Source organism: Onychostoma macrolepis, chromosome 22, assembly GCF_012432095.1.
Source record: "Onychostoma macrolepis isolate SWU-2019 chromosome 22, ASM1243209v1, whole genome shotgun sequence".
Taxonomy (NCBI): Eukaryota; Metazoa; Chordata; class Actinopteri; order Cypriniformes; family Cyprinidae; genus Onychostoma; species Onychostoma macrolepis.
The window spans coordinates 27,281,353-27,352,400 of NC_081176.1; the positions used below are offsets into that span (position 1 = coordinate 27,281,353).

General features: G+C 36.4%; 6 protein-coding genes, 1 long non-coding RNA gene and 1 pseudogene across 11 annotated transcripts; 4 read left to right on the forward strand and 4 right to left on the reverse strand.

Annotated features, from left to right (window-relative positions):
• Positions 1-322: 322 nt before the first annotated feature.
• LOC131529615 (CD48 antigen-like) lies at positions 323-4,003 on the forward strand. Its single transcript, XM_058759390.1, has 6 exons — positions 323-449; positions 698-1,027; positions 1,239-1,541; positions 1,689-1,799; positions 1,929-1,996; positions 3,498-4,003. Exons 1-6 carry the CDS (start codon positions 401-403, stop codon positions 3,543-3,545), a joined length of 909 nt encoding a protein of 302 aa, XP_058615373.1. The 5' UTR covers positions 323-400; the 3' UTR covers positions 3,546-4,003.
• A 132-nt stretch (positions 4,004-4,135) lies between these two features.
• LOC131529614 (uncharacterized) lies at positions 4,136-11,841 on the reverse strand. Of its 3 annotated transcripts, XR_009268157.1 has the most exons (6): positions 11,652-11,840; positions 10,995-11,365; positions 9,082-9,396; positions 8,396-8,698; positions 7,194-7,295; positions 4,136-7,113 (listed from the first exon to the last, which is right to left on the reverse strand). XR_009268157.1 is itself a non-coding variant. In XM_058759388.1 (5 exons), exons 1-5 carry the CDS (start codon positions 11,791-11,793, stop codon positions 7,025-7,027), a joined length of 951 nt encoding a protein of 316 aa, XP_058615371.1. In that variant the 5' UTR covers positions 11,794-11,840; the 3' UTR covers positions 4,136-7,024. The 3 variants fall into 3 exon arrangements, 2 of the variants coding, with proteins under 2 accessions (XP_058615371.1, XP_058615372.1); XM_058759388.1 differs by lacking the exon at positions 10,995-11,365; XM_058759389.1 differs by lacking the exons at positions 4,136-7,113; positions 7,194-7,295; positions 10,995-11,365 and adding an exon at positions 7,336-8,267 and having other exon boundaries at positions 11,652-11,841.
• A 422-nt stretch (positions 11,842-12,263) lies between these two features.
• On the forward strand, positions 12,264-17,408 carry LOC131529617 (SLAM family member 6-like). Its single transcript, XM_058759398.1, has 5 exons — positions 12,264-12,283; positions 14,918-15,247; positions 15,422-15,724; positions 16,759-16,830; positions 16,975-17,408. Exons 2-5 carry the CDS (start codon positions 14,941-14,943, stop codon positions 17,097-17,099), a joined length of 807 nt encoding a protein of 268 aa, XP_058615381.1. The 5' UTR covers positions 12,264-12,283; positions 14,918-14,940; the 3' UTR covers positions 17,100-17,408.
• Positions 17,409-17,553: 145 nt separating this feature from the next.
• Positions 17,554-31,186, reverse strand: LOC131529618 (CD276 antigen homolog). The gene is made up of 6 exons (XM_058759399.1): positions 30,104-31,186; positions 22,594-22,733; positions 21,053-21,099; positions 20,645-20,971; positions 20,412-20,515; positions 17,554-20,314 (listed from the first exon to the last, which is right to left on the reverse strand). The coding sequence occupies exons 2-6, from the start codon at positions 22,629-22,631 to the stop codon at positions 20,291-20,293; spliced, it is 540 nt and encodes a 179-aa protein (XP_058615382.1). The 5' UTR covers positions 22,632-22,733; positions 30,104-31,186; the 3' UTR covers positions 17,554-20,290.
• LOC131529619 (uncharacterized) lies at positions 25,473-28,228 on the forward strand. Its single transcript, XR_009268160.1, has 5 exons — positions 25,473-25,735; positions 26,340-26,413; positions 26,898-27,020; positions 27,696-27,819; positions 27,937-28,228. It is a non-coding gene; the product is annotated as an uncharacterized LOC131529619 (long non-coding RNA).
• A 3,308-nt stretch (positions 31,187-34,494) lies between the features above and the next one.
• On the reverse strand, positions 34,495-38,728 carry LOC131531037 (GTPase IMAP family member 7-like; annotated as a pseudogene).
• Positions 38,729-51,651: 12,923 nt separating this feature from the next.
• LOC131531165 (CD276 antigen homolog) lies at positions 51,652-62,539 on the reverse strand. 2 transcript variants are annotated; one of them, XM_058761739.1, is made up of 5 exons: positions 62,038-62,539; positions 55,874-56,017; positions 54,723-54,769; positions 54,305-54,622; positions 51,652-54,172 (listed from the first exon to the last, which is right to left on the reverse strand). In XM_058761739.1, the coding sequence occupies exons 2-5, from the start codon at positions 55,903-55,905 to the stop codon at positions 54,060-54,062; spliced, it is 510 nt and encodes a 169-aa protein (XP_058617722.1). In that variant the 5' UTR covers positions 55,906-56,017; positions 62,038-62,539; the 3' UTR covers positions 51,652-54,059. The 2 variants fall into 2 exon arrangements, with proteins under 2 accessions (XP_058617722.1, XP_058617723.1); XM_058761740.1 differs by lacking the exon at positions 62,038-62,539 and adding an exon at positions 56,124-56,140.
• Positions 61,096-64,705, forward strand: LOC131531163 (uncharacterized). Of its 2 annotated transcripts, none has more exons than XM_058761738.1 (5): positions 61,096-61,126; positions 63,023-63,112; positions 63,229-63,567; positions 63,677-63,814; positions 63,936-64,705. In XM_058761738.1, the coding sequence occupies exons 2-5, from the start codon at positions 63,085-63,087 to the stop codon at positions 63,995-63,997; spliced, it is 567 nt and encodes a 188-aa protein (XP_058617721.1). In that variant the 5' UTR covers positions 61,096-61,126; positions 63,023-63,084; the 3' UTR covers positions 63,998-64,705. The 2 variants fall into 2 exon arrangements, with proteins under 2 accessions (XP_058617721.1, XP_058617720.1); XM_058761737.1 differs by lacking the exon at positions 61,096-61,126 and adding an exon at positions 61,366-61,665.
• The last annotated feature ends 6,343 nt before the right edge of the window (positions 64,706-71,048 follow it).

The following is a 71,048-nucleotide window of genomic DNA, read 5'->3' on the forward strand; positions in this document are numbered from 1 at the left end:
TAGGCAATTATTATTTTTTTTATTTTTTTTTTTACAATTATTCGTTGTCCTGAAAATGTTAAGGTTGTCCTATATTGAAAATAAAAAGATAAAGCAGAATTGAAAACAAATTATTCCCACTTCAAAATAAAACTCAAAATTTACGGTTCTGTATAAAGCTCCTAACAAAGTTACAAACAATAGTGTACTAAATATTGAGTGTTCAAAATGTGAAGATGTTTAAACATATAATTTAAAGTCTGTTTTCTGTTAGTAATAAAATAACGGGGCGCGTTTAAAAAATGGTTACCCGCCTGTGCGCGCTCACACGATAGGATGTGCAGTCCTGTCTAAACCTCACTCGATGTCTGTGGTGATTGTAGGCTATTAAAAGTTTCTGACACCTAACTGCTGAAGGAATATGATTCTTGTTTTAGTTTTGCTGCGTTTATGGTTGTGGCATTTTAATGGTGAGTTTTTATGTACTTCTTGCAATATGAGTAAAATAACGTTATGTAATCAAGGAGCTACGTAACGCGTGGATAAATATCTTGTGCGAAACTTGGTCATTTCAATCACTTGTAAACGTATATTTCAGTTTATTGGCACCTTTCTACATTTCCCCAACAGTTCCAAAATGCTATTCTTGCATTTAGTTTGAAAAAAAAAAAATTGAAAAAAAAACTGAATTAACAGTTCGTGTATGAATGTGTTTCAGGAGTGTTTGGTGTTGACGGTGAAATGAAGAGTTTGTCAGTGATGGAGGGAGATTCAGTCACTCTACACACTGATACTGACACACAGGGAAATCATGCAGTGATACAGTGGATGTTTGGAGCTGAAGACCCAGATACTGTCATTGCTGAAATCAATAGAGCGGCAAATATCAGTGATGTTATTGATGAGAGATTCAGAGACAGAGTGAAGATGGACAATCAGACTGGATCTCTCACCATCACCAACATCAGAACCACAGACTCTGGACTTTATAAAGTAGAGATCAACACAAATAAAGAAGCAGAGAAAACATTTAATGTAACTGTCTACGGTGAGTACAGCAGCAGGGCTTTTTTCTCTCTAGATCTTTTTTGACCTTAAATGTTTGTCACAGATGATCATTCATAGAATGACAAATTGCTGTATTGAATTTGAGATAAAATAAAAAAACATGATTTGTAGTCTGCTGTCCCCTGTGTGTGCTGACTAAGAGATCTCTACAAAGTTTTGACTGATTTCTCTCTTCCTCTGATATTTTCCAGCTCTTCTTCCTGTTCCTGTCATCATCAGAGACGCTTCACAATGCTCTTCATCATCTGAGAGTTCATCAGTGTCTAAATGTTCACTGCTGTGTTCAGTGCTGAATGTGAGTCATGTGACTCTCTCCTGGTTCAAAGGAAACAGTTTAATCTCCAGCATCAGTGCGTCTGATCTCAGCATCAGTTTCTCTCTATCTCTGGAGGTGAAACATCAGGATAAAAACACCTACAGCTGTGTGTTAAACAACACCATCAGCAACCTGACCACACATCTGGACATCAGTCGACTCTGTCAGCCGTGTGCAGGTACATCAGTCATATTTGTGTTTATTTACTTGCCTACTCTGTTGGTTGTGTTCAGGTGTGATGTAAGCAGTGATTGGAAGCTGTATAATTCTTTGTGATATTAGACTAGCAGATGAGTTTACACTAATAATGACTGTCTTTCTTCAGGCGTTACAAAACACATAGTGCTGATATCTGTTGCTGCTGGAACTCTGTTGATTGTGGCTGTAGTTGGGATGTTCTGCGTCTGCAGGAAATGTAGAAAAACAGATCAAGAAGGCATGTATAACTAAAGTACAGCTAATAAACTGTAAATATATATATATATATATATATATATATATATATTTTTTTTTTTTAAATATGAACAAACAGAATTTAATACATTTGTCATTATTGTTCAAATAGTCCAGGCCCGTGAGGAAGAGATAACTTACGCTGATCCAACATTCTGTAAAAGAAATGCACAAAAAACGGTAAGAAAAAAAAATTGTTATTAATGACTTTGCCATGTGTCTGCATTAGTTCTATAGTGACCCACTTTCACTCACCATGTTTTCCGTTGTAGAATTCCTATTAGAATTAGTGTTTCTGTTGCTCATCCCAGTTAAGCCCGAGACACACACACACTGCACGATTTTCAGCTGTCCCAGACGAAAGATTGGCAGCATAAAACAATCGTGGCGATTTCTGTGGTCATGTGTCGTACAGTGAAAGAGGTTCAAAGACGGTTGTTGTCATGGTCTTGCGATCAAAGATAGCCTATGATACAGTATGATCATCGCACAGTGTGTTTGCTGTTACGATCCACGTTTACTGACCAACCGAAACAAATGTGACATTAAATGAACGTGACATGGTGCTAAAATATAAAACTGCTTACCTCAAGCTCTTATGCTTTACTCTTTCGCCGCTTCCACTTTTTTTTTTAACACACATAAAAACTATAACTGCTGAAGTGTGATTTATCACAGTCTGTTCTGACACAATCTGTATTGTTAAAAGCGCTATGTAAATAAAGGTGACAATTTATCATTTTTGTTTACCACTAGCGCATACTGATGACGTTTTGTAACGTGCGTCGTAGCGTACGAGTCAATAGGTGTCATCATCGTACATCCTACACACGTCGTAGCCAAGTTTATTAGATCCATGTCGCACAGTGTGACATGCAGTGATCTTATAGGACTGCTAAACTCATGTAGTGTGTCTCAGGCTTCAGTGAACTGATAATCAGTGAACTGCACTGTAGAATGTGACATGTTTGTGCAATATGGTCCTACGAAGACATTGCTGTTGCCAGCTACCATATCACGTATTATGATCATTTTAGTTGGATGGCTTAGAAAGTAAAGACTAATTGCTTTGGAATAAATGATAAAATATGAATTTGAAGAATATATAATTCATAGTATAAATATCAATTCAATTAAGTTTCAATTAAATTTCACTTTTATTGTTGGAGTTTCATCCAAAATCCATCCGTCTTGCATTCCACAGCATGTGGAAATGGCATTTTAATAAAAATAAAATGGCCAGCTTTTAAGTCTTGATGTAAGACTACTTTCATAGCTATCATTTTTTGTATCCTAAAAACAGTTAAATTATATTTTCAGACTTTTAATTACACACAGAATGATAGGAAAAGACAAGCTACAATTATAAAATCTATACATATTTAGCTTGATTTTTCCACATATCACATATTTAATCTCAAGCTTTTCACATACCCTATTGTCTTCTTGACAAACAAATGCACTACTTTAGAAAAGAAAATAAATGAATAAAAATAAAAACTTAATTGGTGGCAAAATTACAGTTAACGTGCAAATAATTATAAAACTTGTCCAATTTCAGACAGCTCTTGCTATTTGTATGGAATTTTTAGTAACATTGTAACATTTTTAGTATAATTAATTCTAAAAAAGCAGTATATATTATACAAAAGTTGAGCCGTATTTGTTTTGTTTTTTTCAGCGCGTTAAACAAGAGGATGAGGTGGTGTACGCAGGCATCAGGAGATAATCACATTCTGATTCCTCATTAATTATGTTTTGCTCATAGTAACTGTGTTTCTTTGTTTTATTTATTATTTTTAATTGTGTTCTTTTTTGTGAGTGTGTTGTGACTTGGTATTTTAATATATGTTTTCTTCTGATGACTTATACACTGATCATTTGATCAGTTTGTACAGGAGTTGTTACTGTAATGTTTTTGCTTCAGTGGTGTACAAGAAAGCCCCCCACACACCAGCTGTCACTGGAGGGGTGAATAGAGTGATGTAGCCATGATGTTGTTTGGTTTGTGGTGCTCGGACATGTCAGTGTTTTTAAAAGTCATACAGGTCAAGCTCATGCATAACTTCCTGGAAAATTAATCAGCACAGTACGAGAAGGCAGAATCTGAAGAAGGCCTTGCAGAAGCAGAACCGACGAGCCATTTTCTAATATCCATGTTTAATTTACGTGAGAATGCTGTGAAAAAACATGTTGCTAGTGCCGGGGCTTCACTCTGCATGCAAATTAATATTCCGAAGGTGTAATAATGCTGCCACAGCAAATCACAGATGCACACATGCTAGGTTTATTTTTCACAAAACGTGAACACACACCAACTGTATTTTGTCATTTTTATTTAGTTAAAATACATGATAAAATACAATTATTTGAACATACTTTGAATGTAATTAAATTATTTTCAATGTATGTTAAATTAGTTAAAATCTATAAGGGGGCACAACACTGGCCGTAGTTATATAAATTTTAAGGCAAGACACCTCAAGCAAATAAGGTAAAAATGTAACAAATATCACCACTTCCTCAATTGATTGATAACACTAAGAATTACAAACATTTTTTGTATTAAAAGTTTTTAAAATGTAATGTTTAAATATGCAAATGAAGCATTATCTAATTAAATATGCACTAAATTGTATACATTTCCAGAACATAAATCTAATCATTGGATGAAGACAGCAGATTTTGTTGACATATTAGAGTTACAGGTTTTTACATAGGAGATTTTAGATATCACTTCTTATTGCAAAAATTTGAAAATATTGTGGCAAGTAATAAATATAATAATGTGACTATAAATCATAATCTAAAACAAACCCTTCTGTAAAAACCTTTTAAAAGTTTGATGTATGGAAGTGCTACCAAAGTGGACATTTCTGGGTCAGTGCACGAGGGAGAAAAAAATCATTTTGAGAAAAACATTTAAAGAAATGTGTTGTAATTGAAATCTACACATACAATTATATAAAGTGCAATAAAATAAATACTTAAAAGTGTATTTTGGTTGTTTTCTTTCCACTTGTCTGAAACAACATGCTGTGAAATGACAATGTGTAAGGAGACATTCATCAAATCCTCATATAAAAAATGTAACTACATCACTCTTCAAAGTAATAAAATCAGCAAATTAGAAAATTCCCCTTGATTACTGAGGAGTTCAGAAATAAAAAATACTTTTTTTTGCCAAACACACCAACAAATAAAGTGATCTGTTGACTCAATTTTTTTTTGTTTTGTTTTCATTTTTTCATGTGTGGGATGGGGAATTATATTTAAATACAGTCTTAAAGGATGCAGGAGCTTATGAAAATGGCAGTTTGATAGATAATTTACTTAAAATGATAAAACTCAGCTCTCCCAGCTTGACTCAATAGTGTCAAAGTGCACACAGCAGGGAGGAACGAGGAACACTCAGACGAGGATATAACTCAAAATAATACCCTGCGTCCCAATGTTCATACTATCCATCCTAAATAGTATGTGAGATTACAATAAGTGTGCCCCAAAGCATAGTATGTTGAAAAGAGTACGCCAAAAGTCCCCGGATGGTCTACTATTTCAGGTTGATTTTTGAAGTGTGGATCCGTGCACACTCTAATGGCAAAAATTGCCCACAATCCATTGCGCTTTGGCGAAGGATTCGGTCCAGAACTACAAACACGAATAAAACGCGTTAAAAATTGTTCTTTTTTCTCCAATACGGTAGGAAGTTAAATGAAATGTGGAGGATGTTAACTGTGACAAGATGATTGACAGGCCAGTTTACAGTGACAGGGTGCGTGTAGATGTGACAGAGCGGTCCATTAAAGACGCAGTTGTGTAACGTGATAGTATGTCCCAAAGCTTGCCTACTCTTCTACTACACACTCAAAAGACATACTTTAAGGGCGTAGTACAAGTAGGCACATTGGGACGCGGCAATAGTCTTCAATGATGACATCAGGGCATGACAAGGCAAGGCTGACACACAGACAGAAACACCAGGGAGTTACGAGTAGACCAAACGAACACTAACTGAACAGGCAGGAACTTAAATACACAAGATAATGATAGACATAATCAAACACGGCTGGACAAGACTTAACTAATAATCACACTGAACAAGGACAGGAACAAGACCAAATAAGGACACAAGAGGCAGGGACACAAGACACACATGACAGAGGACTGACAAATAGGACTCTCCCATACATTGTTGTTCACTATCAGCAGCCAGCAATTTAGTATCCAATTAGTTTTGTCTAATTTTGGCTGAAGATTTTGCTGCTCAGAGCCTGCAATGTTTATAGTGGTGTAGGAATGACACCTAAAACCCTGAAACAAGTTATCCTTTTTTCACTTATGGATACTTTTGATGAACTTCACCATGTGTCTTTTTTACCATCTGTATTATTATTTTATATTAAGTTTTTGGCTAAAAAATGTTTTACAGGGTCGTTCACCGTTGCAGTCCCTCACCATTTATCCGGGCTTGGGACCGGCATATAGTTGAAGAATCGACTATATGGCTTGGTTTACACATTATTTTGGAACAAGCATGGGCTAAGAAACACCTGGCAAACAAGAAAGCCCCAGGAATCGATGGGATTTACCTCTTAATACACAGCTTATTTTAGGGTTCACCTAAATTGTGTAGTCCCTGCACCACTTTAGCAGACAGGCTTAGCTAAGTCTAGCTATAATTGTTTGCTTTTGGTAATAAAATTTCCTCTTTTTTCATTGTTCCTAACTTATTGCGACTTTCTTTTTATAACCATTCAGATTAAAGCCTAAAAGGTTAAAGCTTACTTCAGCCAAAAAATTTCATTTCTGTCATAATTTACTCATCCTCATGTCATTTTAAACCTGTATGACTTTCAGTCTTCTATTAAACATAAAAGAAGATATTTTGAAGAATATCGGTAACCAAACCGTTTTGGTTCCCATTGACTTCCACTGTATATACTCATTTTGTGTTCAACAGAAGAGAGAAACTCATACAGGTATGGGATGACATGAGGGTGAGTAATGATCACAGAATTTTCATTTCTGAGTGAACCATCCCTTTAGATTCTGTTTTACGTAATGGGGAAATGAACTACATATTAGAACATTTCAGAGATTAGAAAAATGTAAATGATTCAGGCTGCTGGAGATAAGTGCGATCAATGAAGAGAGGAAAGAAAAAACAATCATAGCTAGAATCCATGAATCCCTGTGTTTGCATCTTCAAACTTGTTCCTGGATTTTATGTTTGCTTTCTTTGACGGTCAGCGCTCCTATGCTGGTTTCATTGCATCCAACTTGCATCAAGTTGGCTGAAATGCAGAAATGCTTTTTTTCAGTCATTGGGAGATATTAGAAATACATGAAAAATTGAAGTTTTCATAAGACCTACCTTTTTGATATCCTCCTCTCTTTTTCCTGAAGCATATCACAGCTACAATCACTAGTACTATTACTACAGAGAGCAGCACTGGAATCAAAAATACTGGAAAATCTGTCAAAGACAAAGACAAACAAAAACTGATATGAAATACATTAAGGACCTAAAAGTACAGTAGCTGTTAGGGATGCGACTGGTCACGCATCGGAACCGGCTGATAATTACTTCCGCATTACACTTTATTTTAAGGTGACATTATTACACAGTAATAACACAAATTAGTAATGTGTAATATTACATTAATTAAATTACTAGTTAATGTAGGATTAAGATTAGGGTTTGGTTTAGGGTTTGTTGCTAATAATCATGCATCATTTATTGTTATGTGTAACTATGTATGCCACCTGAAAATAAAGTGTTAACTTACTTCCTATGACACAGTCAGTGGTCTCTTTTGGCCTAATGTGTAAGTAAAATAATAATAATAACACGGGATACAAAGTGGGGTTTAATTAAAGCAACCTTATTCTGACTTCATCAGACAAGTTGTTAGTTTAAGTGACATCCGTCTCGAAATCAGATTCATCTTGAAAGCATGTTTTGTTTAAGTTTGTCAAATATAAATCAATGTCATTACTGACTGACTGTCCATATGGCAATATGTAATTAAAGATACATGATAAATTAATAAATAAATATAAATAATAAAATGACTATTAATGATCATGTGGATATGGGCTGCATTGGCTCAAATATATTTGATGTTCATTTTGTTTCTGAGTTCATATAGTTCCTGTGTCCTTAGTTGCCTGTGTTTCTAGTGTGTTCTTATTGGTTTCCTAGGTTTTTTTTTATTATTCTTAGTTTGTTTGTTTCTATGGTTACTCATTATGTTCATCTGTGTTTAGCTCATTGTTTTGTTCTGTATATATATATATATATATATGTATATACTGCCTAGTTTCCACTGTCTGGGTTGGTTATTGTCTTAGTTCACTTGTCTTACTGCCTTTTGGATTATTTTCTTCTTGCGGTGTTAATAAACCTTGTTGCACGTAGCTCCTGCTTCTACCACTCCTTGCCTGCCTGCAGATAATCAATCATTCGGTTCTAAGTAATAATTAAATTATTGCATAATTTAAATCCACATTTATTAAATACATGACTGACAGAGATCAGCTCAGTGTGTAACACTAATATCATCTCTGATGTACCTGCACACGGCTGACAGAGTTGACTGATGTCCAGATGTGTTGTCTGGCTGCTGATGTTGTTGTTTAACACACAGCTGTAGGTGTTTTTATCCTGATGTTCCACCTCCAGAGATAGAGAGAGACTGATGCTGAGATCAGACGCACTGATGCTGGAGATTAAACTGTTTCCTTTGAACCAGGAGAGAGTCACATGACTCACATTCAGCACTGAACACAGCAGTGAACATTTAGACACTGATGAACTCTCAGATGATGAAGAACATTGTGAAGTGTCTCTGATGATGACAGGAACAGGAAGATGATCTAAAACACAATAAAGAAAAGATTGTTTCTTCATATTAAACTGCAGGAAGGAAAATCGAAAATATAATGTATTCTTTCAGTGTCTAAATTTTCTAAAATATTCTAAATTTTAAAAGGAAAAAGTCATCAAAAACTAATGTTTCTGAATCTGTCATATTCAATAAATTAATTCAACTGATTTTACTTTTTCCTGTTGTTTGATGAGTGGTGTTTGTTTGGTGTTACCTTATAGATGATTGATTGATTGATTGATTGATTGATTGATTGATTGATTGATTGATTGATTGATTGATTGATTGATTGATTGATTGATTGATTGATTGATTGATTCATTCATTCATATATTTGTAATGTATCAAGGTCACTGAAATTGAAATACTCACCATAGACCGAAACACTGAATCTCTTGTATGAAACCTTATTGCTGCTGCTGATTTTAAGATTATAAAGTCCAGAGTCTGTGGTTCTGATGTTTGTGAAGGTGAGAGATCCAGTCTGACTGTCCACCTGCACTCTGCCAACAACCCTATCAGCTATTATGGTGCTACTGGCCTTTCCATTGATTTGGACAACTAGAGTTTTTTCAGGTCCATAATACCATACTATCAGATCATCTTTCTGTTTTTCAACACCTGTGTGTAGTGTGACAGAATCTCCCTGCGTCACAGACACATCTTCTGTCTCAACACCAAACACACCTAGTGAACAAAAACAATGGTTTCCAGGTTACATGATTAACATGACAGTAATGATAAAACTATTGTCTGTATTTTTTTATTTTTTGTGTGTGTGCGAGGATTTATAATGTTTTTACTCTACACTATCACGTTCTATTTACGTTCCTAGAAAGTTCTCTTAAGGTTCCAAGAACGTTCTCCTAACCTCTTTACTCCGATACCGCTGCTGTCAGTAATCATCCAGCACTCCCGTCCTGAGTAGAGTATTTGCGGCATGGAGGACGGACAGGTATGGACCTCAATAATCAGTACTACAAACCATATGTCTTGTTTCAAACTATTGTTTAATCATTAAAGATAATCAGAGCACATTTAACCATCATAAGAAGCAGAATGAGATTGAATTATCCGTTAATATAAAATTTCTTTATTATAACTACCATCCCAGCAGGCACACAATGTCATAAGACGTTGATATTTGGTTAAATTTCGGTTGCGACGTCGGATGACCAGAATTCAACGTAAATTCAATGTCTAATGTCAATGTTAAATTGATGTCCAATACCGACGTCAGCTGATGTTGAGATTTTGTTGTTTTTAGGTTGTGCAACCAAGATCCAACGTTAAGTCAACGTCAAATTGACGTCAAATATTGACGTCAACCCAATTTTCATTTTCAACCAAAATGCAACGTCTGTCCGACGTCATGTCCAACGTCAACATGACGTTACATAGACGTCTGGTGCCTGCTGGAATGTACCATATAATAACCCAGATCTTACGTTTCTTAAGCACCAAATAACAATGACTTCAACAAAATATTGGGTTTTAAGAATGCGAATTTTATTTTTACAGACATTAAAAATGAATAACATTTATTTGACTTTAATGTTACATTCATTTCTTACCACTGAATTAACGATGCGTAGGCCTACGTGCTTCTCTCTTTTGGTCCGTAAACAAAAACGTATCAGTTAATATCGTGTTCTCTTCAATTGCTTGTCAAATATCTTTGAAATCACAATATTTGCTCTCGAATATTTATTAATTATAATTAATTATTCAATAAAGAGATCAATAAACGAGTGTTAATCAGTCAGTAAAACAAAATGACCGTTAATTTTTAAATATGAGTGTGCGGCTTTATATGGAACACAGCAGAAAAGCGCGTGTATTTCAGACATGAAATTCTGCAAAAATAGTTTGTTTATGATTAAAAAAAATACACATTTCAGCATTAGAATAATCAGAAAAATCTGCAAAGTTTTAATTAGTTTACAAGATTATGACAACTAAAAATAACCTGCAGGGGACGTTCTGGGAACGTTCTTTGTAGGTTATAAAATTAAACCTAAAAATAACCTACAGGGAACGTTCCCAGAACGTTCTTATTTGGTTCCCAAAAAATAACCAACTGGGAACCAAATGGGAACGTTAGGGGGACGTTCTGTGTTTGCTGGGATAATTAGCCCATAACACTTTCATTGTACAAAAAGAGCAAAGAACGTTTACATTATCAAAGAACATTTTCACTTCAGTCCAGCGGGTTCAATCACTCTCAAAAACTCCCATAATAATCTCTAAAGCTGTTTACACTGTGAAATTAATATCTTACTTACATTCCTACATCTTCACTTTGTTATTTCTGAGGAGAGAATTCAGTCCGCGAGCGCGCGCGGTGACGAAATAGCGGCGCTTCGGCGATGACTCATCTGAACGCTTCTGATTGGTCCTTGCATTCATAAACTCAACAGAGACGTATGTGATTGGGTATAATGCGCAGCGCTTTTAAAGCGTGTGTGTCTCTGGCTCTGTGCCAGCCAGCGAACGCAGATTGAATTCAACAGCTGTTTTTCTTTTGATATAGTTCGCTGCAAAACTGCGCATTTCACCCAAAATTGTTTGGTGTGATATAATTCCAAATTTAGGGGGGCCAAGCTTGTTGACAGGGGGGCACCGCCCTGCCCTCCAGCGATTCCAAGATTCTATTCTGCAGAAGAAACACTTTCGGTGAATTTTAAATAAATTGATTTAGTTTCCATGTCACAGTGCACATGAGAATCTGTGAAATACAGCTTTGTAATTATAAACCATCATGGCTGCAAAAATAGAGAATGCAGAAACTGAATTTCTCTCATTACAAATCGTGCACACACACATTTCAGCTCATGTTTTGAATCCTAGACCACAATTTAATTTACATCCACAAACTAGCAGATCAGTGCACGCGGTTCTTAAATTGAAAGAAAGGATGAAGCTATAAAATCTAATCTTACCATTTGTGAAGATGAGTAATGAAAAATAAAGAAACCCGAGGCTTGGAAACACTGAGCTATTCATATTTCCTCTGTTGGACCAACTATGCAGTCTGAAACTGACATGGAAGGTTGATTCCTCAGCTGGATCTTTAGATCTCATTCACACCTGTGTTGATAACAGCAGCTTCTGACCTTATGAGTGGAAAGAACAGGAACAGACTTCTTTTGTCAGGTAGACGTGATGCAAATTGAAACACCCATTTCAGCTAGACCAATGTCTACCAAACTGGCATCAGACAATGTAAAACAATGAAACATCGCAATCACCTATTAGCCCAACCCTAGCATTAACTAAAAGTGAAAGAACACTGTACAGGTAACATAGGTGCACTCTAACCACTGAAATGTGCCCTGGCAAGCCTTTTTCTTAAGTTTCCTTTCCTAATAAATGGGGCGCTTCAAAAAAAACCAGGTGTATAATTTACAAAAAGTAATCTAGCCTTATGACAAAATTAGACACACTATAGAATAAAAAGATCTTGATTATTATGGGTGGTAATACTGTACACAACACAACAGAAATAAATGACACTAGGTCATCAGTTGTTAGATTACAAGAATGAAAGAAAGAAGAAAGAGAAGCATTGCAGGTGAACAGGATCTCTAAATTTAGTCCAGGAAGTGTTTGCTAAAACACAGTTTAATGGTCTTAAAGGAAACTAAAAATGTCAAGAACTGCTTTATAAATTGCAATAAGAGTCAAATGTAGTTCAGACCCAATACATAAATATGCATTAATCAGTTTTGTATATGTAAGGAGGAATTATTTTGGAAAACATGGCTAATTCACGTTATGGCCCATGGATTTGTGAAGATATAAATATAATACAAATGTGCCTTATAAGGTGAAATTATTTAAAACCATATTTAAATGTGATTTCAACTGTGCTGGTCTAAAACTAACTTGCATTGTACATTCAAACCTATACAACCGTAAAAATGTAGGAGTGGTGCAGTATCGAATTACAAGCCGTTGCTCAACAGGTTGCTCAGCAATCATGTGACTGTGATAAACTGCCAGGACAGAGATGTTATTGCTATGTGGAATTTCCAACCGCATGTTAAAAAGATATCCTTATCATTCTATACAGTAACCTTTGTGCTAGACTTCAACTGACAAGTCAATTTACGTACATAATAAAAAGTATCAACCACCTATACGATTGCACCTGTGTCAATGTTTAAACCACTTTAATGTGTTTTTGTAACGTTAGATGATTTATATTAGATGGACTTGTTAGCACACTGACGTCTGGCCTTTACTCTCTGAGCTTAGATATCAAGAAGACATCGCTTACGAGAAGTCTTTGCTGAGATTTTTGGACTTTTTAGTCAGAGAGTCATAACTGATTTGCTCATAGGAAAATACATCAGAAGTACAAGCAATAAACAAAACATGGCTAAAGCAGCTGATCTGACTTGTTGACAGATGGACTGGATCAGCTTATTGAGTCACTTTGGTGAAGTGTGACATTTCCACCAAAGATTTTGACTTTTTAACAGAGGACATACTCCATATGTAGTGACATAAATGAGTTTGTCACTATGAGGTGGTGTAGGGTTGTTTCTGGCGTGTGTGATCCAAAAAAAAAGATGTTTCCATTCCAGCATTTCATTTAAAGCTTGTAGAAATCATCTTGAACACAAAGTAATACACACATGCTTACTTTCACTTATCGTTGGTATCCTGCCAGACATTTTGAGTCTGGTCAATAGTTGGATGGTTTAGGTCACACAATTTAGAGTTTTAAATAATCAAGCTGTGATCTGATTGGTCATATGTGCTCTGGTGGGCGTGGCTACTGTTGCTGCTTTAGTTCAAGACATCAAGATCCAGAGGAGAAAATACATATATCTTTGTATTTCTTGATGAACTGAACAGTTCATCTTCAGTTCATTCAAATGAACTTAGTCATCAAATGTCTATTTATTGACTCATCTTGATACATTTTAATGCTAAATATTCAGATATTCAAATATTCAGCAAGGTTATGAAGACTTTGCAGTTCAGCAGTTCAGATTTGGTCAGTTCTTTGAGAAAAGTACAATTATAAACCTTCATACGTGAAAACAAAGGTGCTTTTTTTTCTGACCAGCTTAGTTTGCTAGTCAAACAGAAACATGCTGTGGTCTGAGGTTTATTTGATTCAGCGTAGCACAAGGTGAACTAAATGAATGTGGTTTATTCTGTTGGATGAACAAATGGTACTTGTTCCTGATAGCGTGTCTATTAATGGATGTGTGCGGTTGGTTTGCAGGTGTAGTTTGGGTAAAGGATCTTGTTCAACCGTCAGTGTTTTTTTTTTTTTTTTTTTAATAAAATGAGTTAACCTGTTTATAAGATAAATATTCGAGCATATCGGAGGAGCTGAATCCTGCATGTTATGATAATGGTTCTATTAGAGATTTACAAAAGATAGGTGACTTTAACAGCCATTACATTTGTGCAAGTCTACACCGTAAACTGACGTTATTTCATAGATAGAATCAGTGTATGCTAAATAACTATTAATGTGCAGAAAATGTAAAGATGTTGTGATTAACATGTAAGAATAAGCAGAATTATAAACTTTCAAAATAAACCTCAAAGTTTAGGGTGCAGAAGTCTAGTAAAGCTCACATTTTCCTAACAAAGCAAACAAACAAACACACTTAATCTCTCTTATTTAAATTTGAGCAAATTGCCCAACAGTATCTACTAAATATTAAGTGCTCAAAATGTTAAGCCGTTTAAACATAAGGATGTAAAATTTGTTTTCTGTTACTAATAAAATAAGAGGGCTAAAAAAAAAAAAAAACGGGCTACGTGTCTGAGCGATCACGCTACAGGATGTGCAAACCTGTCTAGAAACCTCAAGCGATGTGTGTGCTGATTGTGTCAGAAGTTTCTGACACGTTTAACTGCTTAAAACGATGGTTCTCGTTTTAGTTTTGCTGCGTTTATGGTTGTGTAATTTGGGTGGTAATAAAATATTTTTATATGTATTTACTTATTGCAGTACGAGTAAAATAAAGTTATGTAACTTTGCCGAACATATTAACGGACAGATAAATATATAATTTGTCATGTAAAACTTGGTCACATTAATTTTTTTGTTAGTAAAATTTTTTTTCAGATTTTTCACATTTTTCTGTGTTTTCCCCAGCAATCCTCAAATCAGTCTGAACTGCTATTCTTGCATTTAGTTTGAAAAATCTGAATTAAGATTGTTTCTGTGTTTCAGGAGTGTTTGGTGTTGACGGTGAAATGAAGAGTTTGTCAGTGATGGAGGGAGATTCAGTCACTCTACACACTGATACTGACACACAGGGAAATGATACAGTGATACAGTGGATGTTTGGAGCTGAAAACCCAGATACTGTCATTGCTGAAATCTTTAGAGCGGCAAATATCAGTGATGTTACTGATGAGAGATTCAGAGACAGAGTGAAGATGGACAGTCAGACTGGATCTCTCACCATCACCAACATCAGAACCACAGACTCTGGACTTTATCAAGTAGAGATCACCACAAATAAAGAAGCAGAGAAAACATTTAATGTAGCTGTCTACGGTGAGTACAGCAGCAGGGCTTTTTTCTCTCTAGATCTTTTTTGACCATAAATCTTTATCACAAATTATCAATGTATATTGAAGTGAATTAAATACAAAGAAAAAAATGTGATTTATTATTACTGTCCCCTGTACGTGTTGACTCTGATTTCTCTCTTCCTCTGATATTTTCCAGCTCTTCTTCCTGTTCCTGTCATCATCAGAAACACTTCGCAATGCTCTTCATCATCTGAGAGTTCATCAGTGTCTAAATGTTCACTGCTGTGTTCAGTGCTGAATGTGAGTCATGTGACTCTCTCCTGGTTCAAAGGAAACAGTTTAATCTCCAGCATCAGTGCGTCTGATCTCAGCATCAGTCTCTCTCTATCTCTGGAGGTGGAACATCAGGATAAAAACACCTACAGCTGTGTGTTAAACAACACCATCAGCAACCTGACCACACATCTGGACATCAGTCAACTCTGTCAGCCGTGCGCAGGTACATCAAAATGTTGTAGATTTAAGTAGCAAATGAGAATCGCTAAAATTAATGCATGTATTTTGAGACAAATGTCTTCTTTATGATTTTCAGTTTTGTTTAAGATAATTAAAGCAACCGTTTTTAAATAACAAAAGAATATGTGAAAGTATGGTATTTAGGGTAAAAAGCGCCCCTGCTGTTGGGGATAAAGGCGTACAGTAATTAACATGATAATTAATAGATGGCTGACTTTTTCATTTGTTAACATGACATGGTTAGATTCAGATGGTAAATATCATATATTATGTTGTGTGTCCATCTTAGTGATAATCACCATGTTTAGAATGAAACCATCATATTTAAAAACACAATATTAATCATATCATATAATAAAATTTCATTTGTTGTTACTACTGTAAATATATATTAAACTATTATTGGATCTCCTTCAATGCTTTCAGGATCTCTATTTATTAAAATGATTTTGTTTCTGTATTTTAAAATATATAATATACAGTATATTTATTGAACAAAAAATAATTAATTTTTTCAAAATAAGCAGAAAATAGTAAAAATTTTGCTAAAGTGATTGTTTTGAACAAGTATTAACTTAAACCTTATTTAAAAAAAAACAAAAAACACATTAGCCGAAGTATTTGTATTAATACCGCGTGCCTTTCACCCCGTGTGTGTAAAAGGCCCCTCTTGCCACCTCACATATTTATTTTTTTAAGATTTTTAAACAAAATAAACAACTTGTATGATTTATTTTCACGCAAAATATGTTGCTCCATTAATGTTCAATACAACGTATATATTTTTTCTGCAATTATACATTTTAGGCGCAGTGAAAAGCAATTTATTTCTTAAGGTGGGCCTTTAGCCCCGTTGTACCCTATATATATACTGTACATATAAACCCTTTTTGATAATTTGTTTGTATTTAATTGATATTTAATTAGTTTCCTTATCATTCATCTAATCATTTATCTTATTTACCTATTGATGATTTATTTCATTGAATGATTATTAATTGTCATTTTGTGTTATAGATTTTGTCTCTGTTCAGACTGTTATTCTGGTGTTTGGTCTGATCAGTGTTGTTCTGGTCTTTGGGATGTTTGGTGAGTTGGATTCTGACTTATTACAATTAAATGTAACATGAACCCATATGCAAAACATAAGCACTTTGTAAAAATTTCACAATGCCCCCCCATCCCACCCATAAGTACAATAAGATGTTTATAATATTCTAAATGCATTCTTAGGCCTATTAAAGGTTTTTGCTGATGGAAGTAAGAAACGCCCACAACGACCTGAAGATACAGACCTAAAGAGTCTCGAACAACCTGAAGACTCGACACAAACACTGATACATTATGTGCAAGTGTGATTAATGTGAGTTATTTATTTCCAAATAGTTTTGAGGCTCATTTGATGCAGCTGACATATTTCAGTACATTGATACTGGACATTTGATGGACATTAACATATTGGGTAAAAGATTTATATCCAGCATAGGCCTATTCATGGTGTAAGATATAGTAAATGATAGTAAATAATTTACCATAGTGTAGTAAATGACTGGAATTCATAGTTTTACATATATTTTAGATTTAATATAGCTAATATATTGAAATGTGTCATATTATGTTTAACTATAGTGTTAGATTTCCAAAAATGTCTTCTGATGGCCAGATGTTTTATGTATATAGCTGGCAAACAGCAGCCCTCTGTTCTACCTTTTGTATTAGAAAACAACAACAACAAAATCACTTGAGATTACCATTTACAGCTTACTTTTTGTATATGCATATAGAAATATATAATTCTATAAAGCCAAAATGTGGAGATATATTAAGTTTATTTAGTTTGATACAATTATACCGATTACAACAAGTTGAATAGTATTTGTACACAATTTTATACTAATAAGTAAAAAGTCAAGGTGCCATACCAAAGACCACTTGGAGAAACTAAGAGACCACTTTATAAAACAGGCCTCTTCGACTCCAATCAATAACAGTCCCAACAAAAATATATATAGGCTACAGTGTTAAATTTTTTCCTGATTCATCAGCAAAACCTGAAACTCATCTACCAAATCAAAGTCTGCAATATTTTAGGCACAGTTCTTCCTTAATATTTGATATCACACTTTTTGCAAAACTCTACATTAGGCACAAAATTTAAAATTCAATTCTCTTTAATCCCTTTGGAATGAATGAATGACGGATTTTTTTGGAAAGCAATGCTAAACTGATGGAAAACACTGTTGGAAATGCACGCTTATAAAACCAAAATGTAAATATACAGTATATATATATATATGCACAGAATATATATAATAGCAGAATAGCAAACAGTTGGTTAAAAAGCATAAATCAAAAATGCAATAACGCATCTTACAAAATAAGCATGAATCACAACTTTAAACACATTTAAAATCACATTGCACAAAGCCCACAGCTTTGTCACTCTTTATAAGCGAGGTACAGAACAGAAGTGTTAACACTGCACAGTGATTGTGACCCAAGTGAAGAGAGAGTCTTACTCACGTATGTTGAAACATTTGTTTTGTGTGTAGTGCAAAAACATTTCCATATAGCTAACATGAGTGCTCCCTCTACAGACGCCCACTCTGCTAAAAACAGGAAATATAAAATTACATACACATTTTATAGAACGAATAACACCATGAAAACACCAGTAAAACTGGTGATTGGACACCACTTCTCGATCACATACACATTCAAGAAAAAATAAATAAATGAGTAGAGATTGATGAGATAATACTGAGAAAAATACTAAATGCGTATGTTGTTTCCTGAGCATTGCAGACAGAAATCCAGATTCAGCCTGAAACTCGTGATCACAACAGCAATACACTTATTAGTTTGTTACTACTGTAAAAGCTAGTTAACTAAGTTAATTATAATAAATGGCTTAGTATCAAAATATATATATAATTTTACTATAATACATGCAAAGTACCATAAAACTTAGTTTAATACTCCTAGATAAAGTCTCACCAAACCTAAGTCTTTTGTATCATAATTGTGATATATCCAAAACACTCATTCTTCTGCCAGCAGAAAGATAGAGAGAAATGACAAATGGAGATGTTTTTTTTATCTCTAACTTGTTTGTGAAGACAGAATAGCATAGATATAAATTTCTATATGAATACAAAGAAAATATAGAAAGATAAGTAATATAAAAGTAGCTAAATATATATATATAAAGGTAAAGAGATAAGATTATATTAAACGGTTTGGCAGGATAGTTCAGTTCAATGAGCCCCAGGGCACACCTCTCTTTATCTCTATACACTCTTGTTGCGACTCGCAACATGTTCACAACATTAATGCTTGTATACAGATTCAGTATACAGCATACCTTCTACTTCTACTCACTCTCACGAGCCCATATTCCCTCCTGAAACCTAATATATGTAAATAATCGAATCCTCATAGTACCATCACAGAGAAGCACAAAATCACTTTCCAGAACATTTACATTCACTGTTCCTTGCCGGTGGAATGATCTTCCCAATTTGCCTCTTTATGATGAATCTCTTGTTGTATTGCAAATAAAAGCATCTGCTAACTGAATAAATGTACATGCACATTACATGTTTTCTGTTTTAGAGTGATGTAACGTTCATCTATATAGGAGTTCTGGCACTGGTTTCTGGAAAGTCCATTTATGATGAACTCTGAATCATGTGGATTTCTATTTTAGCGCCTGTATTATTAGGGTGATTATCAGTACAGTATGTTGCTAAGGTCACATTACATACATATTTTTTTTTTTTTTTTTACAATATTTAGGACCAATTTCTCAATACATATGTCACTTTTTCAAAATTCTTCACACAGTGAGCGCATTATTTATCATTGCTTTGGCACAAAAAGCATTCAGTGACTACATCTTTCAAATTGCATGAATTCCTTTCTTCCTCAGACAAAAACCCACAGGCCAACTTCCTCATTCGCATATTATTTTCAAAACTTGAGTTCAAAGCCTAACATAATAGAAAACTGAATAAAACAGCAATAAATAAATGTTACAAAAGAAAATTTTGTATAATACTACCAGTTGTTAGTGTTTTTAGATCCTTATTTTATTCGAGGGTGACGATCGTTGCTAGTGTTTTGGAAGAAAGATTTGATTTAAGACAAGAAGTGTTTTCATAGTTTCAGTGCATTTGAATGTGAAATTAGCTGCTGTGCCAAGCTGAAATTGTTTATTAGGAGAAATGGTGGAGAGTTTTGAAAAAGTGCCTTAAGTATTAAGAAATGGGTCCTAGCGATTGTAATGAAACATACAAGTTGTACTTTTTACAGCATATCACATGAGGCCTGGGATTGGTTCACATTAAAACATTTTCACAGGCTTTTGTATACCTCACAATACTGTAACACAAGCACTCATCACTGGCTTCTACCTCCATCACAGTAGGTCCTTTACAATAGAGAGAGCTTTTACATTTTCAGTGCATGCTGGTATTTGCACCACTGCGCAGAAGTGCAGATGACGTCGAGTCGTAGGAACTGGGAAGTGAACGATGACAAAAACTCCTTAGAAAGACACTGTGGCAGAGTTCTGTAAAACAACGTTACAGTATTTAATTAGAGGCTGTCACTTATTTACAATATGAAGTACATGTTGATTATACTGTTATGTTGATGAATGAACTTACAGTCAATGAAAATATAATGCCAATGCATAGAATGGAAATGATCATTACAATCATCTCTGGTCTTGGTTTTGTTCCTTCACCGGGGAGTTGTCTTTCTGGTCTCTCTGGAAGACAAAAGAATAATAAAAGTTGGAGGAAAAACACAAGGAAATGTGTACATCCTTTCATAATGTCTATGTAAAGAATACAAGGTGAACTATAAATATTTTTGTCAATCATGTGGTTTTACTCACTTTCAATTAAAAGCTCAACACAGATTACTGATTCCTCCATCATGATGTAGCACTTGTATTTTCCTGCATCGGTGAGTTGAAGGTTGTTGAGTTTGATGGAGAAGTTTCCTCTCAGATACTCCTCAGGGAAGCTTTCAGCTCTGTTCTTGTACTGTGGATCCTGTCCTTCCACAAAGACTTTACCCTTAACAATGTCATACACGCTCAGGTCATACTTGTGTCTCCAGCGCACGTCTATGCCTTCAGTTGCAAGTGGAGGCTTTTTAGAAGAACAAGGTACAACAGCAGATCCTCCAATAAAACCCACAACACTCTCCTGCAAACACACTGAAAAAAGACAGAAAGTATGATTAAAAAAAAATAAAAAATTACCTTGCTTAACAAATAATTGTTAATTTTAGTGCTCACCTTCATTTGCTAATAGAAACACATGCAGCAGATTGAAAAAACACCACCTGTGTAAACAGAAACAAATGATTTAATTTCTCTCCGGCTGAGCTGCATCATTAGAAACACACACTGGAGTAAATGCATAATATCTCAGCCTCTGAAGTTATCGCTTTAGAGAAGTTCTACTAGGACATCATGAGATTAAAAAAAAATATATATATATATATATATATATATATATATATATATATATACACTGTCATCATATTTAAATTCTCTATTCTTAAAAAAAAAAAAAAAAAAAAAAAAAATCCCTATCTTCCTCTACTGTGGCTCTAGTGTCACAGAAAGAACATAAATCCATGCAATACTACATTATATGTTCTTAACTGATCGACAGCTTTACACAGGTGTGATGTCCTTTCTTTAAAACAGCTTCCACAATCCATATACTACCATTAGTTTATTAGAAATGACCTTCAGTGGTTAAATCATTGTCTTTAGGATTGCTTTATATATCTGTTTGATATTTGTTTTCAATTCGATTTGTTGTTTTGAATTAAAAAGCAAGAAACGAGTAATGAAATGCCTCAAGTGTTTGGTTATGCAGCGTGCGAGAACTATGAGATCTGATGTTAGCTGAAGTTTCAGTAGGTAAACACATGCATGCACAGACATTATTTAATATGGTGACACGATCCTCAAATGTTGTGAAGTTTGGTCATGCAATGAAGAACTTTGAGATTTGATGTTAGTTGACATTTCAGGTTTGTGTCACCATTTAGTCTGTGTATGCATGTACTGACCAATGTTTTGGTTTGATTCAAGAGTGAAACTTTAATCTGTTCTACTTACATATAAACTATATATATATTGTATTAAGGAAAGGTACCTTACAACAGGTATATCATATTTGGGGGCCCTGAGCATCAAATTATTTGAAAACATTTGAAGTGCAGTAAACAAAGTTTTTTTGTTGTTGTTTTTTTTATATCAGAAATATATAAAAATAATTATATCAGTCCACAAATCTGACTTTTGATGCAGCCTGGAATCATACATCACACCATGTTTGTTTATTTAGGCCAGAGGAGAACTGGACCCAAAATGAGCTTGGTTTCTCTCAAGGCTTTTTAAGCTTTCCTCTCAACTCTTTTCAATACAATGTGGCCATCTAGTGCTCATAATGTATAGCACGTACCAAACTGCCACTGGTTTCACTTTCAAGACACTTTTCCGTATTCAGTAATATTCTATTTGATGGCAAAACTACTTTTAAACAATCTGCATTGTATAAAGCACTAGGTATATAAATAAAGGTGACTCGACTTGTTTTTAATTACTTCAGTCATTATGTTTAGTCAATCAAACATATGTGAAATTATTTCCAGTATTGTACAAAAGCACTGTATTCAAATTTCTAATGTACCTCATAAAAAGTTTGGCTATGCTGGACATTTATTTTCCTTTTGCCAGAGTATAAATGCTCATCCTCTGAAAATATGTAAAAATGTAAAGTGTACATGAGTTAGCCTATATAAAAAATAAAAAAAAGTTACCTCATGAGATTTCCAGATGAGATTTTGTAGACTGCCATGCTGACAACAACAAATTATGTTTTGTTAACAGCAGCTGTACATTCCCAGACAAATCTTCAAACTCTCAAAAATAGTCCATCTGCTGGCAATTCTCTTCAGTTCTGGGAATGTAAACACATGCACATCATGAAAGCATATTTTATTCGTTGCTCACTCTTGCGAAACAATTAAACTATTCAGAAACACAAAGTGACATTCACTTTCAAAAGCTGGCAATTCTCAGTGACACAACACTCTCATGGCCTCAGACATGGACATATATAGAAACTGTATACACTTCCCCTGCACTTTTTCATTGGACAAGTGTGTTCAGTAAAAGGAAGAAATAAATCAAATCAATGTAACACCATGGTTTTACAACTATTCAGCCGATTAATATACACTATTAATCGAAATTAAATCGAAATTAGGCAGAAGCTGCGATTGTCATGCGTATCTTCCAGTGAAGCACAGCTCTGTGATCAGTAGTAAACCTCCATCTGAAGGCCAGAGGGCGCTCTCGCGCAGAAACTCCAAACAGGCCCCGCAGAAGAAATCCAGGAAATCTTATTCTTGGGTTAAGGCTAGAAGGGATACGTATGGCGCTACTGGGCATGCGCACACTAATACAGCGCACACTAATACACACTAATACACACTGTACAACAATTATTACTATTTTTTAATTACTGTAAGGGGTAGGAGTAGATGTTAATAAAATACAATCTAATCGGTAGAAAATTAATTTCATGGTTCGTTTCCGGTCGAGCTGTATGCCTTCTAGCCACAGCCTTTTTCTTCGCAGCCATTCGTAAATTCTATGGGTCTAGCTTCCGGTCTCATCCGCATCCAGCTATTTTTAGCTGTACAAAAGTTCATTTTGCTGCTTGATTTAGGGCTGCACGATATATCGCATGCGATATTCAATGTGCATCTTGTCAGTAAAGCCAGTTCTGTAATCAGTGGTTAATTTTCATCACGTGCGTGATTTCACATGGAGCAGCATTTACTACACAGAACCGTTGTTCACTGACAAGCTGCGCAAATCCACGTTCATTATTAATAGAATAGAATAGAAATGGAATTACATTGGACATTCTGTCCCCCTCAGTTCTGAAATGATGGCTATGCCACTGGCTTCAGAAGACTTTGAATGCAATGCAAGTCATAGAGTAGTTACTACTTGTCCTTTTTGCAGCTTGACAGCTCCTGCTCACAGCGCAAAAATGTGTCTGTTATGTCATATGAAATACCGGACCAAATTACAGGTTTGGAATGAAACAGTGGGTGTATGTGTAAGTTTTCATTTTAGGTGAACTGTCTCTTTAACTGGCTGCCTCTGTTTTAAGCACAGACCTGACAAGTTCTGCAGTTCATGGACGCTGGTCCTGTCTTGTCCAAAACAACAAATTAAAGTTGTAAATGGTTAAAGAACACTATTTACTGTATTATAAAATAATGCATTCATCTATTTGCAAAATGATACGTTTATTTTAATTAGTGGTGGGCCGTTACCGGCGTTAACGTGCTGCGTTAACGTGAGACTCTTATCGGGCGATAAAAAAAATATCGCCGTTAATCTATTCTTAAAGTTGGGCTGGGAGCTGGATCTATACTACGCAAACTATGATGACTTTCACCTCGATATTTTAGCGTGGATGTATACCTAGCCGAATTGCACTGTAGGGGGCGAGAACGAGTCTTCGAACCTGTGTGTATGCGTGCTAACATGGATGCAGCTATGAAGCCGCCGCCCAGCAAACACGTTAATGTGGGGCCCACATGGGTTTCACATGGGCTACAGGGGTACAGAGTGGGCACGGGCTCAAAATGGGCATCTTATCTGGGGCCCACTTGGGTGGCCCAGCTAGGACCCACATGGGTGAACCCAGGTGGGCATCTTATCTGGGGCCCACTTGGGTGGCCCATCTAGGACCCACATGGGTGAACCCAGGTGGGCATCTTATCTGGGGCCCACTTGGGTGGCCCAGCTAGGACCCACATGGGTGAACCCAGGTGGGCATCTTATCTAGCTAGGACCCACATGAGTGAACCCAGGTGGGCATCTTATCTGGGGCCCACTTGGGTGGCCCATCTAGGACCACATGGGTGAACCCAGGTGGGCATCTTATCTGGGGCCCACTTGGGTGGCCCATCTAGGACCCACATGGGTGAACCCAGGTGGGCATCTTATCTGGGGCCCACTTGGGTGGCCCAGCTAGGACTCACATGGGTGAACCCAGGTGGGCATCTTATCTAGCTAGGACCCACATGAGTGAACCCAGGTGGGCATCTTATCTGGGGCCCACTTGGGTGGCCCATCTAGGACCAACATGGGTGAACCCAGGTGGGCATCTTATCTGGGGCCCACTTGGGTGGCCCATCTAGGACCCACATGGGTGAACCCAGGTGGGCATCTTATCTGGGGCCCACTTGGGTGGCCCATCTAGGACCCACATGGGTGAACACAGGTGGGCATCTTATCTGGGGCCCACTTGGGTGGCCCAGCTAGGACCCAGATGGGTGAACAGGTGGGCATCTTATCTGGGGCCCACTTTGGTGAACCCAGGTGGACTCCCCATGTGGTTCCCAGTTGGGTAATTAATGGGAAATGTGTGCATGGGCTCAAAATGGGCTGCACATGGGACCCTATTTGTTTTATCAAATATACAAGTGCAAAAATAATTAATCCCATGGGGTGATTGCATGTATATATATGCACATATGTGTCTTTAAAATTATTTTTGTTGTTGTTTTGACACTTGGATTACTTTAATCAAAAAAAAAAAAACCCTCCTTTTTTTTATTACAGTCTATGATTCCAATACTCATTCTACCCAATTTTCCACTGACATTTAGCCAAAAAAAAAAAAATGCTGCCACTTTAATTGTGCTGACAACTCGAGATCTCCCGAGTTCCATCGAGATCCCATTCCCCACGACATCAAACTACCGCGAGATGCAGCCCTGCCTCGATCTGCATGCAGTGTGGATCCCGCGAGATTTCATTCAGCAATTCCCATCCCCCACGCAGCACGCGCTGCATCGCGCCGACGCCATTACTACTCTCTGACTGCTTTGCTGTAATTTTCGAGAGAAGACGTTTGCCGTCAGTGTAACCAAGGTAAGAATTACAATTTTAAAACTGAAAATGTAGAGCATGTAATTACATTGTTTTCAAACCATGATGTTAACCGAAATAGCTTGGTTTTTGTCACGTTACAATTTAGACTTCATACTCAGATCGCGCCATATTTTTCCTCTTATTTCTGGCGCCAATGTCTAACGTTAAACGATAATGCTGTATTGATGTTCCCTACGCCCTCTAAAACAAACAAACAAACAAACAAAAAAACACTAAAAAAAGCTCAAACTGCAGAGTTTGGCAATGGGCTGTGTGCTCACGATACAGGAAGATTACGACGACGATGTGAAATGTCTTATAGCAGAGAATCTAACGTTAGTGTAAATAAGGTACATTAGCCTGGGACAGATCTCCATTTGAACAGTAAACAAGGCTGTTGTACTTTTAACAATACATAAAATACAATAATAGTACAACAATATTTAATATTTATCATGCAAACAGGAGTTTCTGCCTTATATAAATCTGCAACAGTTTGCATTCGGGTGTTATTACAAATCATACAAATTGTTATGACTATACAAATGTTTTTGCCTAAATTAGAATTTTAATTTTTTTAAAGTAATAAGCATTTTTCTTACAGAAAGTAATCGGACGGTCTTGGATGTTGATGCAGTGGAGCAGAAATTGGCAGACCCCACCTTCCAGAAACAAGTGGTATGTTCTATAACATGACCATTTAGCAGGTTCACAGGGCTGAATGTTAACGTTTTTGCACCTAAGTTACAGTACTGTGCAGAAGTCTTAGGCCACCATTTTGTTTCTTTCATTTTTTTAATACTGCCTATAAATTAGCTGTATTTTCTTGTTGTATTCTAATAAAAAAACTCTGAGATAATCATTATACCATTTCCAAAACAACAAATGTAATGGTGGCCTAACACATTTTCACAGTACTGTTGCTGTTTTGCTATAGAGAATGTTTTTGTAGCACAGGCAACACAATTGTAGTACAAGTATAAAACATCTGTTACAGAGGTAACTGCATAGGAATTATGGAAGTGTTCCATAGGAGTTGTGAGTAATAGACTTGTATGGACTTGATACACACAGTAGATCTGGGGGGAAATGTAATTGCAATTATTCAGGGTTAATTTTTTTGTGTTGTCTCCCCAATAATAATAATCTTGTTTTCCATTAGGTTACTGTGGTGGCAGTACTGTGGATGAAGCCAGGAGAAGAATGAGGGCCTTCCTTTTGGACCACCCCGCATCAAGAGAGTTCAATTTTGTTGGCCGGCATGGAAAGTGAGAGTTTGTATAAGGTATGTTTACTTGCTGTTGGATTATTAATGTTCATGTACAAACAGAGGTTATTTGGTAGAGTTGAGTTTGTTCTTCATAAATCAGTGGAATCAAATCAGTTTGATTGAATGCAAATAATTGTCCATATTTGGACAAGCAATACCCCAAATTATGAGAATATGAACCAGGTGTACTGCTTATTTTAGTGATAAGTAACTGTTCATTTGTGGTGAAGCGATCACAAAAAGAGTTTATAATAAATAACATTCAAACTTTATTAACGACAAGTACACTAATACAAGTGAAGTGGTAATAAAATAAGAACAAACGAAGACATCAGATGCAAAAACCGTCTGAAATTTTCAGGCTCTTATGTTTATGTTCAGTTACTTCACTGTAATGGCAATGAATTGAATGATGACCTATATTTGCCTGATAAAAATTATTTTTTAAAGAAAATTTCAGATTTTGACATTTGTGATTAAATGAGACAAATGCATTTTTTTGTGTGAACTATGCCTTTAAATGTTGTCCTGTGCCCTTGTTTACACAAATCCATTTATGATAGAATATTATATCCGATACCATTATTGTACATCCTGAAAAAATGTAAAAATGGAGATGACTGCTTATTTATTGCAAGGGCTTAAATATGGAATTTAATCTATCTTTAATGCTTTTGATGTGCTTTACAGGAAGCTTGAAAAAAATTCTCTTAACCAAATTACCAGAAAAGAGGCAGAAAAGTCAGCGTCAAAGTGGCTCATCGGTGACGGGAGGAAACCGTTCTGCGAAGTCACATAGTAGAGAGCAAGATAGGTAAGTCTTAAGATATTCGTGATTATTAAATGGAAATACAATCTTTAAAAAGACAAGAATCATCAGTTTTAACTGAAAAAGTGGCACAGTAGTTCATTAATTGTTGTCTTTTCAAAGGGCCGTTGGGAGAGCGAGGACAGAGGTGTGAGGGGCTGCACGGTTGGTTGGTTTGTTTGTGAAATAATGTATTTTAGAGTTTTCAGATATGCGTATACAAACGATACAAGTTATTCCAAATAATGTTTGGCAGGAGCTTCACTTTAACTTTTTTTTAAGATGCTTATGTTTTATAAAGTTGTAAATACACAAGTTATAATGGTCATGTTCAAATTATTCCAACGAAACCTTGTTTAAAGCATGCAGAATACAAGTTATGAAGATTTTTATTTTTACACGAAATAAAGTTTTTCAGGAGCTTAAAATTAACTTCTTTTTTTTTTATACTTGTTTTATAAAGTTGTGAATGTACAAGTTATAATAGTAATGTTTAAATTATTCCAAATAAACTTTGCTTAAAAGCATGAACTACTGGTTTCTGTTTATTGAATACCTTTAGCATTTTAGTGGATTTAATGTAATGTTTGTATTTAGGGGTATACTGTAAAATAAGGTAACCCAAACAGACAAATGTTAGCCCATGTGTATACTTGTTGTGGCCCATAAGAGACCTACATAAGACCTAGCTGGGTCCCATCACTAACCCATGTAGGCAGACTCATATAGGCACCAAATGGGAGCTACCTGGTTAACCCGTGTGGGCCCCATGTGGAGCCCATCAAGAGCCCATCATCAGCCCATCTGGGCTAACCCATGTTGGGCCACCATGGAAACAGGACAAAATTAGCTACCCAACTGGGACCAAATATCGGCCCAGTTGCAACCCCTATGGGCCCCACATGGATGTGTTGGCTGGGCGGGTTTGCTTCAGGGAAAATGTATTTTTAAGAAGCTTCCCAATGGAAATCGGCAAGTCATTTCTGTCTCTACGTTACATGGTCGCGCTCTCTGTATCGCGCGCACAGCGGAGTTCCGCCCCGGTTCGCACACACACACACACACACGCACACACACAAACGTAAGCTCACACACAAGTGAGCACACTTCCACTCCTATTTGTAAATATTAAGCCGCAAAACGTCTATCTAAATATGACTTCTGTGTGTCTCTGTGTTAATGTATGGCACAGACGCACGGGTTTGTTCACTACTCATACAGAAGACCGCGTGACGCTTGCGGCGATATTAACGTCTGTCGTCTCACTAAATGAGGACATAAATACATGAACAACATCTCCAGAACTGCTCTGAGAGTCACTTCATGAGCATTCGAGCGTTTCATTTGAGAAAAACTACCCTCACGGCAACCCGTCAAAATAAAGGTTCGGTTTCACTTGAAGACATTGGGCAGAATGTAATAGGCTACTACTACTAAAACTATTAAAACCTTATCTTTAAGGAATAATCATACAATGTCTTCAATGTTATTATCAATATTAAATTCTTGATGACTGCTAGTTGTTTACTACTAGTAGTAAACTTATTCTGATCTACTTGGCAGAATTCAAATGAGCCATTTTAATCTAGATTAATTCCAAGATTACAGTGAGATTAATCTAGATTAAAAAAATTAATCTATGCCCACCACTAATTTTAATACATGACAATGTCTTAACATAAGAAAGCAAGTAAGTTCTAGTAAAGTCTGAGGATGATGTTCCTTCGCAGGTACCATTCACAATATGCACACATTCACCCTTTATCTTATGTCTGATAAAATGAAAACTGATGGGCTACGTTAGTTTCTTTGTCTTTCCTCGTTACATCCACAGTAACACAAATAACATAAAAACGACATTCAAAACTAAACTTTTTCGTAAAACAGCAAATATTGCTGGATTCAAACTCGCCATATGTCCATCTGAAGAACACGAAACTGGTGGAGTTCGCAGAAAACAATTTTATTTTATTTTTTCTTTAAAACATTTTAAAATATATACCAACACCAAGTGTCTCAGGCCAAAACATGTATAAAACATTTTACAAACCCATTGCAAATGTTTTATTGAAAGTTTAATACATTAAACACAATTAAAGAATAAAATACCATTAAATAAAAAGTGTCTGTATAATGTATGTTTTTTTTGTTTTTGTTTTTTTAAATTAGTCTATTATTATCGATTAATTGACTGTGGTTTCAGTTTGATACGCGATCCGACCCACAAATATATATATATATGATTGACAAAGATTTCCATGTAGACGCGCAACTGTAGTTTAAAACTTACCTCATGTTCGGAATCACCTTTTTTTGCTTTGTGTGGACAGCCAACCGCGCCTTCTTGTCGTTTCCTCTCGTCTCGTCTCGTAAAGGAAAACGTACTGTCTAGGCGTCCTCCAAAGTATCAGTGTTGCCAACTCATTTTCTGGGAAAGTTTCCCAAACCCCAGTCCTCGCAGTCCAGTCCAGTCCCCCCAGTCCCCAAGTAAACTTCAACGGAATTCCCCTGCTCAGGGAGTAGGGAGCATGTCAACCGGGACGCAGTTCGGCACACAGGCGAGGACTGGGGGTTCTTCTCAATTCTTATTTGTGTATCATCCTTCCCTTTCCTCGTGTCTTAGCTCCACCCCATTAGATACGAGGGAATGATGCAAGGAAGGGAAAGGAGGAGGAGGAATCAAAGGATGAACATGCCCCGAAACAACGGTGCAAAACGTTTATTAAACGGAAACGGTGGTGCGTTGAACACCCTGTTCTAATGACGCAAGAGTTGCAACTATGGCAGCTGAGAAGACCAATCTTTGTGTTCTTTTTGAAGAATTTTCAGAGCCTGATGAAATCGGTATAATTACGTGTTTAATGCTGCAAAATACGCTCGATGTTACAGTCACTGCCCTTGCTGTCCAGAATAAAAGAGAACATCCCAATCGAGTGAAGGGATTTGTGGAAACTGTGGTTCCTAATGTTTGTGATCCAACATTTGCCTCACATTTCAGGATGAAAAGACAAACATTTCAGGTGAAGGATAATCCACTTCTTACCTCCGAAACTGTGTTATGATCTATATGACCTTATTATTTTTGTTGTGAGTATTAGGCTTATCATTATTGCTGATCACTGTTGTTGTGCTATTATATTGTAATATTTACCATTATATAATCAGAGGAGCATAGAAACGTTTTTGAAAGTGTCACCCACAATACAAAAGCTATATAAATATGTAGTATTTTTATGTTACATTAATCAGTGTCTAGCACACCTAGGAAAGGATATGGACCAGAAGACATTGCAATTACTACATGATATTTAGACAGACTTAAAGAAGTTCCAGATCTACTTGTGCTCTTATTATTTCAGTTATTTTGCCTTTAATGTAAATAAACATGTGCAAACAATATACTTGCTCTTGTGAATTTATTTTGATGTTAAATACATTTACTTACAAATTCATCATCATCATGTAACATATGCGATGTTACTATAAAACTCTTAAGACAAACATGTCTTCTAATATCTTCAATTGTTGTGTATACTGAGCTGCAGCGGACACATATTAAATGACTTCACTTGGACCCATTGTGCGAGCTGTCTTAATACCGCGTGGTTTATATACAGGTGCATCTCAATAAATTAGAATGTCATGGAAAAGTTCATTTATTTCAGTAATTCAACTCAAATTGTGAAACTCGTGTATTAAATAAATTCAATGCACACAGACTGAAGTAGATTAAGTCTTTGGTTCTTTTAATTGTGATGATTTTGGCTCACATTTAACAAAAACCCACCAATTCACTCTCAACAAATTAGAATACTTCATAAGCACATTATTTTTTATAAACATTTTTAGTGAATTGTTGGCCTTCTGGAAAGTATGTTAATTTACTGTATATGTACTCAATACTTGGTAGGGGCTCCTTTTGCTTTAATTACTGCCTCAATTCGGCGTGGCATGGAGGTGATCAGTTTGTGGCACTGCTGAGGTGGTATGGAAGCCCAGGTTTCTTTGACAGTGGCCTTCAGCTCATCTGCATTTTTTGGTCTCTTGTTTCTCATTTTCCTCTTGACAATACTCCATAGATTCTCTATGGGGTTCAGGTCTGGTGAGTTTGCTGGCCAGTCAAGCACACCAACACCATGGTCATTTAACCAACTTTTGGTGCTTTTGGCAGTGTGGAAAGGTGCCAAATCCTGCTGGAAAATGAAATCAGCATCTTTAAAAAGCTGGTCAGCAGAAGGAAGCATGAAGTGCTCCAAAATTTCTTGGTAAACGGGTGCAGTGACTTTGGTTTTCAAAAAACACAATTGACCAACATCAGCAGATGACATTGCACCCCGAATCATCACAGACTGTGGAAACTTAACACTGGACTTCAAGCAACTTGGGCTATGAGCTTCTCCACCCTTCCTCCAGACTCTAGGACCTTGGTTTCCAAATGAAATACAAAACTTGCTCTCATCTGAAATTGATGTTAGAAAAAAGAAAAAAGACTTTGGACCACTGGGCAACAGTCCAGTGCTTCTTCTCCTTACCACCTGGGGTAAGACGCCTATGACGTTGTCTGTGGTTCAGGAGTGGCTTAACAAGAGGAATACGACAACTGTAGCCAAATTCCTTGACACGTCTGTGTGTGGTGGCTCTTGATGCCTTGACCCCAGCCGCAGTCCATTCCTTGTGAAGTTCACCCAAATTCTTGAATCGATTTTGCTTGACAATCCTCATAAGGCTGCGGTTCTCTCGGTTGGTTGTGCATCTTTTTCTTCCACACTTTTTCCTTCAACTCAACTTTCTGTTAACATGCTTGGATACAGCACTCTGTGAACAGCCAGCTTCTTTGGCAATGAATGTTTGTGGCTTACCCTCCTTGTGAAGGGTGCCAATGATTGTCTTCTGGACAACTGTCAGATCAGCAGTCTTCCCCATGATTGTGTAGCCTAGTGAACCAAACTAGCCTAGAGAGACCATTTTGAAGGCTCAGGAAACCTTCGCAGGTGTTTTGAGTTGATCAGCTAATTGGCATGTCACCATATTTTAATTTTTTTTTATTGGTCTTATGAAGTATTCTAATTTGTTGAGATAGTGAATTGGTGGGTTTTTGTTAAATGTGAGCCAAAATCATCACAATTAAAAGAACCAAAGACTTAAACTACTTCGGTCTGTGTGCATTGAATTTATTTAATACACGAGTTTCACAATTTGAGTTGAATTACTGAAATAAATGAACTTTTCCATGACATTCTAATTTATTGAGATGCAGCTGTATAGGCAAGTTTGATACAGTTATATCTTTAAAGTGCCCCTATTATGGATGTTTAAAAATGACCTTTCATGCAGTGTGTAACACAGCTCTAAGTGAATGAAAACATTCTGCAAAGTTTTACATCTGAAAGTGCAACTTATTGTCTCTCAAAAGAAAGAGTCGAATCTGAATCACTGAAAGGAGTCATTTTTAAAACGAATCCAGAGGAGCGTTAAAATAGCTGTTAAAATAACTGCTCTCTCAGTTGTTAGGATGCAGAGATTCTGTTTGGTGTCATCAGTTTTGCTACTTAATGTTTAACTTACTCATTGTTAAACTTTTTGAGAAATGTGTTTTGAGAACTGAATTAATGATTTGGGAAAATGGGCCAACTAAAATCAGTTATGTTATATTAACAATCGAGAAAACTGCAATACAAGATTCTCACCTAACTCTGCTATTAGTTTTTGTGATCGGCATCTTCTTATTGATTTCATGTTATTGTTTTGTCCGATATGGCAGAAAGGCCTATATCCATGATGAAAGTGGAGCAAGCGGTCAGAGAATTGGATCACCAAACAATTACGGGATGAATCTCAGACATATCCGGACAGGATTAGATTTCTCAGAGGACTTCTGAATAAACCGAGAAGCAGTATCTGAATAATGAACAAATGTAAAAACAAATCGTTAGTGAATGGGCTGTGCTTTGTATTTTTGACTCAAAAAGAACCGGCTCATAAGAGTCATTTGTTAATGAAGCCAACTACACTGGGGCGCTGCTTTCGCGAGCAACCATCGTGCACCATCGTGCGCTGTTATCGCCGCGGATGAAAAGTAGCACATGAAACACTGCTTACATTTATATTTTATTGTGTGATAATTCTGGGGTGGCAGGTGGGGTGGCACAGCTTTTTCTTAGGGTGGCAGTTGCCACCCCGTGCCACCCTGGTAGATCCGCCCCTGATGCAGTTATACTTACGTGGGTACTTTCCTGGGATTACCAGACTCTGAATATAAAATTATGTTCTTTAATAACATGAAACTGTATGTTAATTCCGCAATCATTATTTACGGTGTTGCAATTATTTTGTTTCACAGTTTCTGATAAGAATGCAGCAGGATATGTTTTTGTGAGAGTCTCTACCTATAAATAGCAAATATAAAATGAGCTTCAATTAGGGAATTGAGATGTCCTTCAAGATGGCTGAGCTCGATCAGTTTCCGGGTCATAGGATGGAGGACCGAGGACCGAGGTGCCAGGAAACGAGGAGGGATATTGAGAAGCACCCTGGGATTGGGAACCGCTGTGCTAAAGGCTTCTTCTTCTTCTTCTTCTTCTTCCGTGTTTTTTTTTTTTTTTTGGCGAGTTGCTTTCTTTGTGCATATCTCCACCTACTTTTGCTCGTGCAGTCATAATTTATTCATAATCAGTTTTTCCTTGTTTTTGCTCTTGCCTCTTTCTCATATATCCATCCATATATTCATATATAATTATTTGATGCTCCATCCCATTCCATTTCCCAAAGTCCCACCTGGCATGTTCAGCTCCTCCAGATTGGCCCCTAAAATCTGGAATAGACCAGAGCATCCTTGTTCTATATTAAGTCCTTTCACTTAATCCAGTAGCATGTATTTTATTAATATTCTGTATCCTACTCTATCCCTATTAAAATCATAACCTAACAAATATGCCAAATCCTTACCTTAACTCTTTTGTTTAAATATGATATTAATTCCTTTTTTTTCCTCATCATACCTTTTGCAATCATATATTACTTGCTCCACTGTTTCATTCTCCCCACAATTCTCATATAAACCAGTCTCATGAACTCAAGTTTCAAGTTCAAGTTTACTTTATTTATATAGCACATTTAAAACAGCCACAAGACTGACCAAAGTGCTTCACAAAAGAAACAGCATCATAAGAGTAATAAAAACAAACAAAACATACAAAATAAAGAACCAGAATAAAACACTAACAAAACATATATAATAGGCAGGAATATAAAACCTAATAGGCCAATGAGAACAGATGTGTTTTTAAGAGAGACTTAAAAATGGTCAAAATAGGGGCCATTCGGATTTCCGCTGGCAATTCATTCCAGAGACGAGGACCAATTACCGAGAAGGCACGGTCACCTCTACGCTTGAGTCTGGAATGTGGAATTAAGAGAAGGTTCTGGTCGCCTGATCTTAGTCTTCTCGAGGGGATATACTGATGCAGCAATTCAGATAGGTAGCCGGGTGCTTGATTGTGCAAAGATTTAAAAACAAATAATACGATTTTAAAATGTATTCTAAATTGAACAGGCAACCAATGAAGGGCCTTTAAAAGGGGAGTAGCGTGATCCCTTTTTTTATTTTTTAAAAGAAATCTAGAGGCAGCATTTTGGACCAGTTGAAGACGGGCAATTTGGGCTTTAGAAATGCAACAGTATAACGAGTTACAGTAATCGAGAAGTGACGTAATAAAAGCATGACAAAGTTTGTCGAATTTTAATGAGTCATCTAAAATAACACCCAGGTTCCGTACCTGCGAGGACCTAATAGCCGATAGGGATCCCAGGTCAAAATTAAAAGCTTTCATATTTTCTGAAGGGCCAAAAACAATTACTTCAGTTTTCTCCTCATTTAAGGATAAAATTTTTTGAGATAACCAGGATTTAACCTCATCTAAACAGGATGAAAGAGCAGTCATGGCCAGTGGCTAATTTTTTCTAAAAGGTAAATAGAAATTTTCTCCCATTGGAAGGTCGATTTGTTGCTAAAAGTTGCTAAATGACCTTGTGATGTCATTGCGCGATGACATCATTACGTAATCACGATGCAAAATTGTGTCACTACATCAAATCTCAGTCAAAAATATATTTTATATGTTAATTTAGATTTGTTCGTAAAATAATATAAATGCTAATATAATATTAAAATATAACTTTTTAAATACAAAATTTAATAATTGTTCAATAATTCAATGAATTAATAAACTTACACATTTTTGAACAATTACAATAAGTTTTATTTTTTTATTAGCTAGTAAACTAGTAAAACCTCACATTCTGAACAATTACAGTTTTAAGCAGTGTAATAGTAGTTAGCTAGCATGCTACATTCTAAGAAAAGTCTGTAAAAATAGTTTTTCACAAACTGCTATGTTAATATGAAGGAATTTTCCTTACTGATTTTTCACAGGTTTTTTACCTGCATTTTAAATTACGCATTGTATTTTGTGTTTTCGGGTTACAGGGTTACAATGGATAATGGATAAGGAATAATATCCTGGAAAATTACTATATAATGCCTTTTCCATTTTCTAGATATTTTTCTTACAGTGTACTACCTGATCAACAATCCCAGGTACAAGCTACTAACAAGGTTTATCATAAATGAACAATTATTCAATTATTATTATGATTATTAAATGTAACAATTGCAAATAATAGCAAACTTAATTCATGTGATGTGTGTACTGCAAGGCATCCTTAATTTCCTCTTTTTGTGTAATTTAGATGGACAATGTGTGCCTTTTTATTGTTTGAGTCACTTATCAAAAGTTGCTAAAAGTTGCCAAATGAATATAAGAAATAGCTAAACTTGTTGCTAGGTGCTTTTGGAAGAAAAAGTTGCTAGGGTAGTCTGAAAAGTTGGCAAGTTGGCAACACTGCCCTCATGCTCAACACTGTGACGTTTTGAACGTGGAGTTTCACTCTATTTATGAGGTAAGCTATAGATGGCCCTGTGTCCATTTATACAGTATTTTAGCTTCATTTGCACAAAGATGTAGTAACGTTTCAGTCTATTCTACTGTATAAGGATGCAATTCATTTTCCCTCTAACCTTCTGCTGTTTGTTTTTCCGAGGGACCAAGTTAAGAAAGAAAAAAAAATGTAAAAGAAGTGTTAAAGTAGGCTATGTGTCTTGCACAAATAAATGTTAGTTGCATAGGCTGTCAATGGAGGGACAGAAAGCTCTTGGATTTCATCACAAATAACTTAATTTCTATTCTGAAGATGAACGAAAGTCTTAAGGGTTTGGAACGAGATGAGGGTGAGTAATTAAGGACAGTATTTTTATTATGGTCAGAACTAAACCTTTAAGATCATTTGAGTTAAATGATGATGAATTAGTAAAATGAATGCAAATGAAAAGTTTCATGAAATATTATTCTTCAAGACATTTTAAAAAGCATGGGAGTTCTGCCATTTCAACAATCGTTTTTGCATTCTCACAGCTTGCTCTTACTGCCTTTATTATAGCATCGCCCACAGAATCAGCTTCTTCTGCCACTTTGTATCCAGTGATTCCTCCTCCAACACCTCCTGCGAGAGCCGCAGCTCCGATAACACCGGCGGCAATTCCTGAAGTCGCTGCTGCTCCGATGCCGGTTCCTGCAGCCACTTTCACCCCGATGGCTTTCACCGCTGATACAAACTTTGCTCCTTTGAGTAAAGACACAACAGTTGCCACTGCAATGCCGATGCCCAGGAAAGCACTGATCAGTGTCCCTGTGGTCACTCCGGCAAGCCTAATGAAAAGTTTTTTATAAACATTTTCTTTAGCTCTCCTTTTTCTCTTCTGCATGCAAATCGTCCTCTATATTTTCAATCTCTTCTTGAATTTCTTCCTCCACCATCTGAAGCAGCTCATTGTTAAAGCAGCCTTTCTCACTTCCCTTCAGATTCTTCTCGAAGGTCCTCAAAAGCTTTTTCACCTGCACTCTGTTGCTCCTGTAACCCCACCAGCGTTTTCTCCAGTGTTTGTTGTCAATAACATGACAGCGACCTCCACATTTTTCAACAAGCTGCTGTAGTTTTGGACTCTCCTTCACAAATTCCTCAATGGTTTGACCTTCTAGATCTTCACCGTGAGTGAATAAAACTGATATGTGTTTAAGGATATCACCACACTGCTCAAAATATGAATTCATAATATCCACAATCTCCATTTCTTGTTTCGTGTACCTTGCAACCTTTAGAATCATTACTATCGTGTCAGGACTTGGACCCATTTCAGTGATGGATTTAATGATTTCAGCTCTGATGGCGTCCTCGGTAACAACTGTGTCAAAAATTCCAGGTGTGTCAACAACAGTGATTCTTCTTCCAAAAACCATCCCATTTCCACTCACACAGTCTCCAGTCATCGACGAAGGTGAAGCTTTACTCTTGAATATTCGCTTTCTAAGGATTGTATTCCCAGTGCTGCTCTTGCCAACCCCTGTTTTCCCAAAAAGGACGATCCTTCTCTCAGGTTTAGATTTTTTAACTATTGGAAACACAAGAGTTTTGTTATGAAACTGTTTTTTTCCCCTCATAAAAAAAAACATAATAATAAGTTGCTGCCTTAAATATTTAAGTACAATCAATTTAAAATAAATTTCAACTTAAATGACATTAAAATGACTTTAAAAATTTGTTGTATTTTGAATAACTGATAAAAATGAAAAAAGTGAAAGTAATGGAAAAACATGCTGCCATAACTTATTTTACAGTGTAATGCTTTCAAGGCATTATGTATACAGCATTACTTTTTTTTGTATCCCAAATACCTATTGAAACATTTGCTTCAAACAAATAGGAATTCAATTCACTTAATCATTTTTCATGTAATTTACAGCGCAAAACAGGCACAAATGTATTTTAGAGTTATTTTATGCCAACATTTCTTACCTCCCATTATTCTTGTCCTTTAAAGCTCTGTAATATGTGAAACAAGGTGTGTTGCATTAATTAAAATGTACTTTCTTTTTAAATGAGTATTGCTCTGAATTCAAAACAAAAACTGTACAAAAAAGTCTTGAGACGCATGAAAGATTTTGTTTCTCATTATCTTAAAAACATTTTGATTTCAAACACTATTGCTAAAATTCTTAAAATTAGTTTTGTAGACAAAACAACTTACTCCTTAAAGGACTTACTCCTTCAGTAATGTTTTAAAAAAATGCACCTTTGAAATTGAATGAATGAATCACGATGAATCCAGAGTGAGCAAAGCTGAAATCTAGACAAAGAAGAAGTTTAAATATAATATCACGTGTTTTGCTCACCACATTACCATACTTCCCTAAGTGTTTATATGACTTTATTTGTTCAAACTTTTGGCTGTTATAACTGATATATTATTATTTGCAAATTAAGCCGGAATCAAAACACATATCGAATAATAAAATAGGCTACCATATTACTTGCAGATGTCTTTAGTGAAGAGAAGCTGGATTGTAATTGTTTTAGTTTGGCAACAATAAGCACAGAAGATAATTTATTTTTCCTGATTTTTTCATTGCTGGGACTGTAGTTACAGAATCATCCGTAAGTTCATTAAACAAGGTATTACTTTAGAAAATTGCAGTGAGTTTATACAGATACAGTAAATGATACATGAAAGACACTTATTTGTTATATTAATTCTAGAACTTCCTCATTAAAAACCAGTTTATTGTCATATTATTTCTGAACTTCCTCAGTAATGCTTTCAGTTCAGTGGGTATAGTTCTCAAAAATATCAGTTTTCATGTATTTTTGGTTTGTATTACACTGTTTCCCTTGTTCTCGCTTCTGGCATGTTTGATAGGCCTGTCTGCTATTTTTGACACAGTCATATTACAGTGAACACAGACGCATTAGGTTCTGCCATTTTAACCTGAATCATTTTCTCAACCAATTAATTTAGAAGAATTGATTCATTTACCAAATAAGTCCATTTATGAGTGAGTTCTTCAGTCATACACTACAGAGATTCATTCAAATGCAATGATTCTTTCATGAAGAAACACTAATGTGTGATTTTTGGAGACCACATCTTCCATTAATCCTTAGTATCCTTGTTAGCGGAGAAAAACATTTTTATTTTTTATCTTTTTATAAAAGTAATAGGCCTTGCGCACTTGCGATCATGCTGTAGCATTGTCTTTCTCGTAGCATTGTCTAATTTGCAGGTGTTTTTTCTATTCTTCTATAGGCTCGCGCATTTAAAATGGCAGAAGACATTGTGGAAAAGCTAATCTTCGAGGTCCAGAAAAACCTACCACTATTTGACAAATCAAACCCTCCTTTTCAAGGATACTTTAAAACAAATGGGTGTGTGGAGAACAATTGGCCATACCCTCAGAATGAATGGTGAGAAGTATTAACAGAGATCAGATAATTATATCAGGCTAGCAAACAGTGTAACAAAATTATCAAGCACTAGTTTCAACAACATTGCCTTGCCTCCTTTGAAGTTGTAGTGAAAAAGGCTATGTGTTGTTTTTATTCCACTACAGTGACTGTGTTAGCTAAACTCACTGTTAAATCAGATTGGATGCGCAAGAAACATAGCATGCTGAGGTTAAATCCAACAAGAACAGCAATAACATGACAATACAAAACAATTGCACATGGTTTTTATTTATTTATTTGTTTTAAATTAAAATGTATTATATAATATCTACACTGTAAAAAAAAAAAAAGTAAAATTTACGGTAAAAAAAAAAGGTAAAATTTACGGTAAAAAAATGGCAGCTGGTTGCCGGAATTCTACTGTAAAAAATACAGTAACAACATTTGAGGTTTTAACTTAAATTTACAGTTAAATACCGTACTTTCATTAACTGATATAATGTTAATATACCAACCTATTGAAGTACTGAAATCTGTTTTGTACCTTTGAAATACACTGATAACCACCAAAAGCAGGTGGTGATGAGAAAGTCACATGATGAACCAAAGCCCATCACAAGCAGCCTTTAAATAATAACACATATAGAAGGTGCACAGTGTCATTCACACAAACACTAAACACCATCATGGTGACATATGCAATAAACATTAATTTAACAACATTAGATGTAACATAAAACCCTAATAAACATAACTGATAAGAAAAAACTAAGAAGAAACATTTATTTCAAAGAAAAAACATCAAATTCAAAAAAAATTTGAAATGCAACGCAGGGAATTCTGGGAACATAAGTTTTACGTTTTTACCCTGTACATTTTACAGGAACTTACCATTAACCATTTAACATGTTTTTACTGTAGCATTTTCACAGCTTTTTACCGTTAAAATCACGGTGAATAAAAAAATAAAAAAGATAATTGTGAGTCTTTGTCTCTGTTCTGACTTTTTTTCCTTGCCATTGTGAGATATAAACTTGCAATTGTGTATAGACAGTTCTCAATTGTGTATTTCACAGTTCTGAGAAATAAATGTCAGAATTGCGAGTTTGTGTTATGAAATTTTGAGAAAAAAAGTCAGAATTGTAAGAAAAAGTCGCAATTACCTTTTTTGTTTTTTATTCAGTGTGGAAATGGACTTCCATAAATATTAGTCAATATTATTAATATATTAGCTAAAAGTTTTGTATAATATGTAAATTTTTCCTTTTTTCCCATTTTGTGTATTAATAAGTTTAAACTTCGGTCAAATTGATTTGTGATTAATGTATAAAGTTGATATATTTATTTATTTATTTATTTATAAGGGTTAGTGCTAGGAAGAAGTGGATCACCTAAGCAGAAAAAAAGAAGCCACTAAAAGTGGAGACCCAGCAAAGTTTCTAAAGCCCTACAAATATGCAGGGATCCAGGAATTTATGATCCCACACCTTCAGTAAAAGGGAGTGAACTAATTATCAATAATCAAAACTTTACTTTTGCATTCAATTTTTGGTAACACTTCAGAATAGGGAACACTTATTCACTATTAACTACGACTTTTCCCTCAATAGATTCCTAATTTGCTGCTTATTAATAATTAGTAAGGTAGTTGTTAAGTTTAGGTATTGGGTAGGATTAGGGATTTTAGAATAAGGTCATGTATAATAATGCATTAACATGTGCTTAATTACTAATAAATGGCTAATATTCTAGTAATATGCATGCTAATAAGCAACTAGTTAAGAGACCCTAAAATTGTCACGGTCCTGCTGGAGCCAGGGAAACGCGGGGACCAGGAGTTTCTCCAAACACAGACTTTATTGACACGCAGGAACACAGGATAGCAGGACACCAAAAAGACAATTAACAACCGACGTGGAAACAGGGAAACACAGGGCTTATAAACAGAACAAAATCAAACGAGGAGAACTGAAACAAATGGGGAACAATCACACACGGCTGGAAACTAATGAACTCATAAAGACAGGAACAGGAAGACCAAATATGGGCACGAGAGGAGGGGAAACACAAGACACAGGAAGACAGGACTGACAAAAATAAAGTGTTACCCAATTTTTTTGCTTTTTTATTTAAGGAGTTAAGTTAAGTTATTTTATTATTAACTATTTTTAAACATCATGAATTGTAATGCAGACCACATCTATATTGTTTTTATAGAACATCCAGTAACCTAGGCAGATGATTCAGAGGAGGCAAAGGATGCAGATGTGAGACAGCTAGAACGAAGAGGGCAGAACCAGAGAATAAATTCACCTCTGCATCCACAATGAATGCTGCTAGTGCTCCATCTGCAGCTGATGCTGCAATAATGGAGTATTTGCAGAAAAACAGCATGGGGAGGATGATCTTGATGCATTTTTAAGTCCATGTGAAAGATGCCAGAGCACACAAAAGCAAAGCTAAAATGTACTGTTCATGAGCTCGTCCAGAGAGGAGAAATGGAGACAATGCATGAAGCCAGTGGATCCTCTTTAGCCTGTGAATCTGAGCACACATTCTTATAAGCTTCCATTATATTCTGTGACAGTGGGAAGGTCTCATCAGCCACAATCACACGGGGGATTGGTTTTGAGAATCCAGGCAGTGGTCTTGGTTGAGAGATTGCCAAATTGTCTTTTTTTATTGCTTTCCCTAAAACACTTTGAGCAAAGATGCCCTCATCACTGTTGGAGCCATGGCCAATTACTGATGCACAGCATTTTTTTTGCACACATATATTACACACGAACAATGCGCAAACATACACAAATTTGTTGTTTTCTTTTGAAACTGAAGATTTTGAACTCATGATTGGTGAATACTGTGCTCATTGAAACTGAGAGTCCAATATTGATATGTTTCTCTGAAGTTCTCCTTCTGTGACAAACTTTTGAATCATGAACTAAATAGTTGATGTGTCATCTGAGGACTCTGTTTAAGTGTGACCGTGTTAATCATTGTGCAAATTGAACTGTTTTTGTGATAATTGAACAATACATTCATTACAAGTTCACCTCTACACCTTTGAATGCTATGGTTTTTTTCTTTTGTGTTGACATTTTCTTTCTGTGTGTGTAATTGGTGGTTTCAGTTATCCTGGTTTAAAGTTGGAAATTAATTCTAATTGGTAGCTTGAACTCTACCTGGCGCCCGAATCTATAAGATAAATTGTAAAGGTTTAATCTAAGTGAAAATTCTTCGTTTTGGGGTGTGCCACCGTTACAATTGGATGCAAATTGCAGATGGATTCCAGGAAATGTGACAGTTCCCAAACTGCACTGGAGCTCTAGATGGTAAGCATGTGGTCATCCAGTCACCATCAAACTCTGGATCCACCTTTTATAATTACAAAGTTGGTTTCTCTATTGTTTTGATGGTACTGGTTGACCACAGGTATTGCTTTACCATAATGGACATGTACTGAGGCTGCAGTTTTTTTGTTTGTTTTTTTTTTCAAACATGTTACATCCAGCTCGTTTTAAAGCTGCAACATAAAAGAGGGATCAAACAAGAAAAGATCTCAATGCAAATTGTTTTATTGAATTAAACTAATACAACAGCAATCAGTGACGATAATAAACATAAGTTCACATTTCAAAGCCTGAAAACATAATAGTTACAATCAAGCATTTGTATTTATATCGTATTTATTTAGAGAGTAGAGGTTGGCACGCAACAAACCAACAGAAGCACGTATGGCGTATGGCATGTGTCATTGGTCACAGAGGTTTTATCACGGGTGATTAAAGACAAAGAGAAGAGTTACATTCAACACTGAAATGCCAAAGCTTATGTAAAAAAAAGAAAGAGAAAAAAAACATAGGTTGCAGATTTATTTATATTATTTTTCTATTATTAAATATATTATTTAAAATAATAATAACAATCAGTGGCAGTTTGGTACTCTATATGTTATTAAGACCACAAGATGGCCACATTCTACACCACCAGTAATAACCAAAGCAGCCAAAACTGGAGCTAAACGCAAGAAGGACATAAGATGTGCTCACATTAAATTGGTCTCTGACAATTAAATGCTTAAATTTACTTTATAAGTTGGTCAAGATAAAAAAGAAAACTAAGAGAGTCTTTTAAACAATTATTATGTCATATAAACAACAGAAATCTGAGCAGTTAAAAATGTATGCAAGAACAAATGATAGTCCAATTAATACACACCAAGAGCATAATACTCTCAATGCACAAAATAATTTAACACTTTTTAACTGTAAATGTAAGAGCTGTGACTCAGTCAATGACCAGAAGTAAGTCTTGTTAGCACATCCTGCCTTGAGGTGAGACTTTTGTGGTTTCTTATTTGCACAAAGTGCACAAACATTTCAGAGCTTGTCTCACTACTTTATTTAAAGCGAACTATTCCAAACTAATTAGTTAATAACTGAGCACAAAATATTGCAATATTGTAAAATGCAACTCCATATTCAAGCGCTTATATTATCATTTCAAAGAGTGCCATCTAACACATGAAGCTGTCATGGTGACCAGATTCCACAGTGATTTCCTGTAAAAGCAGCTCTGAATTTATTTTTGCTGCGATAAGATGGCAATGAACACGACAGGTTGAAAATGCATTACAAACTTGTATATACAATCTTTTACAAAGTATGCTATTAAGCAATATGAAATAAGGGCTACTCAAAAATGGCTACTCGTACACTGTTTGTAAACAGACATCTGTTGAGTGTTAAGTTAACTACGCAAACATTTCAGATTCAACTCAAGAAAATTGGCATTTATATTCTAAAATTTACGTTGGGCTTCTGTTCCATGTAAATTAAACCCAGTGACCCTTATAGCTGAACATATTTAATTTTTTTTTGCCAGTTGTCTGGACACACCTTACACACCTACAGCTGCTGTAGGTTAGTATCTTTGTTTTTTGCGATTAGCAAAAAACTTAAATAGGCCTAAGGATGCTAAGAAAAAAAAAACAGAATTTCAACACATTAAGAACAACATATACATCAACAGTCATTCTAATGCACAATTAATGTTAATAAGGTAGAACTCCAACTCACCTATGAACCCAAATACCAGAACAACACTGATCAGACCAAAAATGACAGTAGCAGTCTGCCACAATGTCGGCTCTGTAGGTTGCACAATTATAGTGTGATTCTGACACTCTGAAGGTTGAGTTGGGACTGTAAAGAAAATATAAATACCTGTATATACAAATGCTGGTGTATATGTATATTAGTGTAAGCAATTGCTTTTATGAGCAACATATTCTTATGAAGAAGTAGGTGAAGTATCACTCACCAGTGATCTGTGTGGTCTGGTCTAGTCTGGTGCCGTTGCTGAATTGTGCAGTTCTGTCTATGTTTGTACAGTAATAAACTCCTAACTCATCAATACTGACATTATTTATGACCAGATTATGTTTAGGCTGCACTGAATATTTCTGTTTTAATCTGTTATTAAAGTAAAATGTTGCTGGTGGGTTTGAAAAGGAGCGTAATATCAGAACTGGAGGATCTGGTAAATTTAGTAGCAACCATGTCACCTCCTTTAAGTCAAGACCACAGTTTATGGTCACATTTTGACCCAAATCTGTCAGCTGATTTGTTAAAATCTCTGCAACTTGACACCATGCAAGTAGATCTGTGAGAAAAAAAATAATAATAATTAGGAGTGTTTCAATTAAAATGACTAAAATGTTGACCATCAAAAATCCATTTATCCACAACAGATATGCATTTGAAAAGATTTTCGCATTAAACTCACAGAGCTGAAGCTGTAAGATCTTCAACATGGTCCAGTCTTGTTTCACACAGCTCTTGAGATCAAACTTTGAGATAAAACCATGAAACCAAGAGAGGTCTTTAAGCCACAACAAGCAGAGGAAGTCAAAGACAGGAGTTTAAAAATAACTATTCCTGGCAGCATGGCACTCTACAGAGCCTTTCAGTTATTTTTGTGAAGTGACGAGCCAAACAAGAAACTAAAGTAACTTCTGTGGAATGGAAACTTCTGTTCAGTGGAAAAGCTGCCATTGGATTGGTACATGTAATATTTAAGTACTTCTATTTTCACTTTAGTTACGAATATGTACCTTTTAATTAATAATATGCAGCCTTCAAGGGTAAATATGGTGACACTGACAGCATACTTAAAAAGTCGCATGTATTTATGCACCTTTTGCAAGTGGTCAGCATTAAATACACAAGGAAAATGGGTCTAAAACGTTTTTTTGTCAAAACCACATATGGAGGTACTTCACTTAAGATCCCATATTGCATATAACATGCTATCTGTCCTGGACAGTAGTGAAGCACCACCTACTCGCTGCCCAGTCACTTAACATGTGATCTTTATGGGACTTATTATGAGTAAGTTTACCAAGAGCGTGTTCTGGATTCTGATTTTTTGATTACTAAATTTGAAATCACATCACTGTCAAGAAACACTCACAGACTCTATGAAAGATCCACGTGCAGCATTTAATAAGGTAATCCAAAAACATAAGACAAAAGGGGGAAAAAAAAACATCACACAAGGTGAAAACAAACCAGAGACCAGCAAATGCACAGAGTAATTCTTCCACACCCAATTCTCAGTCTGCATGGTATATATACAGGTAATCACCCACTGCTGGAGGCAATGAGGCTTGATAGTCCATGCAAAGGATGATGTGAGTTGAAATCCAATGCAAACACACTATAGTTCAAAAGTGTGCCCTCTGGTGGCTAACATGGGCACACCAACAGACAGTTGTGACAGGACTCCCCCTCTAAAGAGTGGATTCCAGACGCTCCACCAAGAGTCAAAGAAATCCAGGAGGGAGGTGGAATGGAGGCAGACCAGGGGGAGGGATGGCGGGCCAGGCCCGTGTAGTGGAAGAGGGCCTGGAGAAAAAGGTAGGTCAGGGTGCCAGGGAGGGGCCAGCAGAGCAGGAGGCCAGGGTGCGTCTGAAGACCACCACAGTAAGGCCGATGAGACCAAAGACCCCCACGGTGGAGCTGAGGACCACTTCAGCCGAGCAGACAGAGCCGAAGATCCCCACAGCGGAGTAGATGACCACCAGGGTGGACCAGGCTGAACTGGAACAGAGAACATAGAGAGGTTAGTAACAGCCTTGATGGCTGCAATAGGACAGGCTAACAGTTCAGCAATGGTCTCCTTGACCAAAACAGGGCACTGAGTGAATTCAGTGGCAGTCTTTGTGACCATAATAGGCAGGGCTAAGAGTTCATGATTGGCTTCTAGGGCCAAAACTGGCACGACAGGGGATTCACTGATGGTCTCCATGACCTCGTCAGGATAGATGAAGAGTTCATAATTGGACACCCCCACCACCTCTGGAGGTTCTGCAGCGGATGCCGCCACACTACATTACTGTAGTGTAATACATTATAGAGGTCTTCAAGCCCGTCGGGTCCCGACAGGGCCCCACACGCTGAGTCCATTCAGGCCGGGCTCGGGACATTTTTATTTGATCTGTATATTTTTCTACAGATCTCGGGCTAGGGCCTAAATTTTAGGCCTGTGCAGGGCTCTAATACATTACTGTAATAATGTATAATGTAATTAGTGTAATACATTACTATTGTAATACGCAAATCTTACATCAGCAGACCAGTCTCAGAGCCTGATGTACAGTAAGCGAAAATAAAAAAGACTTTCAGCAGTCTTCTCCCTGAGGTTGTGCCTCCTTTTCTTGGTATTGCTTCTCCTCTGTCCTCTACTCCTTGGAGGGGGAGTGTGAACTATGTGTAGCCGGGTAAGGTATAGCCCAGGTATGATTGGCTGATGTCATGCCAGCCTGTGAACCTATCAGTGTCCACATCTTTACATTATACATTATTACATGTCAATCAGTGACGTGACTACACCGCTGCTTTGTTTTTAGTGTTTGTTTGGGGGTGACTGTTTTAACTTGTTTTGTCTTGGTCTTATTTTGGTTAACTGTTTATATGGGTTTCTTTCTTTTTCATTTGAGCAGTAACTTGTTAACTTGTGTACAAATTAACTGGGAGGCAAGTAAGATATTTGGCCTTGCCTTGGTCAGCCATATTGTTCCTCCCATTGGTGTACATGACTGCTCATTTTTATTTTTTTCATTTGTATAAGTAGTTGTTGAACTTCTGTGTGTGTGTTCCTTTTTGGAGTAGCTTGTTCTGTTGTGGTATGAAAGTGAGGAATTTTGTATTTTTGAATGTTTTGAAGTCTGTACTAGTTAACCGTTTTCTCATTTAGGAGTAGAACCTTTTAAAGCGGGGGTTGCAGTCCTTTAGTGTGTCCACATGGAGTGCTGTGCTTAACCAATTGTATTGCTTTCACAACTGTGTGGTGAAAATCCAAAAGGCCATTTCTCTCCTACTGGTCATTTCTATAACTGGTAGATTGTGTATCTGGTTTGATTTAAGATATTGTGTACACAAACCAATGTGTCAAATTAATGTTTAAGCTTGTGTATAAATAAACTGCTTAATTTGTTTATACTTTGTCTATGTCTCCATGCTCACCCTGCCTTTGGCAAGGAACCTGTGTGCCCTTGTATAGGGCTGTTATGTCCCGGTACATTCCGGGTGGTGTTGACTATAGGATTTGTGTCCGTTGTTATTGGTAATTTCCCCTACCTGACCACTCTGCCACACCCGGAACCACCAGAGGCGTCATGCCCATTCAAGGTGAGGGGGCACGTGGATTTTGAATGCAGCTTCCAAAAGACAAATGGCAGATTAATATTTTCTAGATTTAATGCAATCACACCGGCGTGATTAGAACGTTAAGTGCAGCACAGCATCAGCTGCTAAACTAAAATCTGTGTTCGCTGGCTGGCGGTGAGCCAGAGACAGACGCATTCTTACAGCACTGCGCATTATAACCAATCACACACGATGCTGTTGAGCTTATGAGTGCAATGACCAATCAGAGACATTCAGATGAGTCATCGCTAAAATGCCAGCGTTTTCTTCACTTGCTGGCTGACTGAATACCTCTTTCTGGTGAATTCTCTCGTCAGAAACAAAGCGCAAATGTGTGTATGAATCTGTAAGATATTAATTTCACAGTGTAAACCGCTTCAGTGATTTTAATGGGAGTTTTTGAGAGTGCTTGAACTAATCAATGAAAATGTTCTTTGTTCTCTTTCTGTACAATGAAAGTGTTATGATTAGTAGCCTAACTTGCAATGTTTTTATTCACATTAACTTTCAATGTTAAATTCACATTAAATATAAAGTCAGTCGTATTAAAAATATGTTAAAGCAAGACACCCATCTGTTTAGTAAACAGACAGGTTTTATGCATAGTTAATAGACTACATTATAAGGTTACTTTGACCATCGCCCACTATAGATCAACATAATCTATAAAGGTGAGAATCAAGATATTTCATGATATAGTTAATGCGTTTGGGAATATAACATAAGTGCTGTTGTAGCTGCTATGTGTCACATGACGACGCTTTCTTACATGCTCCTGAAGACATGAAAGCTAATGACGTGTAATGCAGGCATCCCTTAATGCTCATGGTCGCTCTGCAATGATTATTGGCATTTGTTTACACATGCTTCAGATACTGGTCACACTGATGGCATTTCCCATAGTGTCAACTCCATGACGCAGCATCGAAGTTCCACTTCGAAAGGGAACTAATAATAGTATTAATAAGGGAGTATTAATAAAATGAACAAACAAAAATAAGCAGTATTTTGTGTTTAACCTTTGGCAATCCATTTAAATAATGAGTCAAGAAACAGCTGCAAAATCATGATGATATTCAAGAAAATACTTGAATACCAAATGCCAAATTCTTTGTTAGATCACAACAGATTGAATAAGAGTATAACTATGTATTAAAATATAGTAGGCAATAACCAATACATAGTTAATGGTTACAAACACAATAATTCTTTGATCAAAACAGATTGAATAAGCTTACAGAACTCAACTTAATGTCTGTGACTAATTCTCCACTGATGCCATAAGCTCATTGTCAAGAATCTTCAGCCTCCATTGCGAGTCACCACTGGTAACATAAATGTACATGCTTCTTCTAGTTTCCCATGTGATGGGAAACTGCCTGTCATTAAAAACATATGTTATTCATTATAACCATTGGCTAATCTGTATGCTCGCATGGAGTCATTTCACAGCTGTTTTAGTCACATTTATTTGTATAGCACTTAATACAATATGTCTACAGACTGTTTCAAAGCGACTTCACAGCAGGAAAATAATTGTTAATGAAGCATAGTTGTTCAAGTTTGTGTTGTGGTATTAGTTGGTCCTGGCATGATGTGTTTTAGTTGCTGAGGTCTTCACTGGTTACAGACTGTATATATATATGTGTGTGTGTGTGTGTGTGTGTGTGTGTGTGTGTGTTTGACACATACAGTGCATCCGGAGCAGTGCAAAGTGAGCTTCACTTTTTCCACATTTTATGTTACAGCCTTATTCCAAAATGGATTAAATAAATTATTTTCCTCAAAATTCTACAAACAATACTCCATAATGACAACATGAAAGAAGTGAAATCTTTGCAAATTTATTAAAAATGAAAAACATTGTGTGATTTTTAGGATGCTCATTTCCATATCCAGCTATCCCCTCATCACAGGCGCTTTCTGAGATTTGCTTTCGAAGGAGTGGCATTTCATTTACATACAGTGCATTTTATACATTTATATTTGTATATAATTTTATACTAAGTCAATGTGCGATACCGAAGAAGACCACTTAAAGACACAGAGAGACCACTTTATCTAAAAGACAGGCCTCTTTGACTCCAAAGATGAGTTTTCCATTTTAGAGAAAAATGGAAATCAATAGTAAAAGCCAGAGATAGAGCTGAAAGGATGATAGTAAGAGGAAGACGAGGATGTCTGTTGTCTCAGATAAGAATAGCATGGGACAGAACATTATTCCTGCCTGTTATGGGGTCAGTTTTATATGGGATCAACATCTGACACTGTGTATAGCTGACAGATGTGGGTTTAAGGTCAGTTTTGACTTTCTAATATAAGCAGTCTCTTTCCAATACAAACAACATCTGGCAGAAATGCAATCATCTACTCTCTCCCACTGGACAGATGTAGTCACTGAATGCATGTTCTGCCAAATAAGCAATAAACGATCCACCATTTAGCCCAAATAGTCGCATCATGAAAAGTTTTAAAAAAGTGACCCATAATGAGAAGCAGCTAATACTACCAGGTGCCTTTATATTCTAATATTATTATAGGATTTTTAAACATCTGCCTTTTCTAGTGCATAGTTGAGTAGTGAATTAGCAAAGTAGCCAGTCTTAGGGGTAAAACGTTAAAAGTAATGCGAGTTACAGTTTACTTTTTTAAAGTATCTAATAAAGAATTTTCTTCTCCTGCATCCTATTTTTCATGCAATCCATAGCTGAAAGATTTGTTTGAGCTGTTGACGTGAATTTATACTGTGCTTTAAAAAACACACAATGCAATCCGCATATACACAGATGTCTGTATTTATTTGTTTTTATTTTTAATTTCAGGTTTTTAATAATTGTTATTGAACAACAGTTGGTATTTCAATTGTAAGTGGCATATAATGGCTAATAAGGCCCACAGCTTTGTACACAAGAACTACACAAAACAAAAGTGATTGAGACCCAAGTAAACATTATGTTTTACCATTTGTGGCCCTGGACCACAAAACGAAAGTCGCTGGGGTATATTTGTAGCAATAGCCAAAAACACATTGTATGGGTCAAAATGATCCATTTTCCCAAAATTTTCCAGCCAAAAATCATTAGGATATTAAGTAAAGATCATGTTCCATGAAGATATTTTGTAAATTTCCTACCATAAATATATTAAAACTTAATTGTTGATTAGTAATATGCATAGCTAAGAACTTCATTTGGACAACTTTAAAGGCAATTTTCTCAGTATTTAGTTTTTTTTATTAGATTCCAGATTTTCAAATAGTTGAACATCTCGGCCAAATATTGTCCGGTCCTAACCATACATCAACGGATAGCTTATTTATTCAGCTTTCAGATGATGTATAAATCTCAATTTCGAGAAATTTACACTTATGACTGGTTTTGTGGTCCAGGGTCACATTTGCTCTGGGAGTAGTGCAAAAACAAAACATATTCGTACACAAGCATCTCCATATACTGCAGCAAAAGCGCTCGCTCTACTGGTGTGCTTGACGCCCACTCTGCTAAAACAGGAAATATAAAATTGCAAACCCCATATAAATTTTATCAAATGAATAACACCATGAATCAACACAAGGTACACAGCAAAACTGGAGTCCACTTCTCTGTCACATACACATTCAGTAAAAAACAAGTGTTGATTCTTGAGCACTGCAGACAGAAAACAACTTGTGATCTCTTCATCAGTGCACCCATTATGTGTTATTAATCTACGGATCATTTCTACTGTAAAAACTGTAAGTTGTTGTATATGTAAGTGGAAAAATAATAAATGGTTTAATATCAATATATATATATATATATATATATATATAATACTGTAAAAAAAAAAAAGAAAATTACCATAAAATATACTGTTTAAATAATACTCTTATATAAGGTCTTACTGGACCTAAGACTTTATCACATTTTTGTGATACATCCAAAATACTCATTCTTCTGCCAGCCAAAAGATACAGGCCCTTGTCATTTCTAGGCTGGACTGTTGCACTGCTCTTCTGGCTGGACTGCCAACATGCGCAATTCAACCTCTAACAAATGATCCAGAACATATCAGTGCGACTGGGCTTCAACGAGGCCAAAAGTACAACATCTCTCTTAAATCTGTCTACACTGGCTCTGCATCTTCCTACTTCCACTCGCTCTTATGAGTTTACAAGCCCTTCAGAAGCCTGAGATTGTTAAGTGAACGACAGCTCACAGTACCATCACAGAGAGGCACAAGATCACTTTCCAGAACATTTCTGTTCACTGTTCCTGGCTGGTGGGATGTTCTTCCCATCCAGAACACCAAATCCCTGACAGCTGAAAACTCATGTCTTCTTCTATGAGCACTTAACTGCATCCTACTGGGAAAATAATAATAATAATTGCCTAAACAAAGTCTGAAACTTCATATTATGAGCGTTTCTTGTGTTTATTTGCCTCTTTATGATGGATCACTTGTTGTATTCCTCATTTGTAAGTCGCACGCTATTTCTGTTTCTATTTTTTAGTGTGATGAAATGTTCATCTATAAACGAGTTCTGGCAATGTTGTCTGGACAGTAGTTCTGGACGTGGTTTTCTATTTAGCATCTGTATTATTATGGTGGTTATCAGCACAAAACATTGCTATATTCACATTACATAGTTTTTTTTTTAATTGCTAAGACCAATTTTTCAATACATAGGTCACTTTCCCAAAACTCTTCACACAGTGAGCGCAACCGCAGTCTATGTGGCCTAAACTGTGCATTATTTATCATTGCATTGGCGCAGAGAAAACATTCAGTGATGACAGCTTTCCAATTACAAGAATTCCTTTCTTACTCCTACAGAGCAACTTGCATGTTTACATAGTCCTTTTACAGTAAAACCTAAGGTCAAAACCTAACATATACAAATTGGAATAAAACCGCAATAAAACAATTTTACAAAAGAAAATGTTGTATAATGTTCTTAGATCATTATTTTATGAGGTGACAATCTTTGATAGTGCTATGGAAGAACGATTTGATTTAACACAAGAAGTATGAAGTGTTTTTATAGTTTTAGTGCATTTTGAATTTGAAATTAGCTGCTGTGCCAAGCTGAAATGTATTGTTGCAGAACTGTGTGGGGAGTTTTGAAAAAGTGCCTTAAGTATTGAGAAATGGGTCCTAGCGATTATAATAAAATAATTGTAACTTTCTGCAGCGCATCAGATGAGGCCTGGGACTGGTTCATATTACAGCCAATGAAAATATAATGCCCGTGCACAGAACGGAAATGATCATTACAATCACATCTGGTCTTGGTTTTGTTCCTTCACTGGGGAATGATCTTGTTTGTCTCTCTGGAAGACAAAAGATTTACACAGTTTTAGAGAAAAACACAAGAAAACATAAGTGTGTCCTTTCATAGTGTCTACGCAAAATAATATAGGCTGAAATATAAACTGTTTTGTCAATCATGTGGTTTTACAAACCTTTAATCAAAAGCTCAACACTGATTACTGATTCCTTCATGTTGATGTAACACTTGTATTTTCCTGCATCGGTGTGTTGAAGGTTGTTGAGTTTGAGGGAGAAGTTTCCAGTCTTATACTCCTCAGGGAAGCTTTCAGTTCTGTTCTTGTACGGTGGTTCCTGTCCTTCCACAGAGACTTTACACTTTATGATAGCATACACATTCTGGCCGCTGTGTCTCCACAGCACTTCTATGTCTTCACTTGTAAAGTTCTTAGTAGAACAAGGTAAAACAGCAGAGGCTCCAATAAAACCCACAACAGTCTCCTGTAGAGACACTGAAAACAGATAATTAATTAAAAACTAAAAAAAAGAAATATAGCTTAGCAAACACAAGGTAGAAATTTGCTTCTGAAATAACTTAATTTTAGCACTCACCTTCATTTGTTAAAAGAAACACAGGCAGGAAATAAAATAACCACCACCTGTAAACACAGAAATAATTGACATTTCCCTTTAGCAACAAGAATTTTCTCCTATTGAGCTTCATCATAAACATGCGCAGCGAAGCACATACATTATTTCTCAAACTCTCTAAAGCTGCGGTCACATAAGCAAAATTTCACAGGAAAAAAACAGATTAATTTTCCCTTATAATGTAGCGATGTATGAAGTACAGTGCACAGTGAAGTAGTCTAACTTTCAAACCAAGCAGCTTTCAATTGATCGGTGAGGAGATTCCACATAACACACTTTAACATAAGTGAAATCTGCATGTGGAAGAAACTGAAACGTATGAGCGCACAAATTCCTTTTGAAATGATGGGAATTTTGCAAGCAATAGTGAATATGAAAGTAAACTTAGCAGTAAGTAGCATTCACAATCCATGTTTTGTAACACCAGTTGCTTTGTAATCCATGTTTTTTAATACCATCAGTTTTGTCCTCAGTAAATGCATACACAGATTTCATGAAATATGGCAACACAAACCTTAAATGTCATGCAAGAAAAAAATAGATTTGATGTTATTTGATGTTTTAGGTTTGTGTTGATTTGATATAGTACACTGTAAAAAGTGAAAGTTACCTAACTTAAAAAAATTGAGGAAACCCTTTGCCTTAAAATTGAGTACATAATAATTATAAAAAAAAGTTAAGTGAACTTGACAATTCAGTTAACTTATTTTTTCAATTATCATTTACTTGGCAACGGGTTTCCTCAATTTTTTTAAGTTAAGTCAACTTATCACTTTTTATAGTGTATGTTAATGAGCGCGCTGATCTATATTAAGGCTTAAACTTCAATATGTTATTCATACAAAGGAAGGAATCATGTTGCTTCAGAAATATACAAGTTGAGTTTTATGGAATAATTTCATGCTAATTGTAGTGTGCTTTTTAGAGACCCTTTCTAGTCATAATAACGATTTAATTATATTTAATAATATCGTATACAACTTGATATTATAAAGTAAATATATTTTGCCTCAGATTGAATAATTGAAATTTATATTTACATACATACATTTGTAAAAATATGCGTTGTAAAATGTACATTAGCTGGCCTATGTAGAAACATCAAACTTTACCTCCTGAGATTTCCAGTTTCACATAAGTCCATGTTGACAACAGTGAATTACTGTTTTTAACACCAGATGTACACGCTCAACTTGCAAAACCAGATGACGTGGTCCATATGGAAGCAATCGTTTTAAGTTTTATTACAGTAAATGCTGGAATCATAAAAACAAATTCAATACACATTCTTCCGAAACAACTCACAGCGACAAACACGTAGATGTAAAATTAAGCTTTTCATATTAAATCAAGGTTACTCACCACAAACAAGGCAAGTATGTACAGTAAACATGTTATCATTAATATTGATCTCATCATGCACAGCCATGTTATGTTGGGGACGGCAAACAGCTTCTTATCCAGTTCGTTTTTCTAATTAAAAGCATGAAGTATTACAAATATATCACTGCAGTCAGCCAATGCAAGCAACGTGTTTTGTAAGCTCGCAGTACATACACATACATGCATATCCTGTGTTAGCTAAAATGTAATGCATAAATAAATGCACAAATAACATTTGTTGTCTGCATCCTATAGAGAACGTGAAGCTAAGTCACGCCGCGTTGCATGCTGGGGCGCCGCCGCCATTTTGAGAGGATCACCCTCTGCTGCAAATGCTGAAATTATTATGGATACCTGCTTATCTTTTGTTTTGTTTTTGCCTTTAAGTTAAATATTCACATTCTTCATTGGATCGTTTGCAGGGAAGAGAAGCTATTTTATCACTTCGCATGATAATTCGATTTTTTCTCTTAAGATTAGTATAATTTAGTTTACTTTTGATCTGATTACTGTGAAAACAGTGTCGTCCACTGGATGCTCGCTGCTGCTTCAGCCATCATATGGTAGGCCTATATTATCCAAATAAAGTGTTTGTTCAACAAGCTGACAGAAGTCTGTCCATTTCTTTGTTGGAAATGTTTTAAAGTGTAATTGTTGTCATTGTAAATATACATTTTTTCATGGCCACTGACGAGAATCATAGATTGTGGGTCACATTCAGCAGACAGACACAAGCACACTGTTTATATTTATTTAAACAAATGACAACTAGAATTAAATCCCTGGAAGCTTGAACAGTTTTGTAGCATTTTAAAACGCTAGCTAGCTTTAATGTAGCAAGACAGTGATGCTAAAAGACATGCAGATGAGGCCAGAATATTAACACAACTTGTTTAATTGCACATTAAGCGTTTTCGTCCCTTTCGAAAATCGTAATGAAGAAAACGCTTATGCGTTAAGACAGTATTTAAAGTTCATATTTTGGATTCATCAGTTTTTCTGCAGATATTATGCTTTATTAGTAAGGTGTGTACAGAATGTGGTCTTTTACTATCACTGTCTCTGTACATTAAGCATTCTTTATATGAGAGGAAAACGCTTAACGTGTAAATAAACGTGTTGTGTTCACATTTTGGGCTTATGTGCATATTTGCACGTAGTAAATGCTTTATAATTTTGTCTTTGTCTTGGTACATTAAGCTACATGAACCTTTACTTGCACTTGTCCCTGTTCAAGTGCAAGTACGAGTCGTACTCGCAAAGGTGATTTATTAAACCAAACAAAATCAAAACTTTCAAAAACACGCAGCAACACGATTTTTTTCTTTTTTTTTTTTTTTTTGAGTGACAAGCAGTGGGTTTAATCGGTGACATTATTAATTGATTTACTATCCGGCCTCGTCATCTCCGCAACCTGCTTCCCATGGTGTTTTTACACAGAGAAAAGGCGAAAAAATACACTGCATTGTCCAGTTTTCTCTCAGAACCATGAATGCATTTTCCACAATCACGACAGAAAATCAAAATTCTGCCCTGAACTCAATAGCGGAGAGGCAGCGCGATCCTCACAGTATGGCGGATAAACAAAGCAGTTTCCCAGAACTCAATGCGGCGTGACGTCAGCTTCACATTTTCTATATAGTACCCATGTCAGAGTTTTGAGACTTTTATTTTGAAACGTTTCACACACTCAATTTCCCAGAAACACATACATATAAATGCCTTGCTTGTGCTGAAGATAAAATGAACTCTTCTGACTTTTACAAGACAAGGGGTTCTCTGTCAGGGTTATCATCATTTAGATAAATGTATAGTGGTCAGCGGGTTAGAGTTGAAATACACTGGATCAATTGTAAACAATGAAGAATCCTATTGTGACAGTAATTTTGGGTTTTGCTTCATGTGTCATTTTTGATTGGTTCACAGTGTTAATTTCAGGTGTGTCTTGTTTCGTGTCTTTGAATGTTCTGCTATGGAATAGAAAATTATCAGTAGTGTGTAACAAAGAACAGGAATTAAATGCATAGGAGCATATATTTTAAGACATTTTAACATTAGCTGCTTAGGCTACTTTACAGCATTAAAGACGAGTGTTTATGTTTCAACTAGCTACTATGGTACTGACATGGGTACAATTTAAACAAATGTATCCTACTTCTTGTCTTTATCAACTAATTGTAAAAATATGGACTCCTTATAGGCGTTTTATAAAAAATAGCACACATTTCTACATCACTAGTTTGTGTGTGTGTGTGTGTGTGTGGCAGCCTAAAGCAAAAAGTGTTCCAAGTGTAGGATTGATCTACCTTTCATTATCTTATTCAGTCATTTAAAAGATATACACACAGTATATACAATATATTAAGTTAAACCATATTTAGCCTATTACAAGGAACTTGCTCAACTTAGTATTTAAAAATCGCCATTTTGAACAAACGAGATGTCACGTTTCGCACAGATCCAAAACTTTTCGGGGGCTGAAGGGCGTCGTATATTTAAAGGAACACTCCACTTTTTTTGGAAATAGCTCATTCTCCAACTCCCCCAGAGTTAATAAGTTGAGTTTTACCGTTTTTGAATCCATTCAGCCGATCTCCGGGTCTGGCGATAGCACTTTTAGCATAGCTTAGCATAGATCATTGAATCCTATTAGACCAGTAGCATCGCGTTCAAAAATTACCAAAGAGTTTCGATAGTTTTCCTATTTAAAACTTGACTCTTCTGTAGTTATATCGTGTACTAAGACCGGCGGAAATTCCGATATGATTAGGAACTATACTCCCAGTCCGGCGTAATAATCAAGGAACTTTGCTGCGGCAGCAGGCGCAGTGATATTACGCAGCGCCTGAAAGTAGTCCCCAGCTATATTATAACTAGGTACCTGGCTGGGGACTATGGCGTCAAATCTATGCCATTAATAACCGAGCGCACCACTTATGCTGGCGCGCGCAGTAAATCACTTCCGCGAGAGGAAAACAGATCTACACGCGAGGAAACGGGAGCCCGCGAGCTAATTTCAAACACTCGCGCGCGCGTCACTTGTCCTCTGCGCGCAATACAAGCCCTCGCGCGTCACTTGTCCTCTGCGCGCAATACAAGCCCTGGCGCGTCACTTGTCCTCTGCGCGCAATACAAGCCCTCGCGCGCGCGTGATCATCCCCCACATCCTCGCGCTCGATCTTCTCTCACCTGCTCGCGCGAACACTTCTATTTTTGTCAGTCGTGGGCGGGCTTGCTGTTTTAATTGTTATCTCTAACGCCATTGGTTACTTCCCCTTTTCCGGAAGTCAGCTGTGATTGGACGCCTGTGAAAAGGTCTATCAAAAGGTCTATCTGTCTATCAACAGACCAGATGCAAGTTGTCATTTATTTATTTATTTTTTTTTATAAATATAAGTAGGGTAAAGTGCAGAACCCTCTTACAATGAAAGAATATATTACCATCAACCCCTAAAATTTGACATAGTAATACAAAATATATTAAAAAGTTTATACAGCAACTCTTGCTTATTTATATGAACAAATAATGTATTCATCCAAAGGTCCTTTGAACCAATTTGGGATTTACAGTCATGTACATTTACATTTACATTTAGCAGACGCTTTAAAAGCAACTTACAGTGCATTCAGGTTATACATTATTGTTATTTTTTTATCAGTATGTGTGTTCCCTGGGAATTGAACCCATGGCCTTTTGCACTACTAACACAATGCTCTACCACTGAGCCACAGGAACACTTATTATTATTATTTACAATTATTTAATTGACACTTCTCACATTTTTGAGGTTGTATATAAATATGGTTGGGTAAGCATATAGTGGTGAACTACAACTAATTCAGCATATAGCAACAAGTTGACTATTAGCTTTATTTTATTTTATTTTCATTTTGCAAAGTTAATATAACCCAAGCTTTATGTTGTATGAAAATTTCAAATATAACCTTTTTGGTAGATTTACCATGCTAAAAACCGTGGAAACATGTCATTAAAATCTATAAAAAAGGGTTTATGCAGATTGAGGCTGATGTATGGGAGGAGAGCCTCAGTAGGATTCGATCTTGCTCTATTAGTTCTAGGCATCAGTTAATTCAGTTTAAGGTGATGCATAGACTGCACTATTCAAAATCTAAATTGCACAGAATTTTTCCTACTATCTCTCCTATTTGTGACAGGTGTAAATCTGCAGAAGGCTCTCTGACCCATCTCTTTTGGACATGTCCAAAACTATACGATTTCTGGTGTGACATATTTGAATGGTTCTCGGATATGTATGGTTGTGTTTTTACACCTGGTCCAGAAATTGCATTATTTGGTTATTCTATTTCTCTGTTAGATCATAATGTGTCTGTACAAAGTACAATCATTTATGGAATGATTATTGCTAAGAGTGTCATTCTGAGGCTGTGGAAATCGGACACTGTTCCTCAGTTTAAGACCTGGTTGAACTATCTTACTGGAATATTGCATATGGAAAGAGTCCGGTATGGAGTTATTGGTAATCTTAATAAGTTTTACAGTATATGGCAAGCATTTCTAGATCATTTGGATCAATGTAATGCTGACTCTGACGTAATGCTTAGTATCTTGTCTGCCCCCTATTGAGTGCCTAGTCATTTTTCCATTGAAACTGCTTGTATGCCCTGATTGTTGTTCTCAAAAGTCTGTTTTTTTTTTTTTTTTTTATTTATTGATTTATTTTTTAATCATTATTATTTTATGTATTTTGTTCTTTTATTGTTGTTGTTTATTGTGCAATATAAAACTAATAAAAATACTTATAAAAAAAAATAAATAAATAAATGACAACTTGCATCTGGTCTGTTGATAGACAGATAGACCTTTTGATAGACCTTTTCACAGGCGTCCAATCACAGCTGACTTCCGGAAAAGGGGAAGTAACCAATGGCGTTAGAGATAACAATTAAAACAGCAAGCCCCGCCCCACGACTGACAAAAATAGAAGTGTTCGCGCGAGCAGGTGAGAGAAGATCGAGCGCGAGGATGTGGGGGATGATCACGCGCGCGCGAGGGCTTGTATTGCGCGCAGAGGACAAGTGACGCCGCCGAGTGTTTGAAATTAGCTCGCGGCCCCGCTTCTCGCGTGTAGATCTGTTTTCCTCGCGGAAGTGATTTACCGCGCGCGCCAGCATAAGTGGTGCGCTCGGTTATTAATGGCATAGATTTGACGCCATAGTCCCCAGCCAGGTACCTAGTTATAATATAGCTGGGGACTACTTTCAGGCGCTGCGTAATATCACTGCGCCTGCTGCCGCAGCAAAGTTCCTTGATTATTACGCCGGACTGGGAGTATAGTTCCTAATCATATCGGAATTTCCGCCGGTCTTAGTACACGATATAACTACAGAAGAGTCAAGTTTTAAATAGGAAAACTATCGAAACTCTTTGGTCATTTTTGAACGCGATGCTACTGGTCTAATAGGATTCAATGATCTATGCTAAGCTATGCTAAAAGTGCTATCGCCAGACCCGGAGATCGGCTGAATGGATTCAAAAACGGTAAAACTCAACCTATTAACTCTGGGGGAGTTGGAGAATGAGCCTATTTCCAAAAAAAAGTGGAGTGTTCCTTTAAACAGGAGCGCTCCGAAGATGATGTGAAGTCGTGAAGTTTAGAATTGATCATATTAACCTGTGAAAAATGCTGCCCATAGGGGTGATCGATCAAAAGAAATCATTTGCATGGGTAATATGATTTGCTTCATAAAACAAAGGGCATGCACAATGAGGAACAGCCGTTTTTACAAAATACACTGGCGCGTGCATACGAACCATTTGGACGTTACGTTTAAAAAGCAAATGTTATTATCTCCCCGCTTCATATGAGAATAAAATAAAAATCCCAGCAATGATATAAAGAATGCGACAAACCTCAGAGAAATGAGATGCTTCTCAAAAGTAGTTTCTCCTTAGCTCTTCCCGGGGTTCACATGCAGTAGGCTACTGTGGCATTTCCAGTGAGATTGTATAGCCTATAAATAGCCTACACTCGAAAAAGTCCCAAAGTTTTCTGCCAGTCCCCTCCTCCTTTTCTCGTGAATATGTTAAACTTACCCAGAAACCTAGATTATTCTATCCTTTGCCCATGTGTAGGCTATCAACTTTCTAGTGACTAATTATACCATATAGCTTTTGTCAAAGCTGTCTCAGTTATCACTTGAATAAATATATCAAATATCTTATATTTATATACATATCCATACACTTTTTAAAAAAACACACAATTGAATACTTCTTGAGAGCTCAGCTTGGTATAGTGGTTGTAACATAGGCAGTTGCAACATGGCTTTCTTCAATCAACAATGAGATACAATGATGATATTTATACTGCACATACCGAATAACCCCTCATCCTTCCTGGAAGAGAGCAGCCAGATGTTACCGTTATACACACACACACACACACACACACACACACACACACACACATATATATACACACACATAATACATATATAGATATACACACACACATACACACACACACACACACACACACACACATATATATATATATATATATATATATATATATATATATATATATATAGATTAAAAGTAGTTAATTTCATGTTCAAAATGCACAACTCCCAAAACACTTCTTCCCTTCTATTTCTCCCAAGCTGTTTACAGTTTATACACCTATATCTCTTTGAATATTACAGAACTCATTTGTTGTTCATTTGACTTTTTTTCCTTGCAAATGCACCCTGACTACCTTCTTCTTCCTCTTCCTCTTCTTTGACCATTTACAATATTGCCATCTGCTGGACTATTGTACAACTTACTTGACAATTTATTTACTTGACAATTTAGTCTTGACTTTGACTTCCTCTGCTTGATGTGGCTTAAATAGTCCTCCTGAAAAGCCCTGAGGTCAGATTTCATCTAAAAAGCAGCGTGAACCAAGACCGCATCATGTTGAAGATCTTAAAGCTCCACCTCTGTGAGTTTATTAATGAAAATCTTTTCATACATGTGTTATAATGAATAAATAGATTTTTTTTTTTCTTGTTTAAATGAAAATTCTAAACAAAATACTTCAAATTATTTTTCTCGTAGATCTGCTCATATGGTGTCAAGCTGCAGAGACTTTAACAGATCAACTAATAGATTTGGGTCAAAATGTGACTATAAACTGTGATATTGATGCAAAGGAGGCCACATGGTTTTTGCTGAATTTACCAGATCCTCCAGTTGTGATATTACACTCATTCTTAAACCCACCAACAACATTTTACTATAAAAATACCTTCAGGAACATATATTTAGTGCAGCCTAAACATCGTCTTTTCATCAATAGCATGTCTACTAATGAGTTAGGAGTTTATTATTGCATGAACACAGAAACAGATGTAAAATTCAGCAACGGCACCAGACTACACATCGCCATACACATTGGTGAGTGATACTACTTCAGTTATGTGTTTATACTAATGTATACACTGCCTTATATATATATATATATATATACACACAAAGATATATATTTGAGCATGTTTTTTTACAGACCCAACTAAACCTACAGAGTTGACACAGTGTCAGAATCGCACTGTAGTGTTGCATACTGAGCAGACAACAACATGGATGATGTGTCTTACTCTAATATTTTGCATTATCAGTGTTTTTCTGGTCATTGGGATGATCGGTGAGTTGCTTTCCGAACTTATTAAATGTACAGTAGCATAACTCCTGTAAAAATACGATGCTCTTTTTTTTTTTTTTCGGAAGGTCAATTAAGTTCTTATTTTATTATTACTTTTTTGAAGCATTCCTGAGACAATCTGATGGAAGTGACAAAAATCCACAACGACATACGGACCTACAGTAGTTTCAAGCTACAGATCTTAGGGTGACCAGTGTCCCAACTCTCTTAAAATTGTGAATAGCCTGCCCCGGTCTTTCCCTTTAACTTTTAATATCCTAGTTGTCCTATGTTTTGTATTGAAAAAAAAAAAAAAACTGTTTCTGTGCCATTAAGTTGATTTGCTGTTGCAGATTTTTCACCTGTTCTTAAAGCACTGCAGGTTTGCTTTTACAATAGAGTTTCCGCATAGAAAGCACAGGCTACCGCTTTCTAGGTAACTCACTGTGTTGAGTATTTCTTTTAATAATGACCATGATAAAATGATTATCGATAGTTTTAAGAAATGACGAACGTGATGCATTGTAATGCATTTCAACCGGTCATGTTTATTTAATTGAGTAATTTAGTCAAAGAAAATCTCTGAGCAGCTTTTGGAAATCCTCAAATCTGGTTGCCATGAAACTTGATGCATCTGTCCTCATATTAAAATTACTTGCATATATGGAGTTGCATTTTATTTTACGTTTCATCATGGAAATTTTGTTGAATTGTTTTTTGAAATAAACTATGTATGTCAGCACTATCACTATGTCCGTACTTTCTTCTGCACTTGGAAGCTCCTGTCGTCAAGTCAAATTCCTTGTGTGTGTAAACATACTTGTTAATAAAGCTCTTTCTGACTTCTGACTAAACGTCTAAATTCACTTGTAAATTTGCAGTTGAAATTTCAAGCACGGCTCATCATTTCCTGTGGTTTTAGAACAACATAGTAATGCACAGAGTATATGGATTGTTTACTTCATTTGTATTACACCACAGGAATTTGTATAGGTCTAGTTCAAGTGGTGAAAATAGATCTTTTGCTGTGTATCTTAAATTTAACAGTGCTTGTGTGACAATATATGAGCTGCTTTTTGTGCTTAACTACAATGCTGGATTTTCACAAATGTTTCTCTGTGGCCACAGATGGGATATACCCATGGCTTGGAAATCATATTAAAGATCAACAATAAACATTATAACTCTAATGTGCAACATACTGTATAGTTCCTGTGAACTTTTTTTATAAGTTTTTTTATAAGATGACAGGAAAGTATTGGGGCAGTGAGAGGGGAGCGGGATTCGAATTTGGGTCGCTGTGAGCATAGTTGTGTTATATGTCGACGCACTAACCACGAGGCTATCGGCGCTGAGGTGTTGAAACAATCTTTAGAGAAAAGTCTCACCTATATCAAGGCAGGATGTGCTGACAAGGACAAAGGGGGGAGTAAGTAGAAAGCAGTGTGCTTTTTTTTTTCAATTTAGTGGAAAAAGTCTACGCATATATAGCCAAAGCACTTAGAAGATCCACTTAAAGGGAAGCACAGAATAGTTCTCAAGTTGGGTTGCCTCTGATTTACTAAAGTTAATCTTGTAGGCCGGAAAACTACTGAATATTGTAGGCTGGAAAACTGCTGAAACTATTTAACAATTCCAGCTCAGACAATAGCATATAGTTGGCATGTAAGTGAAAGGATATGATTAGTGTCTCCAATTTGAATGCCCAACAGTTTCAGTCATTTGGCTAGTCAATCATTTGGTGATTATACACCTTCAGTCTGAAAATCCAAAAATTAACAGTTTTGCTATAGTGGTACGAAGATAGTAACCGACTACCAAAGACTGAAACACAGGTCTAATTATACACAGAGGAACTGAATAAAAAACATGTGATGACAAGAAAACAAACTCAATCAAAACTTAGAAACAAAGGAAACCAATGCAGAATTTGAAACCGCATACTAGAATACTCTTAATACTACATGGCAGAAATAGTAAGAATATGCTAATATCCAACCAAACCACAGGACATGTGACAATAGAAAATAATTATAGGCTATCAAAATAAGTCCTTAAAGTGATCATTTCCAAAACACTGCTTGATTAATCTTAAAAAAAAAAAAAAAAAAAATCAGTCTTTTATTTTAATTCACTTTGAGCAAACGTGGCTCTTACCATAAACATTTAGGTTTCGAAACATTTCAAAATTCAGAGGTTAGCATTATGAACACACCAATGTTTTTTTTTGTTGTTGTTGTTGTTTTTATAATGTAGGTTCCTTTTTAAATAATTTATTTCTAACTCTTTAATTAAATGTTTTCTTTTTAATTCTTAAATATTTAATTCTTAAAGTGCCCCTATTATGGGTAATGGAAGGTTCATATTTTGGTTTTGGGAGTCCCCAACAACAGGCTGACATGCATGCAAGGTCAAAAAACACTTTAATTGTCTTACAATATGCATTTATTTTTACCTTACTTGCTCAGCGACTCCCAAATGATTAGCTCAGCGATTCATTTTTCCAAACTCCTCCTTTGCGTGACTCTAATCTGCAGTGATTGGTCCGAATGGTCTCATATCCAGTACTTTGATAAAGCAGCATTTGTGAGTGCAGTGCTGCTTTGTGTACAGCGTTACCGGGGAAACAGCTATTTTAACGCTCCTCGGGATTCGTTTTAAAAATGACTCCTTTCAGTGATTCAGATTCGACTCTTTCTTTTGAGAGACAATAAGTTGCACTTTCAGATGTAAAACTTTGCAGAATGTTTTCATTCACTTAGAGCTGTGTTACACACTGCATGAAAGGTCATTTTTAAACATCCATAATAGGGGCACTTTAAAGATATAACTGTATCAAACTTGCCTATACAGCTGCATCTCAATAAATTAGAATGTCATGGAAAAGTTCATTTATTTCAGTAATTCAACTCAAATTGTGAAACTCGTGTATTAAATAAATTCAATGCACACAGACTGAAGTAGTTTAAGTCTTTGGTTCTTTTAATTGTGATGATTTTGGCTCACATTTAACAAAAACCCACCAATTCACTATCTCAACAAATTAGAATACTTCATAAGACCAATAAAATTTTTTTTTTAAAAAAAAGGTCTTCTGGAAAGTATGTTCATTTATTCTATATGTACTCAATCCTTGGTAGAAGCTCCTTTTGCTGTAATTACTGCCTCAATTCGGCGTGGCATGGAGGTGATCAGTTTGTGGCACTGCTGAGGTGGTATGCAAGCCCAGGTTTCTTTGACAGTGGCCTTCAGCTCATCTGCATTTTTTGGTCTCTTGTTTCTCATTTTCCTCTTGACAATCTATGGGGATCTATGGGGTTCAGGTCTGGTGAGTTTGTTGGCCAGTCAAGCACACCAACACCATGGTCATTAAACCAAATTTTTGGTGCTTTTGGCAGTGTGGGTAGGTGCCAAATCCTGCTGGAAAATGAAATCAGCATCTTTAAAAAGCTGGTCAGCAGAAGGAAGCATGAAGTGCTCCAAAATTCTTGGTAAACGGGTGCAGTGACTTTGGTTTTCAAAAAACACAATGGACCAACACCAGCAGATGACATTGCACATTGACCATGATGCCTAGACACCAGCCGCAGTCCATTCCTTGTGAAGTTCACCCAAATTCTTGAATCGATTTTGCTTGACAATCCTCATAAGGCTGCGGTTCTCTCGGTTGGTTGTGCATCTTTTTCTTCCACACTTTTTCCTTCCACTCAACTTTCTGTTAACATGCTTGGATACAGCACTCTGTGAACAGCCAGCTTCTTTGGCAATGAATGTTTGTGGCTTACCCTCCTTGTGAAGGGTGTCAGTGATTGACTTCTGGACAACTGTCAGATCAGCAGTCTTCCCCATGATTGTGTAGCCTAGTGAACCAAACTGAGAGACCATTTTGAAGGCTCAGGAAACCTTTGCAGGTGTTTTGAGTTGATTAGCTGATTGGCATGTCACCATATTCTAATTTGTTGAGATAGTGAATTGGTGGGGTTTTGTTAAATGTCTGCCAAAATCATCACAATTAAAAGAAACAAAGACTTAAACTACTTCAGTCTGTGTGCATTGAATTTATGTAATACGAGTTTCACAATTTGAGTTGAATTACTGAAATAAATGAACTTTTCCACGACATTCTAATTTATTGTGATGCACCTGTAGTTTGCCATGCCAAAATGGACTACAAATAATAAAGCACTTAAAGAAGCTTCATATGTAATGCCATTTGTAGATTACTTTTAGAAAACACTTTCTTGAAAATATTTGCAATTGGTTTGACAAAAGGTGTCGTCATACATTTTTTTTGTCATGTTGATTTTTTGTTGAGATGTTGTGTTAAAGGGTTAGTTCACCCAAAAATGAAAATTCTGTCTTTAATTACTCACCCTCATGTCATTCCAAACCCATAAGACCTCCATTCATCTTCGAAACATAAATTAAGATATTTTTTTGATGAAATCCGAGAGCTTTCTGACCCTTCATAGACAGCAAGGCAACTGAAAAAGTTTGATGGTCCAGAAAGGTAGTAAGAACATCGTTAAAACGTCTTGTTTGACTTTTTTTGTGTAAAAATACTCAGTAAACAATCAAACATGAATACTGTGAATTGGAACATATACTGTAGACATACTGTTTTTTTCCCTTGCTATATAATAGGGAAGCGTGCAATTGTGGGGTGCAGCCTGAGTGTGGTCTCTGATTTCATGTTAAAGTATGCCAAAAAATTATCACGATGGTGAGCAGCCTGCCAGATTGTGCATGAAACATCATGTGCAGTGGTGCAGTGTTGCATGCTGTTTATTTAGACAAGTGTATAAGACTATTATTATGAATAGTTTTAGGTGTTGCAGTCAAGCCACAATAAGGCAGACAGTTATATTGTTGTCGTCATTTAGTTTCTCTGGCACTCTGCTTTCTAAAACATATGAAATATGAGATTAATACTTATACCAGGTAAGAGATTATCTGTTGGCTAGAGGCCAAGTTTATTAGCAGGCAAAATAAAGTGAGCAAGTTGACTTCCTTTTGATTTGGTTAAAATTAGCTTGAATGGTCTGAGGTTAAATTTAATCTCCAAAGAGGTGTGAAACAAACAAGACTGCATCATGCTGACGTGCTTCATCAGTACTTCGAAATGAGGATTATGCAGGGTGCTCGAGCCCCTGCCCATTTGAGGTTTGAGGGTAAAGTGCCCTTTGCGGTCCGGTGCTCCCGGTATGCGATTTCTGCCGAGGGTAGGGGTGTTCGATATGACGATTTTTGATGGTGAACTATAAAAATGTCTCCACGATCTGCTTTTTTGAAGAAATATCGTAGTATGGTACTTCAGCGCGCATTCTATCAGCTGCAGTTCTGGCGCCGCCGTCTCTGTGTACTGTACAACGCCACATACATTCAGATCAGTGTTAACTCAGCGGTAGAGTTACTCTCACGGGACACTGCACTTATTCGCAGTCACAAAAGTACATTATTTGCATCTGGTTAAACGTTTTATTCGTGTGCTGTTCTGACGAGCGCATTTTCTGAGCACATACACCCAAAGCGCGTGCTCTAAAAAGCCCGTCAAACAGCGCCTGATTACTGAACTAAGTTATGTTTTGTGCTAATACTGTCAAAACACACAATGTTTATGTATAGACTCAGTTGGTTATGTCTAAAATGAAAGTAAACATCCGAGAGAAACGCATGCGTGCCTATATTAGATGCGTGCAGGTCTTAAAGGGACAGTACTAAACATGCTGCCGACTGTAATTAAAGGGATAGTTCACCCTAAAATTTAATTTCTGTCATTATTTACTCTCACATGTTGTCCCAAACCTGTAATAATTTATTTCTTGTGCTGAACACAAAAGAAGATATTTTGAAGAATGTGGGTAACCAAACAGTTGCTGGTTCACATTGACTTTAACAGTAGGGAAAAAAATACTATGGAAGTCACTGTGGACCAGCAACTGTTCTACACATTCTTCAAAATAGCATTTATTTTCAGCAGAAAAAAAACTCGTTCAGGTTTAAACCAACTTTTAAGTGAGTAAATGAAGGTATAAAAATCAAACACTAGCCTATTTTAATTTTGGGGTGAATTATTCCTTTAATGTTAATAAAACACCAAACACAAAGAGAAAAATCACTGGCTACTCTTGACTGAAAAACTTTAATACAGTTGCTTTAATAGGAATCAATCTATATAGTGTTTTATTTTTATATTTTGTTCATTCAATTTCTTGAATGCTCCTGCTAAATACACCTATTGACTACCTGAAAATAAAACACTGTTTATTTTATTTGTATATTATGTGTATTTGTAATGTGTATCTTTGCTCTCATTTTTTAATAACAAAGATAAAACAATGACAACGATTTTTATCTTCACCCACTTTGGCCTAAATATCCGCCATACTTTTTTATATTTTGTTACCTTGAAAGGCTTTGTCTTTATAGTAGGGAAATTAGTTTGGCTGTACTGCTCAAACATCGCCCACCCCTATAGCTGAGGGGACCAAACCCATACCCCCCCCCCCCCCCCCCCAATTTTGCCCTTGCCCCTGCCCCTCCGGAGGTCTGTGCACGCCACTGACTGAGAGAGTGAGCAGCACCAAGTTCCTGGGTGTACACATCACAGAGGACCTCTCCTGGACCAACAACACTGCAGCACTGGCCAAGAAAGCACAACAGCGTCTCTACTTCCTCCGTAAACTCAGAAGAGCCAGAGCCCCGGCCCCCATCATATGCACCTTCTACAGAGGCACCATCGAGAGCATCTAGACTAGCTGCATCACTGTGTGGTATGGCGCCTGCAACGTGTCCTGCCGCAAGTCCCTTCAATGGATAGTGAGAGCAGCTGAGAAGATCGTTGGTGTCTCTCTCCCCTCCCTCCAGGACATCTACAGCACCCGTCTCACCCGCAAAGCCCTCTGCATTGCAGGCGATCCCACACACCCGACATACAACTTCTTCAGTCTGTTGCCATCAGGGAGGAGACTGCAGAGTCTCCAGGCCAGGACCAACAGACTGAAAGACAGCTTCATCCATCAGGCTGTCAGGAAGCTGAACTCCCTCCCGTCCTTGCCCCCCCTCCCCTCTCTTACCCCACGCACCACTGAACTCTGACCCCCCACCACCACCCACATACACACACACACACACACACTGTGACCAGCACCAGTCACTTTGTACAGCATTGGACTGACCTCATTCAACTACCTCTTCTGTCAGTCTGAATAAAAGAATGCTCTTTGTCACTTTAAAT

Excerpts from the sequence above, each read along its gene's own strand:
- LOC131529615 (XM_058759390.1), top strand. The coding sequence starts at position 401 with ATGATTCTTGTTTTAGTTTTGCTGCGTTTATGGTTGTGGCATTTTAAT. Across the intron at positions 1,028-1,238 it reads ATTTAATGTAACTGTCTACG|CTCTTCTTCCTGTTCCTGTC; the intron begins GTGAGTACAGCA and ends GATATTTTCCAG. Across the intron at positions 1,997-3,497 it reads AAAGAAATGCACAAAAAACG|CGCGTTAAACAAGAGGATGA; the intron begins GTAAGAAAAAAA and ends TGTTTTTTTCAG.
- LOC131529617 (XM_058759398.1), top strand. The coding sequence starts at position 14,941 with ATGAAGAGTTTGTCAGTGATGGAGGGAGATTCAGTCACTCTACACACT. Across the intron at positions 15,248-15,421 it reads ATTTAATGTAGCTGTCTACG|CTCTTCTTCCTGTTCCTGTC; the intron begins GTGAGTACAGCA and ends GATATTTTCCAG. Across the intron at positions 16,831-16,974 it reads TCTGGTCTTTGGGATGTTTG|GCCTATTAAAGGTTTTTGCT; the intron begins GTGAGTTGGATT and ends ATGCATTCTTAG.
- LOC131531163 (XM_058761737.1), top strand. The coding sequence starts at position 61,602 with ATGCTAAGCTATGCTAAAAGTGCTATCGCCAGACCCGGAGATCGGCTG. Across the intron at positions 61,666-63,022 it reads GCTGAATGGATTCAAAAACG|TCCTCCTGAAAAGCCCTGAG; the intron begins GTAAAACTCAAC and ends TGGCTTAAATAG. Across the intron at positions 63,568-63,676 it reads ACACATCGCCATACACATTG|ACCCAACTAAACCTACAGAG; the intron begins GTGAGTGATACT and ends GTTTTTTTACAG.
- LOC131529618 (XM_058759399.1), bottom strand. The coding sequence starts at position 22,631 with ATGGCAGTCTACAAAATCTCATCTGGAAATCTCATGAG. Across the intron at positions 21,100-22,593 it reads TCATCTGGAAATCTCATGAG|GTGGTGTTTTTTCAATCTGC; the intron begins GTAACTTTTTTT and ends CTGTTTACACAG. Across the intron at positions 20,315-20,411 it reads GCATTATATTTTCATTGACT|AACTCTGCCACAGTGTCTTT; the intron begins GTAAGTTCATTC and ends GTTGTTTTACAG.
- LOC131529614 (XM_058759388.1), bottom strand. The coding sequence starts at position 11,793 with ATGAGATCTAAAGATCCAGCTGAGGAATCAACCTTCCATGTCAGTTTC. Across the intron at positions 9,397-11,651 it reads ATTACTCATCTTCACAAATG|GTGTGTTTGGTGTTGAGACA; the intron begins GTAAGATTAGAT and ends TTTGTTCACTAG. Across the intron at positions 8,699-9,081 it reads ATTCAGTGTTTCGGTCTATG|ATCATCTTCCTGTTCCTGTC; the intron begins GTGAGTATTTCA and ends ATTGTGTTTTAG.
- LOC131531165 (XM_058761739.1), bottom strand. The coding sequence starts at position 55,905 with ATGGACTTATGTGAAACTGGAAATCTCAGGAG. Across the intron at positions 54,623-54,722 it reads GTTTCTTTTAACAAATGAAG|TGTCTCTACAGGAGACTGTT; the intron begins GTGAGTGCTAAA and ends ATCTGTTTTCAG. Across the intron at positions 54,173-54,304 it reads TGTTGAGCTTTTGATTAAAG|AGAGACAAACAAGATCATTC; the intron begins GTTTGTAAAACC and ends TTTGTCTTCCAG.